Source organism: Phyllobates terribilis, unplaced genomic scaffold, assembly GCF_046119375.1.
Source record: "Phyllobates terribilis strain yellow unplaced genomic scaffold, ASM4611937v1 Scaffold_2__4_contigs__length_985480577, whole genome shotgun sequence".
In the NCBI taxonomy this organism is placed as follows: domain Eukaryota; kingdom Metazoa; phylum Chordata; class Amphibia; order Anura; family Dendrobatidae; genus Phyllobates; species Phyllobates terribilis.
In genome coordinates, this window is record NW_027362762.1 from 567,910,899 (window position 1) to 567,982,987 (window position 72,089).

The window sequence follows — 72,089 nt, forward strand, 5'->3', positions numbered from 1 at the left end:
TCCCACGGGGGTAAAATTGAAGAAAGTTGAAAAAAAAATTTTTTTGGACTTAGTCATTTTTCCGGCGTTTATCAGACTTTCAGATAGGGCGAATGTCAGTGAGTGTTCCGATTTCAGTTCCAGAGTGATTCACCCAATGAGTCCTTGTTATATAGTTGTTTTCAGCCAATTTTCTGGATTTTTGAAAATTTCACTTTTTTGTGAAAATATCCACTAAATGAGGGAATAATATGTGTGAGGGTACCCCAGGAGAGTTCCAAATGTGTGTGGGAAGAATATATATCCCACGGGGGTAAAATTGAAAAAAGTTGAAAAAAATTTTTTTTTGGACTTAGTCATTTTTCCGGCGTTTATCAGACTTTCAGATAGGGCGAATGTCAGTGAGCGTTCCGATTTCAGTTCCAGAGCGATTCGCCCAATAAGTCCTTGATATTTAGTCGTTTTCAGCCAATTTTCTGGATTTTTGAAAATTTCACTTTTTTGTGAAAATATTCACTAAATGAGGGAATAATATGTGTGAGGGTACCCCAGGAGAGTTCCAAATGTGTGTGGGTAGAATATATATCCCGCGGGGGTAAAATTGAAAAAAGTTGAAAAATTTTTTGGGGGGGATTTAGTCATTTTTCCGGTGTTTATCGGACTTTCAGATAGGGGAAATGTCAGTGAGCGTTCCGATTTCAGTTCCAGAGTGATTCACCCAATGAGTCCTTGTTATTTAGTTGTTTTCAGCCAATTTTCTGGATTTTTGAAAATTTCACTTTTTTGTGAAAATATTCACTAAATGAGGGAATAATATGTGTGAGGGTACCCCAGGAGAGTTCCAAATGTGTGTGGGTAGAATATATATCCCGCGGGGGTAAAATTGAAAAAAGTTGAAAAATTTTTTGGGGGGGATTTAGTCATTTTTCCGGTGTTTATCGGACTTTCAGATAGGGGAAATGTCAGTGAGCGTTCCGATTTCAGTTCCAGAGTGATTCACCCAATGAGTCCTTGTTATTTAGTTGTTTTCAGCCAATTTTCTGGATTTTTGAAAATTTCACTTTTTTGTGAAAATATCCACTAAATGAGGGAATAATATGTGTGAGGGTACCCCAGGAGAGTTCCAAATGTGTGTGGGTAGAATATATATCCCACGGGGGTAAAATTGAAAAAGGTTGAAAAAAATTTTTTTTTGGACTTAGTCATTTTTCCGGCGTTTATCAGACTTTCAGATAGGGGAAATGTCAGTGAGCGTTCCAATTTCAGTTCCAGAGTGATTCGCCCAATGAGTCCTTGATATTTAGTCGTTTTCAGCCAATTTTCTGGATTTTTGAAAATTTCACTTTTTTGTGAAAATATCCACTAAATGAGGGAATAATATGTGTGAGGGTACCCCAGGAGAGTTCCAAATGTGTGTGGGAATAATATATATCCCACGGGGGTAAAATTGAAAAAAGTTGAAAAAAATTATTTTTTGGACTTAGTCATTTTTCTGGCGTTTATCAGAATTTCAGATAGGGGAAATGTCAGTGAGCATTCCAATTTCAGTTCCAGAGTGATTCGCCCAATGAGTCCTTGATATTTAGTCGTTTTCAGCCAATTTTCTGGATTTTTGAAAATTTAACTTTTTTGTGAAAATATCCACTAAATGAGGGATTAATATGTGTGAGGGTACCCCAGGAGAGTTCCAAATGTGTGTGGGAAGAATATATATCCCACGGGGGTAAAATTGAAGAAAGTTGAAAAAAAAATTTTTTTGGACTTAGTCATTTTTCCGGCGTTTATCAGACTTTCAGATAGGGCGAATGTCAGTGAGTGTTCCGATTTCAGTTCCAGAGTGATTCACCCAATGAGTCCTTGTTATATAGTTGTTTTCAGCCAATTTTCTGGATTTTTGAAAATTTCACTTTTTTGTGAAAATATCCACTAAATGAGGGAATAATATGTGTGAGGGTACCCCAGGAGAGTTCCAAATGTGTGTGGGAAGAATATATATCCCACGGGGGTAAAATTGAAAAAAGTTGAAAAAATTTATTTTTTGGACTTAGTCATTTTTCTGGCGTTTATCAGACTTTCAGATAGGGGAAATGTCAGTGAGCGTTCCGATTTCAGTTCCAGAGCGATTCGCCCAATGAGTCCTTGATATTTAGTCGTTTTCAGCCAATTTTCTGGATTTTTGAAAATTTAACTTTTTTGTGAAAATATCCACTAAATGAGGGATTAATATGTGTGAGGGTAACCCAGGAGAGTTCCAAATGTGTGTGGGAAGAATATATATCCCACGGGGGGAAAATTGAAGAAAGTTGAAAAAAAAATTTTTTTGGACTTAGTCATTTTTCCGGCGTTTATCAGACTTTCAGATAGGGGAAATGTCAGTGAGTGTTCCGATTTCAGTTCCAGAGTGATTCACCCAATGAGTCCTTGTTATATAGTTGTTTTCAGCCAATTTTCTGGATTTTTGAAAATTTCACTTTTTTGTGAAAATATCCACTAAATGAGGGAATAATATGTGTGAGGGTACCCCAGGAGAGTTCCAAATGTGTGTGGGAAGAATATATATCCCACGGGGGTAAAATTGAAAAAAGTTGAAAAAAATTTTTTTTTGGACTTAGTCATTTTTCCGGCGTTTATCAGACTTTCAGATAGGGCGAATGTCAGTGAGCGTTCCGATTTCAGTTCCAGAGCGATTCGCCCAATAAGTCCTTGATATTTAGTCGTTTTCAGCCAATTTTCTGGATTTTTGAAAATTTCACTTTTTTGTGAAAATATTCACTAAATGAGGGAATAATATGTGTGAGGGTACCCCAGGAGAGTTCCAAATGTGTGTGGGTAGAATATATATCCCGCGGGGGTAAAATTGAAAAAAGTTGAAAAATTTTTTGGGGGGGATTTAGTCATTTTTCCGGTGTTTATCGGACTTTCAGATAGGGGAAATGTCAGTGAGCGTTCCGATTTCAGTTCCAGAGTGATTCACCCAATGAGTCCTTGTTATTTAGTTGTTTTCAGCCAATTTTCTGGATTTTTGAAAATTTCACTTTTTTGTGAAAATATCCACTAAATGAGGGAATAATATGTGTGAGGGTACCCCAGGAGAGTTCCAAATGTGTGTGGGTAGAATATATATCCCACGGGGGTAAAATTGAAAAAGGTTGAAAAAAATTTTTTTTTGGACTTAGTCATTTTTCCGGCGTTTATCAGACTTTCAGATAGGGGAAATGTCAGTGAGCGTTCCAATTTCAGTTCCAGAGTGATTCGCCCAATGAGTCCTTGATATTTAGTCGTTTTCAGCCAATTTTCTGGATTTTTGAAAATTTCACTTTTTTGTGAAAATATCCACTAAATGAGGGAATAATATGTGTGAGGGTACCCCAGGAGAGTTCCAAATGTGTGTGGGAATAATATATATCCCACGGGGGTAAAATTGAAAAAAGTTGAAAAAAATTATTTTTTGGACTTAGTCATTTTTCTGGCGTTTATCAGAATTTCAGATAGGGGAAATGTCAGTGAGCGTTCCGATTTCAGTTCCAGAGCGATTCGCCCAATGAGTCCTTGATATTTAGTCGTTTTCAGCCAATTTTCTGGATTTTTGAAAATTTCACTTGTTTGTGAAAATATCCACTAAATGAGGGAATAATATGTGTGAGGGTACCCCAGGAGAGTTCCAAATGTGTGTGGGAAGAATATATATCCCACGGGGGTAAAATTGAAAAAAGTTGAAAAAAATTATTTTTTGGACTTAGTCATTTTTCTGGCGTTTATCAGACTTTCAGATAGGGGAAATGTCAGTGAGCGTTCCGATTTCAGTTCCAGAGCGATTCGCCCAATGAGTCCTTGTTATTTAGTTGTTTTCAGCCAATTTTCTGGATTTTTGAAAATTTCACTTTTTTGTGAAAATATCCACTAAATGAGGGAATAATATGTGTGAGGGTACCCCAGGAGAGTTCCAAATGTGTGTGGGTAGAATATATATCCCACGGGGGTAAAATTGAAAAAAGTTGAAAAAAATTTTTTTTTGGACTTAGTCATTTTTCCGGCGTTTATCAGAGTTTCAGATAGGGGAAATGTCAGTGAGCATTCCAATTTCAGTTCCAGAGTGATTCGCCCAATGAGTCCTTGATATTTAGTCGTTTTCAGCCAATTTTCTGGATTTTTGAAAATTTCACTTTTTTGTGAAAATATCCACTAAATGAGGGAATAATATGTGTGAGGGTACCCCAGGAGAGTTCCAAATGTGTATGGGAAGAATATATATCCCACGGGGGTAAAATTGAAAAAAGTTGAAAAAATTTATTTTTTGGACTTAGTCATTTTTCTGGCGTTTATCAGACTTTCAGATAGGGGAAATGTCAGTGAGCGTTCCGATTTCAGTTCCAGAGCGATTCGCCCAATGAGTCCTTGATATTTAGTCGTTTTCAGCCAATTTTCTGGATTTTTGAAAATTTAACTTTTTTGTGAAAATATCCACTAAATGAGGGATTAATATGTGTGAGGGTACCCCAGGAGAGTTCCAAATGTGTGTGGGAAGAATATATATCCCACGGGGGGAAAATTGAAGAAAGTTGAAAAAAAAATTTTTTTGGACTTAGTCATTTTTCCGGCGTTTATCAGACTTTCAGATAGGGGAAATGTCAGTGAGCGTTCCGATTTCAGTTCCAGAGTGATTCACCCAATGAGTCCTTGTTATATAGTTGTTTTCAGCCAATTTTCTGGATTTTTGAAAATTTCACTTTTTTGTGAAAATATCCACTAAATGAGGGAATAATATGTGTGAGGGTACCCCAGGAGAGTTCCAAATGTGTGTGGGAAGAATATATATCCCACGGGGGTAAAATTGAAAAAAGTTGAAAAAAATTTTTTTTTGGACTTAGTCATTTTTCCGGCGTTTATCAGACTTTCAGATAGGGCGAATGTCAGTGAGCGTTCCGATTTCAGTTCCAGAGCGATTCGCCCAATAAGTCCTTGATATTTAGTCGTTTTCAGCCAATTTTCTGGATTTTTGAAAATTTCACTTTTTTGTGAAAATATTCACTAAATGAGGGAATAATATGTGTGAGGGTACCCCAGGAGAGTTCCAAATGTGTGTGGGTAGAATATATATCCCGCGGGGGTAAAATTGAAAAAAGTTGAAAAATTTTTTTGGGTGGATTTAGTCATTTTTCCGGTGTTTATCGGATTTTCAGATAGGGGAAATGTCAGTGAGCGTTCCGATTTCAGTTCCAGAGTGATTCACCCAATGAGTCCTTGTTATTTAGTTGTTTTCAGCCAATTTTCTGGATTTTTGAAAATTTCACTTTTTTGTGAAAATATCCACTAAATGAGGGAATAACATGTGTGAGGGTACCCCAGGAGAGTTCCAAATGTGTGTGGGAAGAATATATATCCCACGGGGGTAAAATTGAAAAAAGTTGAAAAAAATTTTTTTTTGGACTTAGTCATTTTTCTGGCGTTTATCAGACTTTCAGATAGGGGAAATGTCAGTGAGCGTTCCGATTTCAGTTCCAGAGTGATTCGCCCAAAGAGTCCTTGTTATTTAGTTTTCAGCCAATTTTCTGTATTTTTGAAAATTTCACTTTTTTGTGAAAATATCCACTAAATGAGGGAATAATATGTGTGAGGGTACCCCAGGAGAGTTCCAAATGTGTGTGGGTAGAATATATATCCCACGGTGGTAAAATTGAAAAAAGTTGAAAAAAATTATTTTTTGGACTTAGTCATTTTTCTGGCGTTTATCAGAATTTCAGATAGGGGAAATGTCAGTGAGCGTTCCGATTTCAGTTCCAGAGCGATTCGCCCAATGAGTCCTTGATATTTAGTCGTTTTCAGCCAATTTTCTGGATTTTTGAAAATTTCACTTTTTTGTGAAAATATCCACTAAATGAGGGAATAATATGTGTGAGGGTACCCCAGGAGAGTTCCAAATGTGTGTGGGTAGAATATATATCCCACGGGGGTAAAATTGAAAAAGGTTGAAAAAAATTTTTTTTTGGACTTAGTCATTTTTCCGGCGTTTATCAGACTTTCAGATAGGGGAAATGTCAGTGAGCGTTCCAATTTCAGTTCCAGAGTGATTCGCCCAATGAGTCCTTGATATTTAGTCGTTTTCAGCCAATTTTCTGGATTTTTGAAAATTTCACTTTTTTGTGAAAATATCCACTAAATGAGGGAATAATATGTGTGAGGGTACCCCAGGAGAGTTCCAAATGTGTGTGGGAAGAATATATATCCCACGGGGGTAAAATTGAAAAAAGTTGAAAAAAAATTTTTTTTGGACTTAGTCATTTTTCTGGCGTTTATCAGACTTTCAGATAGGGGAAATGTCAGTGAGCGTTCCGATTTCAGTTCCACAGTGATTCGCCCAATGAGTCCTTGTTATTTAGTTTTCAGCCAATTTTCTGGATTTTTGAAAATTTCACTTTTTTGTGAAAATATCCACTAAATGAGGGAATAATATGTGTGAGGGTACCCCAGGAGAGTTCCAAATGTGTGTGGGAAGAATATATATCCCACGGTGGTAAAATTGAAAAAAGTTGAAAAAAATTATTTTTTGGACTTAGTCATTTTTCTGGCGTTTATCAGAATTTCAGATAGGGGAAATGTCAGTGAGCGTTCCGATTTCAGTTCCAGAGCGATTCGCCCAATGAGTCCTTGATATTTAGTCGTTTTCAGCCAATTTTCTGGATTTTTGAAAATTTCACTTTTTTGTGAAAATATTCACTAAATGAGGGAATAATATGTGTGAGGGTACCCCAGGAGAGTTCCAAATGTGTGTGAGTAGAATATATATCCCGCGGGGGTAAAATTGAAAAAAGTTGAAACATTTTTTTGGGGGGATTTAGTCATTTTTCCGGCGTTTATCAGACTTTCAGATAGGGGAAATGTCAGTGAGTGTTCCGATTTCAGTTCCAGAGCGATTCGCCAAATGAGTCCTTGTTATTTAGTTGTTTTCAGCCAATTTTCTGGATTTTTGAAAATTTCACTTTTTTGTGAAAATATCCACTAAATGAGGGAATAATATGTGTGAGGGTACCCCAGGAGAGTTCCAAATGTGTGTGGGTAGAATATATATCCCACGGGGGTAAAATTGAAAAAGGTTGAAAAAAATTTTTTTTTGGACTTAGTCATTTTTCCGGCGTTTATCAGACTTTCAGATAGGAGAAATGTCAGTGAGCGTTCCGATTTCAGTTCCAGAGTGATTCGCCCAATGAGTCCTTGTTATTTAGTTTTCAGCCAATTTTCTGGATTTTTGAAAATTTCACTTTTTTGTGAAAATATCCACTAAATGAGGGAATAATATGTGTGAGGGTACCCCAGGAGAGTTCCAAATGTGTGTGGGTAGAATATATATCCCACGGGGGTAAAATTGAAAAAGGTTGAAAAAAATTTTTTTTTGGACTTAGTCATTTTTCCGGCGTTTATCAGACTTTCAGATAGGGGAAATGTCACTGAGCGTTCCGATTTCAGTTCCAAAGCGATTCGCCCAATGAGTCCTTGATATTTAGTAATTTGCAGCCTTTTTTCTGGATTTTTGAAAATTTCACTTTTTTGTGAAAATATCCACTAAATGAGGAAATAATATGTCTGAGGGTATCCCAGGAGAGTTCCAAATGTGTGTGGGTAGAATATATATCCCACAGGGTAAAATTGAAAAAAGTTGAAAACATTTTTTTTTGGACTTAGTCATTTTTCCGGCGTTTATCAGACTTTCAGATACGGCAAATGTCAGTGAGCGTTCCGATTTCATTTCCAGAGCGATTCGCCCAATGAGTCCTTGATATTTAGTCGTTTTCCGCCAATATTTTAGATTTTTGAAAATGTCACTTTTTTGTGAAATTATCCACTAAATGAGGGAATAATATGTGTGAGGGTACCCCATGAGAGTTCCAAATGTGTGTGGGTAGAATATATATCCCACGGGGTAAATTTGAAAAAATTTTAAAAATTTTTTTTTTGGACTTAGTCATTTTTCCGGCGTTTATCAGTCTTTCAAATAGGGGAAATGTCAGAGAGCATTCCGATTTCAGTTCCAAAACGATTCGCCCAATGAGTCCTTGATATTTAGCAATTTTTAGCCTTTTTTCTGGATTTTTGAAAATTTCACTTTTTTGTGAAAATATCCACTAAATGAGGAAATAATATGTCTGAGGGTACCCCAGGAGAGTTCCAAATGTGTGTGGGTAGAATATATATCCCACAGGGTAAAATTGAAAAAAGTTTAAAAATTTTTTTTTTTGGACTTAGTCATTTTTCCGGCGTTTATCAGACTTTCAGATAGGGCAAATGTCAGTGAGCGTTCCGATTTCAGTTCCAGAGCGATTCGCCCATTGAGTCCTTGATATTTTGTCATTTTCAGCCAATATTTTGGATTTTTGAAAATGTCACTTTTTTGTGAAAATATCCACTAAATGAGGGAATAATATGTGTGAGGGTACGCCTGGACAGTTCCAAATGTGTGTGGGTAGAATATATATCCCACGGGGGTAAAATTGAAAAAAGTTAAAAAAAATTTTTTTTTTGACTTCTTCATTTTTCCGGTGTTTATCAGACTTTCAGATAGGGGAAATGTCAGTGAGCATTCCGATTTCAGTTCCAGAGCGATTCGCCCAATGAGTCCTTGATATTTAGTAATTTTCAGCCTTTTTTCTGGATTTTAGAAAATTTCACTTTTTTGTGAAAATATCCACTAAATGAGGAAATAATATGTCTGAGGGTACCCCAGGAGAGTTCCAAATGTGTGTGGGTAGAATATATATCCCACAGGGTAAAATTGAAAAAAGTTTAAAACATTTTTTTTTTTGGACTTAGTCATTTTTCCGGCGTTTATCAGACTTTCAGATAGGGCAAATGTCAGTGAGCGTTCCGATTTCAGTTCCAGAGCGATTCGCCCATTGAGTCCTTGATATTTAGTCGTTTTCAGCCAATATTTTCGATTTTTGAAAATTTCACTTTTTTGTGAAAATATCCACTAAATGAGGGAATAATATGTGTGAGGGTACCCCAGGAGAGTTCCAAATGTGTGTGGGTAGAATATATATCCCACGGGGGTAAAATTGAAAAAAGTTGAAAAAATTTTTTTTTTGGACTTAGTCATTTTTCCGGCGTTTATCATACTTTCAGATAGGGCAAATGTCAGTGAGCGTTCCGATTTCAGTTCCAGAGTGATTCGCCCAATGAGTCATTGATATTTAGTCGTTTTCAGCCAATATTTTGGATTTTTGAAAATTTCTCTTTTTTGTGAAAATATCCACTAAATTAGGGAATAATATGTGTGAGGGTACCACAGTAGAGTTCCAAATGTGTGTGGGTAGAATATATAACCCACGGGGGTAAAATTGAAAAAAGTTAAAAAATTATTTTTTTTGACTTAGTCATTTTTCCGTCGTTTATCAGACTTTCAGATAAGGGAAATGTCAGTGAGCGTTCCGATTTCAGTTCCAGAGCGATTCGCCCAATGAGTCCTTGATATTTAGTCGTTTTCAGCCAATATTTTGGATTTTTGAAAATGTCACTTTTTTGTGAAAATATCCACTAAATGAGGGAATAATATGTGTGAGGGTACCCCAGGAGAGTTCCAAATGTGTGTGGGTAGAATATGTATCCCACGGGGGTAAAATTGAAAAAGTTAAAAAAAAAATTTTTTTTGACTTAGTCATTTTTCCGGCGTTTATCAGACTTTCAGATAGGGCAAATGTCAGTGAGCGTTCCGATTTCAGTTCCAGAGTGATTCGCCCAATGAGTCATTGATATTTAGTCGTTTTCAGCCAATATTTTGGATTTTTGAAAATTTCACTTTTTTGTGAAAATATCCACTAAATTAGGGAATAATATGTGTGAGGGTACCACAGGAGAGTTCCAAATGTGTGTGGGTAGAACATATAACAGACGGGGGTAAAATTGAAAAAAGTTGATAAAATTTTTTTTTTGGACTTAGTCATTTTTCCGGCGTTTATCAGACTTTCAGATAGGGGAAATGTCAGTGAGCGTTCCGATTTCAGTTCCAAAGCGATTCGCCCAATGAGTCCTTGATATTTAGTAATTTGCAGCCTTTTTTCTGGATTTTTGAAAATTTCACTTTTTTGTGAAAATATCCACTAAATGAGGAAATAATATGTCTGAGGGTATCCCAGGAGAGTTCCAAATGTGTGTGGGTAGAATATATATCCCACAGGGTAAAATTGAAAAAAGTTGAAAACATTTTTTTTTGGACTTAGTCATTTTTCCGGCGTTTATCAGACTTTCAGATAGGGCAAATGTCAGTGAGCGTTCCGATTTCATTTCCAGAGCGATTCGCCCAATGAGTCCTTGATATTTAGTCGTTTTCAGCCAATATTTTGGATTTTTGAAAATGTCACTTTTTTGTGAAAATATCCACTAAATGAGGGAATAATATGTGTGAGGGTACCCCATGAGAGTTCCAAATGTGTGTGGGTAGAATATATATCCCACGGGGTAAATTTGAAAAAAGTTTAAAAATTTTTTTTTTGGACTTAGTCATTTTTCCGGCGTTTATCAGTCTTTCAAATAGGGGAAATGTCAGAGAGCATTCCGATTTCAGTTCCAAAGCGATTCGCCCAATGAGTCCTTGATATTTAGTAATTTTCAGCCTTTTTTCTGGATTTTTGAAAATTTCACTTTTTTGTGAAGATATCCACTAAATGAGGAAATAATATGTCTGAGGGTACCCCAGGAGAGTTCCAAATGTGTGTGGGTAGAATATATATCCCACAGTGTAAAATTGAAAAAAGTTTAAAAAATTTTTTTTTTGGACTTAGTCATTTTTCCGGCGTTTATCAGACTTTCAGATAGGGCAAATGTCAGTGAGCGTTCCGATTTCAGTTCCAGAGCGATTCGCGCATTGAGTCCTTGATATTTTGTCATTTTCAGCCAATATTTTGGATTTTTGAAAATGTCACTTTTTTGTGAAAATATCCACTAAATGAGGGAATAATATGTTTGAGGGTACGCCTGGACAGTTCCAAATGTGTGTGGGTAGAATATATATCCCACGGGGGTAAAATTGAAAAAAGTTAAAAAAAATTTTTTTTTTTACTTCTTCATTTTTCCGGTGTTTATCAGACTTTCAGATAGGGGAAATGTCAGTGAGCATTCCGATTTCAGTTCCAGAGCGATTCGCCAAAAGAGTCCTTGATATTTCATCGTTTTAGCCAATTTTCTGGATTTTTGAAAATGTCACTTTTTTGTGAAAATATCCACAAAATGAGGGAATAATATGTGTGAGGGTACCCCAGGACAGTTCCAAATGTGTGTGGGTAGAATATATATCCCACGGGGGTAAAATTGAAAAAAGTTAAAAAAAATTTTTTTTTTCACTTAGTCATTTTTCCGGCGTTTATCAGACTTTCAGATAGGGGAAATGTCAGTGAGCATTCCGATTTCAGTTCCAAAGCGATTCGCCCAATGAGTCCTTGATATTTAGTAATTTTCAGCCTTTTTTCTGGATTTTAGAAAATTTCACTTTTTTGTGAAAATATCCACTAAATGAGGAAATAATATGTCTGAGGGTACCCCAGGAGAGTTCCAAATGTGTGTGGGTAGAATATATATCCCACAGGGTAAAATTTAAAAAAGTTTAAAACATTTTTTTTTTGGACTTAGTCATTTTTCCGGCGTTTATCAGACTTTCAGATAGGGCAAATGTCAGTGAGCGTTCCGATTTCAGTTCCAGAGCGATTCGCCCATTGAGTCCTTGATATTTAGTCGTTTTCAGCCAATATTTTCGATTTTTGAAAATTTCACTTTTTTGTGAAAATATCCACTAAATGAGGGAATAATATGTGTGAGGGTACCCCAGGAGAGTTCCAAATGTGTGTGGGTAGAATATATATCCCACGGGGGTAAAATTGAAAAAAGTTGAAAAAATTTTTTTTTTGGACTTAGTCATTTTTCCGGCGTTTATCATACTTTCAGATAGGGCAAATGTCAGTGAGCGTTCCGATTTCAGTTCCAGAGTGATTCGCCCAATGAGTCATTGATATTTAGTCGTTTTCAGCCAATATTTTGGATTTTTGAAAATTTCACTTTTTTGTGAAAATATCCACTAAATTAGGGAATAATATGTGTGAGGGTACCACAGTAGAGTTCCAAATGTGTGTGGGTAGAATATATAACCCACGGGGGTAAAATTGAAAAAAGTTAAAAAATTATTTTTTTTGACTTAGTCATTTTTCCGTCGTTTATCAGACTTTCAGATAAGGGAAATGTCAGTGAGCATTCCGATTTCAGTTCCAGAGTGATTCGCCGAAAGAGTCCTTGATATTTCGTCGTTTTCAGCCAATTTTCCGGATTTTTGAAAATTTCACTTTTTTGTGAAAGTATCCACTAAATGAGGAAATAATATGTCTGAGGGTACCCCAGGAGAGTTCCAAATGTGTGTGGGTAGAATATATATCCCACAGGGTAAAATTGAAAAAAGTTGATAAAATTTTTTTTTTGGACTTAGTCATTTTTCCGACGTTTATCAGACTTTCAGATAGGGGAAATGTCAGTGAGCGTTCCGATTTCAGTTCCAGAGTGATTCGCCCAATGAGTCATTGATATTTAGTCGTTTTCAGCCAATATTTTGGATTTTTGAAAATTTCACTTTTTTGTGAAAATATCCACTAAATTAGGGAATAATATGTGTGAGGGTACCACAGGAGAGTTCCAAATGTGTGTGGGTAGAACATATAACAGACGGGGGTAAAATTGAAAAAAGTTGATAAAATTTTTTTTTTGGACTTAGTCATTTTTCCGGCGTTTATCAGACTTTCAGATAGGGGAAATGTCAGTGAGCGTTCCGATTTCAGTTCCAAAGCGATTCGCCCAATGAGTCCTTGATATTTAGTAATTTGCAGCCTTTTTTCTGGATTTTTGAAAATTTCACTTTTTTGTGAAAATATCCACTAAATGAGGAAATAATATGTCTGAGGGTATCCCAGGAGAGTTCCAAATGTGTGTGGGTAGAATATATATCCCACAGGGTAAAATTGAAAAAAGTTGAAAACATTTTTTTTTGGACTTAGTCATTTTTCCGGCGTTTATCAGACTTTCAGATAGGGCAAATGTCAGTGAGCATTCCGATTTCATTTCCAGAGCGATTCGCCCAATGAGTCCTTGATATTTAGTCGTTTTCAGCCAATATTTTGGATTTTTGAAAATGTCACTTTTTTGTGAAAATATCCACTAAATGAGGGAATAATATGTGTGAGGGTACCCCATGAGAGTTCCAAATGTGTGTGGGTAGAATATATATCCCACGGGGTAAATTTGAAAAAAGTTTAAAAATTTTTTTTTTGGACTTAGTCATTTTTCCGGCGTTTATCAGTCTTTCAAATAGGGGAAATGTCAGAGAGCATTCCGATTTCAGTTCCAAAGCGATTCGCCCAATGAGTCCTTGATATTTAGTAATTTTCAGCCTTTTTTCTGGATTTTTGAAAATTTCACTTTTTTGTGAAAATATCCACTAAATGAGGAAATAATATGTCTGAGGGTACCCCAGGAGAGTTCCAAATGTGTGTGGGTAGAATATATATCCCACAGTGTAAAATTGAAAAAAGTTTAAAAAATTTTTTTTTTGGACTTAGTCATTTTTCCGGCGTTTATCAGACTTTCAGATAGGGCAAATGTCAGTGAGCGTTCCGATTTCAGTTCCAGAGCGATTCGCGCATTGAGTCCTTGATATTTTGTCATTTTCAGCCAATATTTTGGATTTTTGAAAATGTCACTTTTTTGTGAAAATATCCACTAAATGAGGGAATAATATGTTTGAGGGTACGCCTGGACAGTTCCAAATGTGTGTGGGTAGAATATATATCCCACGGGGGTAAAATTGAAAAAAGTTAAAAAAAATTTTTTTTTTTACTTCTTCATTTTTCCGGTGTTTATCAGACTTTCAGATAGGGGAAATGTCAGTGAGCATTCCGATTTCAGTTCCAGAGCGATTCGCCAAAAGAGTCCTTGATATTTCATCGTTTTAGCCAATTTTCTGGATTTTTGAAAATGTCACTTTTTTGTGAAAATATCCACAAAATGAGGGAATAATATGTGTGAGGGTACCCCAGGACAGTTCCAAATGTGTGTGGGTAGAATATATATCCCACGGGGGTAAAATTGAAAAAAGTTAAAAAAAATTTTTTTTTTCACTTAGTCATTTTTCCGGCGTTTATCAGACTTTCAGATAGGGGAAATGTCAGTGAGCATTCCGATTTCAGTTCCAAAGCGATTCGCCCAATGAGTCCTTGATATTTAGTAATTTTCAGCCTTTTTTCTGGATTTTAGAAAATTTCACTTTTTTGTGAAAATATCCACTAAATGAGGAAATAATATGTCTGAGGGTACCCCAGGAGAGTTCCAAATGTGTGTGGGTAGAATATATATCCCACAGGGTAAAATTTAAAAAAGTTTAAAACATTTTTTTTTTGGACTTAGTCATTTTTCCGGCGTTTATCAGACTTTCAGATAGGGCAAATGTCAGTGAGCGTTCCGATTTCAGTTCCAGAGCGATTCGCCCATTGAGTCCTTGATATTTAGTCGTTTTCAGCCAATATTTTCGATTTTTGAAAATTTCACTTTTTTGTGAAAATATCCACTAAATGAGGGAATAATATGTGTGAGGGTACCCCAGGAGAGTTCCAAATGTGTGTGGGTAGAATATATATCCCACGGGGGTAAAATTGAAAAAAGTTGAAAAAATTTTTTTTTTGGACTTAGTCATTTTTCCGGCGTTTATCATACTTTCAGATAGGGCAAATGTCAGTGAGCGTTCCGATTTCAGTTCCAGAGTGATTCGCCCAATGAGTCATTGATATTTAGTCGTTTTCAGCCAATATTTTGGATTTTTGAAAATTTCACTTTTTTGTGAAAATATCCACTAAATTAGGGAATAATATGTGTGAGGGTACCACAGTAGAGTTCCAAATGTGTGTGGGTAGAATATATAACCCACGGGGGTAAAATTGAAAAAAGTTAAAAAATTATTTTTTTTGACTTAGTCATTTTTCCGTCGTTTATCAGACTTTCAGATAAGGGAAATGTCAGTGAGCATTCCGATTTCAGTTCCAGAGTGATTCGCCGAAAGAGTCCTTGATATTTCGTCGTTTTCAGCCAATTTTCCGGATTTTTGAAAATTTCACTTTTTTGTGAAAGTATCCACTAAATGAGGAAATAATATGTCTGAGGGTACCCCAGGAGAGTTCCAAATGTGTGTGGGTAGAATATATATCCCACAGGGTAAAATTGAAAAAAGTTGATAAAATTTTTTTTTTGGACTTAGTCATTTTTCCGACGTTTATCAGACTTTCAGATAGGGGAAATGTCAGTGAGCGTTCCGATTTCAGTTCCAGAGCGATTCGCCCAATGAGTCCTTGATATTTAGTCGTTTTCAGCCAATATTTTGGATTTTTGAAAATGTCACTTTTTTGTGAAAATATCCACTAAATGAGGGAATAATATGTGTGAGGGTACCCCAGGAGAGTTCCAAATGTGTGTGGGTAGAATATGTATCCCACGGGGGTAAAATTGAAAAAGTTAAACAAAAAATTTTTTTTGACTTAGTCATTTTTCCGGCGTTTATCAGACTTTCAGATAGGGCAAATGTCAGTGAGCGTTCCGATTTCAGTTCCAGAGTGATTCGCCCAATGAGTCATTGATATTTAGTCGTTTTCAGCCAATATTTTGGATTTTTGAAAATTTCACTTTTTTGTGAAAATATCCACTAAATTAGGGAATAATATGTGTGAGGGTACCACAGGAGAGTTCCAAATGTGTGTGGGTAGAATATATAACCCACGGGGGTAAAATTGAAAAAAGTTGATAAAATTTTTTTTTTGGACTTAGTCATTTTTCCGGCGTTTATCAGACTTTCAGATAGGGGAAATGTCTGAGCGTTCCGATTTCAGTTCCAAAGCGATTCGCCCAATGAGTCCTTGATATTTAGTAATTTGCAGCCTTTTTTCTGGATTTTTGAAAATTTCACTTTTTTGTGAAAATATCCACTAAATGAGGAAATAATATGTCTGAGGGTATCCCAGGAGAGTTCCAAATGTGTGTGGGTAGAATATATATCCCACAGGGTAAAATTGAAAAAAGTTGAAAACATTTTTTTTTGGACTTAGTCATTTTTCCGGCGTTTATCAGACTTTCAGATAGGGCAAATGTCAGTGAGCGTTCCGATTTCATTTCCAGAGCGATTCGCCCAATGAGTCCTTGATATTTAGTCGTTTTCAGCCAATATTTTGGATTTTTGAAAATGTCACTTTTTTGTGAAAATATCCACTAAATGAGAGAATAATATGTGTGAGGGTACCCCATGAGAGTTCCAAATGTGTGTGGGTAGAATATATATCCCACGGGGTAAATTTGAAAAAAGTTTCAAAATTTTTTTTTTGGACTTAGTCATTTTTCCGGCGTTTATCAGTCTTTCAAATAGGGGAAATGTCAGAGAGCATTCCGATTTCAGTTCCAAAGCGATTCGCCCAATGAGTCCTTGATATTTAGTAATTTTCAGCCTTTTTTCTGGATTTTTGAAAATTTCACTTTTTTGTGAAAATATCCACTAAATGAGGAAATAATATGTCTGAGGGTACCCCAGGAGAGTTCCAAATGTGTGTGGGTAGAATATATATCCCACAGGGTAAAATTGAAAAAAGTTTAAAAAATTCTTTTTTTGGACTTAGTCATTTTTCCGGCGTTTATCAGACTTTCAGATAGGGCAAATGTCAGTGAGCGTTCCGATTTCAGTTCCAGAGCGATTCGCGCATTGAGTCCTTGATATTTTGTCATTTTCAGCCAATATTTTGGATTTTTGAAAATGTCACTTTTTTGTGAAAATATCCACTAAATGAGGGAATAATATGTGTGAGGGTACGCCTGGACAGTTCCAAATGTGTGTGGGTAGAATATATATCCCACGGGGGTAAAATTGAAAAAAGTTAAAAAAATTTTTTTTTTGGACTTAGTCATTTTTCCGGCGTTTATCAGACTTTCAGATAGGGGAAATGTCAGTGAGTGTTCCGATTTCAGTTCCAGAGCGATTCGCCCAATGAGTCCTTGATATTTAGTAGTTTTCAGCCAATATTTAGGATTTTTGAAAATTTCACTTTTTTTGTGAAAATATCCACTAAATGAGGAAATAATATGTCTGAGGGTACCCAAGGAGAGTTCCAAATGTGTGTGGGTAGAATATATATCCCACGGGGTAAAATTGAAAAAAGTTGAAAAATTTTTTTTTTTGGACTTAGTCATTTATCCTGTTTTTATCAGACTTTCAGATAGGGCAAATGTCAATGAGCGTTCCAATTTCAGTTGCAGAGCGATTCGGCCAATGATTCCTTGATATTTAGTCGTTTTCAGCCAATATTTTGGATTTTTGAAAATTTCACTTTTTTGTGAAAATATCCACTAAATGAGGGAATAATATGTGTCAGGGTACCCCAGGAGAGTTCCAAATGTGTGTGGGTAGAATATATATCCCACGGGGGTAAATTTGAAAAAAGTTGAAAAAATTTTTTTTTTGGACTTAGTCATTTTTTCGGCGTTTATCAGTCTTTCAGATAGGGGAAATGTCAGTGAGCATTCCGATTTCAGTTCCAAAGCGATTCGCCCAATGAGTCCTTGATATTTAGTAATTTGCAGCCTTTTTTCTGGATTTTTGAAAATTTCACTTTTTTGTGAAAATATCCACTAAATGAGGAAATAATATGTCTGAGGGTATCCCAGGAGAGTTCCAAATGTGTGTGGGTAGAATATATATCCCACAGGGTAAAATTGAAAAAAGTTGAAAATATTTTTTTTTGGACTTAGTCATTTTTCCGGCGTTTATCAGACTTTCAGATAGGGCAAATGTCAGTGAGCGTTCCGATTTCATTTCCAGAGCGATTCGCCCAATGAGTCCTTGATATTTAGTCGTTTTCAGCCAATATTTTGGATTTTTGAAAATGTCACTTTTTTGTGAAAATATCCACTAAATGAGGGAATAATATGTGTGAGGGTACCCCAGGAGAGTTCCAAATGTGTGTGGGTAGAATATATATCCCACGGGGTAAATTTGAAAAAAGTTTAAAAATTTTTTTTTTGGACTTAGTCATTTTTCCGGCGTTTATCAGTCTATCAAATAGGGGAAATGTCAGAGAGCATTCCGATTTCAGTTCCAAAGCGATTCGCCCAATGAGTCCTTGATATTTAGTAATTTTCAGCCTTTTTTCTGGATTTTTGAAAATTTCACTTTTTTGTGAAAATATCCACTAAATGAGGAAATAATATGTCTGAGGGTACCCCAGGAGAGTTCCAAATGTGTGTGGGTAGAATATATATCCCACAGGGTAAAATTGAAAAAAGTTTAAACAATTTTTTTTTGGACTTAGTCATTTTTCCGGCGTTTATCAGACTTTCAGATAGGGGAAATGTCAGTGAGCATTCCGATTTCAGTTCCAGAGCGATTCGCCGAAAGAGTCCTTGATATTTCATCGTTTTAGCCAATTTTCTGGATTTTTGAAAATGTCACTTTTTTGTGAAAATATCCACAAAATGAGGGAATAATATGTGTGAGGGTACCCCAGGACAGTTCTAAATGTGTGTGGGTAGAATATATATCCCACGGGGGTAAAATTGAAAAAAGTTAAAAAATTTTTTTTTTTTGACTTAGTCATTTTTCCGGCGTTTATCAGACTTTCAGATAGGGCAAATGTCAGTGAGCGTTCCGATTTCAGTTCCAGAGCGATTCGCCCATTGAGTCCTTGATATTTAGTCGTTTTCAGCCAATATTTTGGATTTTTGAAAATTTCACTTTTTTGTGAAAATATCCACTAAATGAGGGAATAATATGTGTGAGGGTACCCCAGGAGAGTTCCAAATGTGTGTGGGTAGAATATATATCCCACGCGGTAAATTTGAAAAAAGTTTAAAAAATTTTTTTTTGGACTTAGTCATTTTTCCGGCGTTTATCAGTCTTTCAGATTGGGGAAATGTCAGTGAGCATTCCGATTTCAGTTCCAAAGCGATTCGCCCAATGAGTCCTTGATATTTAGTAATTTTCAGCCTTTTTTCTGGATTTTTGAAAATTTCACTTTTTTGTGAAAATATCCACTAAATGAGGAAATAATATGTCTGAGGGTACCCCAGGAGAGTTCCAAATGTGTGTGGGTAGAATATATATCCCACAGGGTACAATTGAAAAAAGTTAAAAAAATTGTTTTTTTGGACTTAGTCATTTTTCCGGCGTTTATCAGACTTTCAGAGACGGCAAATGTCAGTGAGTGTTCCAATTCCAGTTCCAGAGCGATTCACTAAATGAGTCCTTGATATTTAGTCGTTTTCAGACAATTTTCTGGATTTTTGAAAATTTCACTTTTTTGTGAAAATATCCACTAAATGAGGGAATAATATGTGTGAGGGTACCCCAGGAGAGTTCCAAATGTGTGTGGGTAGAATATATATCCCACGGGGGTAAATTTGAAAAAAGTTGAAAAAATTTTTTTTTTGGACTTAGTCATTTTTTCGGCGTTTATCAGTCTTTCAGATAGGGGAAATGTCAGTGAGCATTCCGATTTCAGTTCCAAAGCGATTCGCCCAATGAGTCCTTGATATTTAGTAATTTGCAGCCTTTTTTCTGGATTTTTGAAAATTTCACTTTTTTGTGAAAATATCCACTAAATGAGGAAATAATATGTCTGAGGGTATCCCAGGAGAGTTCCAAATGTGTGTGGGTAGAATATATATCCCACAGGGTAAAATTGAAAAAAGTTGAAAATATTTTTTTTTGGACTTAGTCATTTTTCCGGCGTTTATCAGACTTTCAGATAGGGCAAATGTCAGTGAGCGTTCCGATTTCATTTCCAGAGCGATTCGCCCAATGAGTCCTTGATATTTAGTCGTTTTCAGCCAATATTTTGGATTTTTGAAAATGTCACTTTTTTGTGAAAATATCCACTAAATGAGGGAATAATATGTGTGAGGGTACCCCAGGAGAGTTCCAAATGTGTGTGGGTAGAATATATATCCCACGGGGTAAATTTGAAAAAAGTTTAAAAATTTTTTTTTTGGACTTAGTCATTTTTCCGGCGTTTATCAGTCTATCAAATAGGGGAAATGTCAGAGAGCATTCCGATTTCAGTTCCAAAGCGATTCGCCCAATGAGTCCTTGATATTTAGTAATTTTCAGCCTTTTTTCTGGATTTTTGAAAATTTCACTTTTTTGTGAAAATATCCACTAAATGAGGAAATAATATGTCTGAGGGTACCCCAGGAGAGTTCCAAATGTGTGTGGGTAGAATATATATCCCACAGGGTAAAATTGAAAAAAGTTTAAACAATTTTTTTTTGGACTTAGTCATTTTTCCGGCGTTTATCAGACTTTCAGATAGGGGAAATGTCAGTGAGCATTCCGATTTCAGTTCCAGAGCGATTCGCCGAAAGAGTCCTTGATATTTCATCGTTTTAGCCAATTTTCTGGATTTTTGAAAATGTCACTTTTTTGTGAAAATATCCACAGAATGAGGGAATAATATGTGTGAGGGTACCCCAGGACAGTTCTAAATGTGTGTGGGTAGAATATATATCCCACGGGGGTAAAATTGAAAAAAGTTAAAAAATTTTTTTTTTTTGACTTAGTCATTTTTCCGGCGTTTATCAGACTTTCAGATAGGGCAAATGTCAGTGAGCGTTCCGATTTCAGTTCCAGAGCGATTCGCCCATTGAGTCCTTGATATTTAGTCGTTTTCAGCCAATATTTTGGATTTTTGAAAATTTCACTTTTTTGTGAAAATATCCACTAAATGAGGGAATAATATGTGTGAGGGTACCCCAGGAGAGTTCCAAATGTGTGTGGGTAGAATATATATCCCACGCGGTAAATTTGAAAAAAGTTTAAAAAATTTTTTTTTGGACTTAGTCATTTTTCCGGCGTTTATCAGTCTTTCAGATTGGGGAAATGTCAGTGAGCATTCCGATTTCAGTTCCAAAGCGATTCGCCCAATGAGTCCTTGATATTTAGTAATTTTCAGCCTTTTTTCTGGATTTTTGAAAATTTCACTTTTTTGTGAAAATATCCACTAAATGAGGAAATAATATGTCTGAGGGTACCCCAGGAGAGTTCCAAATGTGTGTGGGTAGAATATATATCCCACAGGGTACAATTGAAAAAAGTTAAAAAAATTGTTTTTTTGGACTTAGTCATTTTTCCGGCGTTTATCAGACTTTCAGAGACGGCAAATGTCAGTGAGTGTTCCAATTCCAGTTCCAGAGCGATTCACTAAATGAGTCCTTGATATTTAGTCGTTTTCAGACAATTTTCTGGATTTTTGAAAATTTCACTTTTTTGTGAAAATATCCACTAAATGAGGGAATAATATGTGTGAGGGTACCCCAGGAGAGTTCCAAATGTGTGTGGGTAGAATATATATCCCACGGGGGTAAAATTGAAAAAAGTTGAAAAATTTTTTTTTTTGGACTTAGTCATTTTTCCGGCGTTTATCAGTCTTTCAGATAGGGGAAATGTCAGTGAGCATTCCGATTTCAGTTCCAAAGCGATTCGCCCAATGTGTCCTTGATATTTAGTAATTTTCAGCCTTTTTTCTGGATTTTTGAAAATTTCACTTTTTGTGAAAATATCCACTAAATGAGGAAATAATATGTCTGAGGGTACCCCAGGAGAGTTCCAAATGTGTGTGGGTAGAATATATATCCCACGGGGGTAAAATTGAAAAAAGTTAAAAAAAAATTTTTTTTTGACTTAGTCATTTTTCTGGCGTTTATCAGTCTTTCAAATAGGGGAAATGTCAGTGAGCATTCTGATTTCAGTTCCAGAGCGATTCGCCGAAAGAGTCCTTGATATTTCATCGTTTTAGCCAATTTTCTGGATTTTTGAAAATGTAACTATTTTGTGAAAATATCCACTAAATGAGTAAATAATATGTTTAAGGGTACCCCAGGAGAGTTCCAAATGTGTGTGGATAGAATATATATCCCACAGGGTAAAATTGAAAAAAGTTGAAAAAATTTTTTTTTTGGACTTAGTCATTTTTCCGGCGTTCATCAGACTTTCAGATAGGGCAAATGTCAGTGAGCGTTCCGATTTCAGTTCCAGAGCAATTCACCCAATGAGTCCTTGATATTTAGTCGTTTTCAGTCAATATTTTGGATTTTTGAAAATGTCACTTTTTTGTGAAAATATCCGCTAAATTAGGGAATAATGTGTGAGGGTTCCACAGGAGAGTTCCAAATGTGTGTGGGTAGAATATATATCCCATGAGGGTAAATTTGAAAACAATTGTTTAGGACATAGTCATTTTTCCGGCGTTTATCAGACTTTCAGATAGGGCAAATGTCAGTGAGCGTTCCGATTTCAGTTCCAGAGCGATTCGCCCAATGAGTCCTTGATATTTAGTCGTTTTCTGCCAATATTTTGGATTTTTGAAAATGTGACTTTTTTGTGAAAATATCCTCTAAATGAGGGAATAATATGTGTGAGGGTACCCCAGTAGAGTTCCAAATGTGTGTGGGTAGAATATATATCCCACGGGGGTAAATTTGAAAAAAGTTTAAAAAGTTTTTTTTTTTGGACTTAGTCATTTTTCCGGCGTTTATCAGACTTTCAGATAGGGCAAATGTCAGTGAGCGTTCTGATTTCAGTTCCATAGCGATTTGCCCAATGAGTCCTTGATATTTAGTCGTTTTCAGCCAATATTTTGGATTTTTGAAAATGTCACTTCTTTGTGAAAATATCCACTAAATGAGGGAATAATATGTGTGAGGGTACCCCAGGAGAATTCCAAATGTGTGTGGGTAAAATATATATCCCACGGGGGAAAATTGAAATAAGTTGAAAAAAAATTTCATTTGGACTTAGTCATTTTTCCGGCATTTATCAGACTTTCAGATAGGGGAAATGTCAGTGAGCTTTCCGATTTCAGTTCCAGAGCGATTCGCCCAATGAGTCCTTGATATTTAGTTGTTTTCAGCCAATTTTCTGGATTTTTCAAAATTTCACTTTTTTGTGAAAATATCCACTAAATGAGGGAATAATATGTGTGAGGGTACCCAAGGAGAGTTCCAAATGTGTGTGGGTAGAATATATATCCCACGGGGGTAAATTTGAAAAAAATTTTTTTTTGGACTTAGTCATTTTTCCGGCATTTATCAGAAATTCAGATAGGAGAAATGTCAGTGAGCTTTCCGATTTCAGTTCCAGAGCGATTCGCCCAATGAGTCCTTGATATTTAGTCGTTTTCAGCCAATTTTCTGGATTTTTGAAAATTTCACTTTTTTGTGAAAATATCCACTAAATGAGGGAATAATATGTGTGAGGGTACCCCAGGAGAGTTACAAATGTGTGTGGGTAGAATATATATCCCACGGGGTAAAATTGAAAAAAGTTGAAAAAATTTTTTTTTTGGACATAGTCATTTATCCTGCTTTTATCAGACTTTCAGATAGGGGAAATGTCAGTGAGCGTTCCGATTTCAGTTCCAGAGCGATTCGCCCAATGAGTCCTTGATATTTAGTTGTTTTCAGCCAATTTTCTGGATTTTTCAAAATTTCACTTTTTTGTGAAAATATCCACTAAATGAGGGAATAATATGTGTGAGGGTACCCAAGGAGAGTTCCAAATGTGTGTGGGTAGAATATATATCCCACGGGGGTAAATTTGAAAAAAAAATTTTTTTGGACTTAGTCATTTTTCTGGCATTTATCAGAAATTCAGATAGGGGAAATGTCAGTGAGCGTTCCGATTTCAGTTGCAGTGCGATTCGCCCAATGAGTCCTTGATATTTAGTCGTTTACAACCAATTTTCTGGATTTTTGAAAATTTCACTTTCTTGTGAAAATATCCACTAAATGAGGAAATAATATGTCTGAGGGTACCCCAGGAGAGTTCCAAATATGTGTGGGTAGAATATATATCCCACGGGGTAAAATTGAAAAAAGTTGAAAAAAATTTTTTTTTGGACTTAGTCATTTATCCTGTTTTTATCAGACTTTCAGATAGGGCAAATGTCAGTGAGCTTTTCGATTTCAGTTCCAGAGCGAATCGCCCAATGAGTCCTTAATATTTAGTGGTTTTCAGCTAATATTTTGGATTTTTGAAAATTTCACTTTTTTGTGAAAATATCCACTAAATGAGGGAATAATATGTGTGAGGGTACCCCAGGAGAGTTCCAAATGTGTGTGGGTAGAATATATATCCCACGGGGGTAAATTTGAAAAAAGTTTAAAAAAATTTTTTTTTGGACTTAATCACTTTTCTGGCGTTCATCAGACTTTAAGATAGGTCAATTGTGAGTGAGCGTTCCGATTTCATTTCCAGAGCGATTCGCCCCATGAGTCCTTGATATTTAGTCGTTTTCAGCCAATTTTCAGGATTTTTGAAAATTTCACTTTTTTGTGAAAATATCCACTAAATGAGGGAATAATATGTGTGAGGGTACCCCAGGAGAGTTACAAATGTGTGTGGGTAGAATATATATCCCACAGGGGTAAAATTGAAAAAAGTTGAAAAATATTTTTTTTGGACTTAGTCATTTTCCGGCATTTATCAGACTTTCAGATAGGGGAAATGTGAGTGAGCGTTCCGATTTCAGTTCCAGTGCGATTCGCCCAATGAGTCCTTGATATTTAGTCGTTTACAACCAATTTTCTGGATTTTTGAAAATTTCACTTTCTTGTGAAAATATCCACTAAATGAGGAAATAATATGTCTGAGGGTACCCCAGGAGAGTTCCAAATGTGTGTGGGTAGAATATATATCCCACGGGGTAAAATTGAAAAAAGTTTAAAAAATTTTTTTTTTGGACTTAGTCATTTATCCTGCTTTTATCAGACTTTCAGATAGGGCAAATGTCAGTGAGCATTCCGATATCAGTTCCAGAGCGATTCGCCCAATGATTCCTTGATATTTAGTCGTTTTCAGCCAATATTTAGGATTTTTGAAAATTTCACTTTTTTGTGAAAATATCCAATAAATGAGGGAATAATATGTGTGAGGGTACCCCAGGAGAGTTCCAAATGTGTGTGGGTAGAATATATATCCCACGGGGGTAAATTTGAAAAAAGTTGAAAAAAATTTTTTTTTGGACGTAATCACTTTTCTGGCGTTTATCAGACTTTAAGATAGGTCAAATGTGAGTGAGCGTTCCGATTTCATTTCCAGAGCGATTCGCCCAATGAGTCCTTGATATTTAGTCGTTTTCAGCCAATATTTTGGATTTTTGAAAATTTCACTTTTTTGTGAAAATATCCACTAAATGAGGGAATAATATGTGTGAGGGTACCCCAGGAGAGTTCCAAATGTGTGTGGGTAAAATATATATCCCACGGGGTAAAATTGAAAAAAGTTGAAAAATTTTTTTTTGTTGGACTTAGTCATTTATCCTGTTTTTATCAGACTTTCAGATAGGGCAAATGTCAGTGAGCGTTCCGATTTCAGTTCCATAGCGATTTGCCCAATGAGTCCTTGATATTTAGTCGTTTTCAGCCAATATTTGTGATTTTTGAAAATTTCACTTTTTTGTGAAAATATCCACTAAATGAGGGAATAATATGTGTGAGGGTACCTCAGGAGAGTTCCAAATGTGTGTGGGTAGAATATATATCCCACGGGGGTAAAATTCAAAAAAGTAAAAAAAAAATTTTTTTTGGACTTAGTGATTTTTCTGGCGTTTATCAGACTTTCAGATAGGGAAAATGTCAGTGAGCATTCCAATTTCAGTTCCAGAGCGCTTCGCCCAATGACTCCTTGTTATTTAGTCGTTTTCAGGCAATTTTCTGGATTTTTGAAAATTTCACTTTTTTGTGAAAATATCCACTAAATGAGGGAATAATATGTGTGAGGGTACCCCAGGAGAGTTCCAAATGTGTGTGGGTAGAATATATATCCCACGGGGATAAAATTGAAAAAAGTTTAAAAAAAAATTTTTTTGGACTTAGTCATTTTTCCGGCGTTTATCAGACTTTCAGATAGGGGAAATGTCAGTGAGCGTTCCGATTTCAGTTCCAGAGTGATTCTCCCAATGAGTCCTTGTTATTTAGTCGTTTTCAGCCAATTCTCTGGATTTTTGAAAATTTCACTTTTTTTGTGAAAATATCCACTAAATGAGGGAATAATATGTGTGAGGGTACCCCAGGAGAGTTCCAAATGTGTGTGGGTAGAATATATATCCCACGGGGGAAAAATTGAAAAAAGTTGAAAAAAATTTTTTTTGGACTTAGTCATTTTTCCAGCGTTTATCAGACTTTCAGTTAGGGGAAATGTCAGTGAGCGTTCCGATTTCAGTTCCAGAGCGATTCGCCCAATGAGTCCTTGTTATTTAGTAGTTTTCAGCCAATTTTCTGGATTTTTGAAAATTTCACTTTTTTTGTGAAAATATCCACTAAATGAGAGAATAATATGTGTGAGGGTACCCCAGGAGAGGTCCAAATGTGTGTGGGTAGAATATATATCCCACGGGGGTAAAATTGAAAAAAGTTGAAAAAAAAATTTTTTTGGACTTAGTCATTTTTCTGGCGTTTATCAGACTTTCTGATTGGGGAAATGTCAGTGAGCTTTCCGATTTCAGTACCAGAGTGATACACCCAATGAGTCCTTGATATTTAGTCGTTTTCAGCCAATTTTTTGGATTTTTGAAAATTTCACTTTTTTGTGAAAATATCCACTAAATGAGGGAATAATATGTGTGAGGGTACCCCAGGAGAGTTCCAAATGTGTGTGGGTAGAATATATATCCCACGGGGGTAAATTTGAAAAAAGTTGAAAAAAAATTTTTTTTGGACTTAATCACTTTTCTGGCGTTTATCAGACTTTAAGATAGGTCAAATGTGAGTGAGCGTTCCGATTTCATTTCCAGAGCGATTCGCCCAATGAGTCCTTGATATTTAGTCGTTTTCAGCCAATATTTTGGATTTTTGAAAATTTCACTTTTTTGTGAAAATATCCACTAAATGAGGGAATAATATGTGTGAGGGTACCCCAGGAGAGTTCCAAATGTGTGTGGGTAAAATATATATCCCACGGGGTAAAATTGAAAAAAGTTGAAAAATTTTTTTTTGTTGGACTTAGTCATTTATCCTGTTTTTATCAGACTTTCAGATAGGGCAAATGTCAATGAGCGTTCCGATTTCAGTTGCAGAGCGATTCGCCCAATGATTCCTTGATATTTAGTCGTTTTCAGCCAATATTTTGGATTTTTGAAAATTTCACTTTTTTGTGAAAATATCCACTAAATGAGGGAATAATATGTGTGAGGGTACCCCAGGAGAGTTCCAAATGTGTGTGGGTAGAATATATATCCCGCGGGGGTAAAATTGAAAAAAGTTTTAAAAAAATTTTTTTTGGACTTAGTAATTTTTCCGGCGTTTATTAGACTTTCAGATAGGGGAAATGTCAGTGAGCGTTCCGATTTCAGTTCCAGAGCGATTTTCCCAATGAGTCCTTGATATTTAGCCATTTTCAGCCAATTTTCAGGATTTTTGAAAATTTCACTTTTTTGTGAAAATATCCACTAAATGAGGGACTAAATATGTGTGAGGGTACCTCAGGAGAGTTCCAAATGTGTGTGGGTAGAATATATATCCCACGGGGGTAAAATTGAAAAAAGTTGAAAAAAAATTTTTTTTGGACTTAGTCATTTTTCCAGCGTTTATCAGACTTTCAGATAGGGGAAATGTCAGTGAGCATTCTGATTTCAGTTCCAGAGCGATTCGCCCAATGAGTCCTTGATATTTAGTCGTTTTCAGCCAATTTTCTGGATTTTTGAAAATTTCTCTTTTTTGTGAAAATATCCACTAAATGAGGAAATAATATGTCTGAGGGTACCCCAGGAGAGTTCCAAATGTGTGTGGGTAGAAAATATATCCTACGGGGTAAAATTTAAAAAAGTTGAAAAAAAATTTTTTTGGACTTAGTCATTTTTCTGGCGTTTATCAGACTTTCTGATAGGGGAAATGTCAGTGAGCTTTCCGATTTCAGTACCAGAGTGATTCACCCAATGAGTCCTTGATATTTAGTCATTTTCAGCCAATTTTTTGGATTTTTGAAAATTTCACTTTTTTGTGAAAATATCCACTAAGTGAGGGAATAATATGTGTGAGGGTACCCCAGGAGAGTTCCAAATGTGTGTGGGTAGAATATATATCCCACGGGGGAAAAATTGAAAAAAGTTGAAAACATTTTTTTTTTGGACTTAGTCATTTTTCCAGCGTTTATCAGACTTTCAGTTAGGGGAAATGTCAGTGAGCGTTCCGATTTCAGTTCCAGAGCGATTCGCCCAATGAGTCCTTGATATTTAGTAGTTTTCAGCCAATTTTCTGAATTTTTGAAAATTTCACTTTTTTTGTGAAAATATCCACTAAATGAGGGAATAATATGTGTGAGGGTACCCCAGGAGAGTTCCAAATGTGTGTGGGAAGAATATATATCCCACGGGGGTAAAATTGAAAAAAGTTGAAAAAATTTTTTTTTTGGACTTAGTCATTTTTCCAGCGTTTATCAGACTTTCAGATAGGGGAAATGTGAGTGAGTGTTCCGATTTCAGTTCCAGAGCGGTTCGCCCAATGAGTCATTGTTATTTAGTCGTTTTCAGCCAATTTTCTGGATTTTTGAAAATTTCACTTTTTTTTGAAAATATCCACTAAATGAGGGAATAATATGTGTGAGGGTACCCCAGGAGAGTTCCAAATGTGTGTGGGTAGAATATATATCCCTCGGGGGTAAAATTGAAAAAAGTTAAAAAAAAATTTTTTTTAGACTTAGTGATTTTTCCGATGTTTATCAGACTTTCAGATAGGGGAAATGTCAGTAAGCATTCCGATTTCAGTTCCAGAGTGATTCGCCTAATGAGTCCTTGTTATTTAGTCGTTTTCAGCCAATTTTCTGGATTTTTGAAAATTTCACTTTTTTGTGAAAATATCCACTAAATGAGGGAATAATACGTGTGAGGGTACCCCAGGAGAGTTCCAAATGTGTGTGGGTAGAATATATATCCCACGGGGGAAAAATTGAAAAAAGTTGAAAAAATTTTTTTTTGGACTTAGTCATTTTTCCAGCGTTTATCAGACTTTCAGTTAGGGGAAATGTCAGTGAGCGTTCCGATTTCAGTTCCAGAGCGATTCGCCCAATGAGTCCTTGATATTTAGTCGTTTTCAGCCAATTTTCTGAATTATTGAAAATTTCACTTTTTTTGTGAAAATATCCACTAAATGAGGGAATAATATGTGTGAGGGTACCCCAGGAGAGTTCCAAATGTGTGTGGGTAGAATATATATCCCACTGGGGTAAAATTGAAAAAAGTTGAAAAAAAAATTTTTTTGGACTTAGTCATTTTTCCAGCGTTTATCAGACTTTCAGTTAGGGGAAATGTCAGTGAGCGTTCCGATTTCAGTTCCAGAGCGATTCGCCCAATGAGTCCTTGATATTTAGTAGTTTTCAGCCAATTTTCTGAATTTTTGAAAATTTCACTTTTTTTGTGAAAATATCCACTAAATGAGGGAATAATATGTGTGAGGGTACCCCAGGAGAGTTCCAAATGTGTGTGGGAAGAATATATATCCCACGGGGGTAAAATTGAAAAAAGTTGAAAAAATTTTTTTTTTGGACTTAGTCATTTTTCCAGCGTTTATCCGACTTTCAGATAGGGGAAATGTGAGTGAGTGTTCCGATTTCAGTTCCAGAGCGGTTCGCCCAATGAGTCATTGTTATTTAGTCGTTTTCAGCCAATTTTCTGGATTTTTGAAAATTTCACTTTTTTTTGAAAATATCCACTAAATGAGGGAATAATATCTGTGAGGGTACCCCAGGAGAGTTCCAAATGTGTGTGGGTAGAATATATATCCCTCGTGGGTAAAATTGAAAAAAGTTAAAAAAAAATTTTTTTTAGACTTAGTGATTTTTCCGATGTTTATCAGACTTTCAGATAGGGGAAATGTCAGTAAGCATTGCGATTTCAGTTCCAGAGTGATTCGCCTAATGAGTCCTTGTTATTTAGTCGTTTTCAGCCAATTTTCTGGATTTTTTAAAATTTCACTTTTTTGTGAAAATAACCACTAAATGAGGGAATAATATTTGTGAGGGTACCCCAGGAGAGTTCCAAATGTGTGTGGGTAGAATATATATCCCACGGGGGTAAAATTGAAAAAAATTTTTTTTTGGACTTAGTCATTTTTCTGGCGTTTATCAGACTTTCTGATAGGGGAAATGTCAGTGAGCATTCCAATTTCAGTTCCAGAGCGATTCGCCTAATGAGTCCTTGTTATTTAGTCGTTTTCAGCCAATTTTCTGGATTTTTTAAAATTTCACTTTTTTGTGAAAATATCCACTAAATGAGGGAATAATATGTGTGAGGGTACCCCAGGAGAGTTCCAAATGTGTGTGGGTAGAATATATATCTCACGGGGGTAAAATTGAAAAAAGGGGAAAAAAATTTTTTTTGGACTTAGTCATTTTTCTGGCGTTTATCAGACTTTCAGATAGGGGAAATGTCAGTGAGCATTCCGATTTCAGTTCCAGACTGCTTCACCCAATGAGTCCTTGATATTTAGTCGTTTTCAGCCAATGTTTTGGATTTTTGAAAATTTCACTTTTTTGTGAAAATATCCACTAAATGAGGGAATAATATGTGTGAGGGTACCCCAGGAGAGTTCCAAATGTGTGTGGGTAGAATATATATCCCACAGGGATAAAATTGAAAAAAGTTTAAAAAAAATTTTTTTTGGACTTAGTCATTTTTCCGGCGTTTATCAGACTTTCAGATAGGGGAAATGTCAGTGAGCGTTCCGATTTCAGTTCCAGAGCGATTCGCCCAATGAGTCCTTGATATTTAGTAGTTTTCAGCCAATTTTCTGGATTTTTGAAAATTTCAATTTTTTTTGTGAAAATATCCACTAAATGAGGGAATAATATGTGTGAGGGTACCCCAGGAGAGTTCCAAATGTGTGTGGGTAGAATATATATCCCATTGGGGTAAAATTGAAAAAAGTTGAAAAAAATTCTTTTTTGGACTTAGTCATTTTTCTGGTGTTTATCAGACTTTCAGATACGGGAAATGTCAGTGAGCATTCCGATTTCAGTTCCAGAGCGATTCGCCCAATGAGTCCTTGATATTTAGTCGTTTTCAGCCAATTTTCTGGATTTTTTAAAATTTCACTTTTTTATGAAAATATCCACTAAATGAGGGAATAATATGTCTGAGGGTACCCCAGGAGAGTTCCAAATGTGTGTGGGTAGAATATATATCCCACGGGGATAAAATTGAAAAAAGTTTAAAAAAAAATTTTTTTGGACTTAGTCATTTTTCCGGCGTTTATCAGACTTTCAGATAGGGGAAATGTCAGTGAGCGTTCCGATTTCAGTTCCAGAGTGATTCTCCCAATGAGTCCTTGTTATTTAGTCGTTTTCAGCCAATTCTCTGGATTTTTGAAAATTTCACTTTTTTTGCGAAAATATCCACTAAATGAGGGAATAATATGTGTGAGGGTACCCCAGGAGAGTTCCAAATGTGTGTGGGTAGAATATATATCCCACGGGGGAAAAATTGAAAAAAGTTGAAAAAAATTTTTTTTGGACTTAGTCATTTTTCCAGCGTTTATCAGACTTTCAGTTAGGGGAAATGTCAGTGAGCGTTCCGATTTCAGTTCCAGAGCGATTCGCCCAATGAGTCCTTGTTATTTAGTAGTTTTCAGCCAATTTTCTGGATTTTTGAAAATTTCACTTTTTTTGTGAAAATATCCACTAAATGAGAGAATAATATGTGTGAGGGTACCCCAGGAGAGGTCCAAATGTGTGTGGGTAGAATATATATCCCACGGGGGTAAAATTGAAAAAAGTTGAAAAAAAAATTTTTTTGGACTTAGTCATTTTTCTGGCGTTTATCAGACTTTCTGATTGGGGAAATGTCAGTGAGCTTTCCGATTTCAGTACCAGAGTGATACACCCAATGAGTCCTTGATATTTAGTCGTTTTCAGCCAATTTTTTGGATTTTTGAAAATTTCACTTTTTTGTGAAAATATCCACTAAATGAGGGAATAATATGTGTGAGGGTACCCCAGGAGAGTTCCAAATGTGTGTGGGTAGAATATATATCCCACGGGGGTAAATTTGAAAAAAGTTGAAAAAAAATTTTTTTTGGACTTAATCACTTTTCTGGCGTTTATCAGACTTTAAGATAGGTCAAATGTGAGTGAGCGTTCCGATTTCATTTCCAGAGCGATTCGCCCAATGAGTCCTTGATATTTAGTCGTTTTCAGCCAATATTTTGGATTTTTGAAAATTTCACTTTTTTGTGAAAATATCCACTAAATGAGGGAATAATATGTGTGAGGGTACCCCAGGAGAGTTCCAAATGTGTGTGGGTAAAATATATATCCCACGGGGTAAAATTGAAAAAAGTTGAAAAATTTTTTTTTGTTGGACTTAGTCATTTATCCTGTTTTTATCAGACTTTCAGATAGGGCAAATGTCAATGAGCGTTCCGATTTCAGTTGCAGAGCGATTCGCCCAATGATTCCTTGATATTTAGTCGTTTTCAGCCAATATTTTGGATTTTTGAAAATTTCACTTTTTTGTGAAAATATCCACTAAATGAGGGAATAATATGTGTGAGGGTACCCCAGGAGAGTTCCAAATGTGTGTGGGTAGAATATATATCCCGCGGGGGTAAAATTGAAAAAAGTTTTAAAAAAATTTTTTTTGGACTTAGTAATTTTTCCGGCGTTTATTAGACTTTCAGATAGGGGAAATGTCAGTGAGCGTTCCGATTTCAGTTCCAGAGCGATTTTCCCAATGAGTCCTTGATATTTAGCCATTTTCAGCCAATTTTCAGGATTTTTGAAAATTTCACTTTTTTGTGAAAATATCCACTAAATGAGGGACTAAATATGTGTGAGGGTACCTCAGGAGAGTTCCGAATGTGTGTGGGTAGAATATATATCCCACGGGGGAAAATTGAAAAAAGTTGAAAAAATTTTTTTTTGGACTTAGTCATTTTTCCAGCGTTTATCAGACTTTCAGTTAGGGGAAATGTCAGTGAGCGTTCCGATTTCAGTTCCAGAGCGATTCGCCCAATGAGTCCTTGATATTTAGTCGTTTTCAGCCAATTTTCTGAATTATTGAAAATTTCACTTTTTTTGTGAAAATATCCACTAAATGAGGGAATAATATGTGTGAGGGTACCCCAGGAGAGTTCCAAATGTGTGTGGGTAGAATATATATCCCACTGGGGTAAAATTGAAAAAAGTTGAAAAAAAAATTTTTTTGGACTTAGTCATTTTTCCAGCGTTTATCAGACTTTCAGTTAGGGGAAATGTCAGTGAGCGTTCCGATTTCAGTTCCAGAGCGATTCGCCCAATGAGTCCTTGATATTTAGTAGTTTTCAGCCAATTTTCTGAATTTTTGAAAATTTCACTTTTTTTGTGAAAATATCCACTAAATGAGGGAATAATATGTGTGAGGGTACCCCAGGAGAGTTCCAAATGTGTGTGGGAAGAATATATATCCCACGGGGGTAAAATTGAAAAAAGTTGAAAAAATTTTTTTTTTGGACTTAGTCATTTTTCCAGCGTTTATCCGACTTTCAGATAGGGGAAATGTGAGTGAGTGTTCCGATTTCAGTTCCAGAGCGGTTCGCCCAATGAGTCATTGTTATTTAGTCGTTTTCAGCCAATTTTCTGGATTTTTGAAAATTTCACTTTTTTTTGAAAATATCCACTAAATGAGGGAATAATATCTGTGAGGGTACCCCAGGAGAGTTCCAAATGTGTGTGGGTAGAATATATATCCCTCGTGGGTAAAATTGAAAAAAGTTAAAAAAAAATTTTTTTTAGACTTAGTGATTTTTCCGATGTTTATCAGACTTTCAGATAGGGGAAATGTCAGTAAGCATTGCGATTTCAGTTCCAGAGTGATTCGCCTAATGAGTCCTTGTTATTTAGTCGTTTTCAGCCAATTTTCTGGATTTTTTAAAATTTCACTTTTTTGTGAAAATAACCACTAAATGAGGGAATAATATTTGTGAGGGTACCCCAGGAGAGTTCCAAATGTGTGTGGGTAGAATATATATCCGACGGGGGTAAAATTGAAAAAAGTTGAATAAAATTTTTTTTGGACTTAGTCATTTTTCCGACGTTTATCAGACTTTCAGATAGGGGAAATGTCAGTGAGCATTCCGATTTCAGTTCCAGAGCGATTCGCCCAATGAGACCTTGTTATTTACTCGTTTTCAGCCAATTTTCTGGATTTTTGAAAATTTCACTTTTTTGTGAAAATATCCACTAAATGAGGGAATAATATGTGTGAGGGTACCCCAGGAGAGTTCCAAATGTGTGTGGGTAGAATATATATCCCACGGGGGTAAAATTGAAAAAAATTTTTTTTTGGACTTAGTCATTTTTCTGGCGTTTATCAGACTTTCTGATAGGGGAAATGTCAGTGAGCATTCCAATTTCAGTTCCAGAGCGATTCGCCTAATGAGTCCTTGTTATTTAGTCGTTTTCAGCCAATTTTCTGGATTTTTTAAAATTTCACTTTTTTATGAAAATATCCACTAAATGAGGGAATAATATGTCTGAGGGTACCCCAGGAGAGTTCCAAATGTGTGTGGGTAGAATATATATCCCACGGGGATAAAATTGAAAAAAGTTTAAAAAAAAATTTTTTTGGACTTAGTCATTTTTCCGGCGTTTATCAGACTTTCAGATAGGGGAAATGTCAGTGAGCGTTCCGATTTCAGTTCCAGAGTGATTCTCCCAATGAGTCCTTGTTATTTAGTCGTTTTCAGCCAATTCTCTGGATTTTTGAAAATTTCACTTTTTTTGCGAAAATATCCACTAAATGAGGGAATAATATGTGTGAGGGTACCCCAGGAGAGTTCCAAATGTGTGTGGGTAGAATATATATCCCACGGGGGAAAAATTGAAAAAAGTTGAAAAAAATTTTTTTTGGACTTAGTCATTTTTCCAGCGTTTATCAGACTTTCAGTTAGGGGAAATGTCAGTGAGCGTTCCGATTTCAGTTCCAGAGCGATTCGCCCAATGAGTCCTTGTTATTTAGTAGTTTTCAGCCAATTTTCTGGATTTTTGAAAATTTCACTTTTTTTGTGAAAATATCCACTAAATGAGAGAATAATATGTGTGAGGGTACCCCAGGAGAGGTCCAAATGTGTGTGGGTAGAATATATATCCCACGGGGGTAAAATTGAAAAAAGTTGAAAAAAAAATTTTTTTGGACTTAGTCATTTTTCTGGCGTTTATCAGACTTTCTGATTGGGGAAATGTCAGTGAGCTTTCCGATTTCAGTACCAGAGTGATACACCCAATGAGTCCTTGATATTTAGTCGTTTTCAGCCAATTTTTTGGATTTTTGAAAATTTCACTTTTTTGTGAAAATATCCACTAAATGAGGGAATAATATGTGTGAGGGTACCCCAGGAGAGTTCCAAATGTGTGTGGGTAGAATATATATCCCACGGGGGTAAATTTGAAAAAAGTTGAAAAAAAATTTTTTTTGGACTTAATCACTTTTCTGGCGTTTATCAGACTTTAAGATAGGTCAAATGTGAGTGAGCGTTCCGATTTCATTTCCAGAGCGATTCGCCCAATGAGTCCTTGATATTTAGTCGTTTTCAGCCAATATTTTGGATTTTTGAAAATTTCACTTTTTTGTGAAAATATCCACTAAATGAGGGAATAATATGTGTGAGGGTACCCCAGGAGAGTTCCAAATGTGTGTGGGTAAAATATATATCCCACGGGGTAAAATTGAAAAAAGTTGAAAAATTTTTTTTTGTTGGACTTAGTCATTTATCCTGTTTTTATCAGACTTTCAGATAGGGCAAATGTCAATGAGCGTTCCGATTTCAGTTGCAGAGCGATTCGCCCAATGATTCCTTGATATTTAGTCGTTTTCAGCCAATATTTTGGATTTTTGAAAATTTCACTTTTTTGTGAAAATATCCACTAAATGAGGGAATAATATGTGTGAGGGTACCCCAGGAGAGTTCCAAATGTGTGTGGGTAGAATATATATCCCGCGGGGGTAAAATTGAAAAAAGTTTTAAAAAAATTTTTTTTGGACTTAGTAATTTTTCCGGCGTTTATTAGACTTTCAGATAGGGGAAATGTCAGTGAGCGTTCCGATTTCAGTTCCAGAGCGATTTTCCCAATGAGTCCTTGATATTTAGCCATTTTCAGCCAATTTTCAGGATTTTTGAAAATTTCACTTTTTTGTGAAAATATCCACTAAATGAGGGACTAAATATGTGTGAGGGTACCTCAGGAGAGTTCCGAATGTGTGTGGGTAGAATATATATCCCACGGGGGAAAAATTGAAAAAAGTTGAAAAAATTTTTTTTTGGACTTAGTCATTTTTCCAGCGTTTATCAGACTTTCAGTTAGGGGAAATGTCAGTGAGCGTTCCGATTTCAGTTCCAGAGCGATTCGCCCAATGAGTCCTTGATATTTAGTCGTTTTCAGCCAATTTTCTGAATTATTGAAAATTTCACTTTTTTTGTGAAAATATCCACTAAATGAGGGAATAATATGTGTGAGGGTACCCCAGGAGAGTTCCAAATGTGTGTGGGTAGAATATATATCCCACTGGGGTAAAATTGAAAAAAGTTGAAAAAAAAATTTTTTTGGACTTAGTCATTTTTCCAGCGTTTATCAGACTTTCAGTTAGGGGAAATGTCAGTGAGCGTTCCGATTTCAGTTCCAGAGCGATTCGCCCAATGAGTCCTTGATATTTAGTAGTTTTCAGCCAATTTTCTGAATTTTTGAAAATTTCACTTTTTTTGTGAAAATATCCACTAAATGAGGGAATAATATGTGTGAGGGTACCCCAGGAGAGTTCCAAATGTGTGTGGGAAGAATATATATCCCACGGGGGTAAAATTGAAAAAAGTTGAAAAAATTTTTTTTTTGGACTTAGTCATTTTTCCAGCGTTTATCCGACTTTCAGATAGGGGAAATGTGAGTGAGTGTTCCGATTTCAGTTCCAGAGCGGTTCGCCCAATGAGTCATTGTTATTTAGTCGTTTTCAGCCAATTTTCTGGATTTTTGAAAATTTCACTTTTTTTTGAAAATATCCACTAAATGAGGGAATAATATCTGTGAGGGTACCCCAGGAGAGTTCCAAATGTGTGTGGGTAGAATATATATCCCTCGTGGGTAAAATTGAAAAAAGTTAAAAAAAAATTTTTTTTAGACTTAGTGATTTTTCCGATGTTTATCAGACTTTCAGATAGGGGAAATGTCAGTAAGCATTGCGATTTCAGTTCCAGAGTGATTCGCCTAATGAGTCCTTGTTATTTAGTCGTTTTCAGCCAATTTTCTGGATTTTTTAAAATTTCACTTTTTTGTGAAAATAACCACTAAATGAGGGAATAATATTTGTGAGGGTACCCCAGGAGAGTTCCAAATGTGTGTGGGTAGAATATATATCCGACGGGGGTAAAATTGAAAAAAGTTGAATAAAATTTTTTTTGGACTTAGTCATTTTTCCGACGTTTATCAGACTTTCAGATAGGGGAAATGTCAGTGAGCATTCCGATTTCAGTTCCAGAGCGATTCGCCCAATGAGACCTTGTTATTTACTCGTTTTCAGCCAATTTTCTGGATTTTTGAAAATTTCACTTTTTTGTGAAAATATCCACTAAATGAGGGAATAATATGTGTGAGGGTACCCCAGGAGAGTTCCAAATGTGTGTGGGTAGAATATATATCCCACGGGGGTAAAATTGAAAAAAATTTTTTTTTGGACTTAGTCATTTTTCTGGCGTTTATCAGACTTTCTGATAGGGGAAATGTCAGTGAGCATTCCAATTTCAGTTCCAGAGCGATTCGCCTAATGAGTCCTTGTTATTTAGTCGTTTTCAGCCAATTTTCTGGATTTTTTAAAATTTCACTTTTTTGTGAAAATATCCACTAAATGAGGGAATAATATGTGTGAGGGTACCCCAGGAGAGTTCCAAATGTGTGTGGGTAGAATATATATCTCACGGGGGTAAAATTGAAAAAAGGGGAAAAAATTTTTTTTTGGACTTAGTCATTTTTCTGGCGTTTATCAGACTTTCAGATAGGGGAAATGTCAGTGAGCATTCCGATTTCAGTTCCAGACTGCTTCACCCAATGAGTCCTTGATATTTAGTCGTTTTCAGCCAATGTTTTGGATTTTTGAAAATTTCACTTTTTTGTGAAAATATCCACTAAATGAGGGAATAATATGTGTGAGGGTACCCCAGGAGAGTTCCAAATGTGTGTGGGTAGAATATATATCCCACAGGGATAAAATTGAAAAAAGTTTAAAAAAAATTTTTTTTGGACTTAGTCATTTTTCCGGCGTTTATCAGACTTTCAGATAGGGGAAATGTCAGTGAGCGTTCCGATTTCAGTTCCAGAGCGATTCGCCCAATGAGTCCTTGATATTTAGTAGTTTTCAGCCAATTTTCTGGATTTTTGAAAATTTCAATTTTTTTTGTGAAAATATCCACTAAATGAGGGAATAATATGTGTGAGGGTACCCCAGGAGAGTTCCAAATGTGTGTGGGTAGAATATATATCCCACGGGGGTAAAATTGAAAAAAGTTTAAAAACATTTTTTTTTGGACTTAGTCATTTTTCTGGCGTTTATCAGACTTTCAGATAGGGCAAATGTCAGTGAGCGTTCCGATTTCAGTTCCAGAGCGATTCGCCCAATGAGTCCTTGATATTTAGTCGTTTTCAGCCAATTTTTTGGATTTTTGAAAATTTCACTTTTTTGGCAAAATATCCACTAAATGAGGGAATAATATGTGTGAGGGTACCCCAGGAGAGTTCCAAATGTGTGTGGGTAGAATATATATCCCATTGGGGTAAAATTGAAAAAAGTTGAAAAAAATTCTTTTTTGGACTTAGTCATTTTTCTGGTGTTTATCAGACTTTCAGATACGGGAAATGTCAGTGAGCATTCCGATTTCAGTTCCAGAGCGATTCGCCCAATGAGTCCTTGATATTTAGTCGTTTTCAGCCAATTTTCTGGATTTTTTAAAATTTCACTTTTTTATGAAAATATCCACTAAATGAGGGAATAATATGTCTGAGGGTACCCCAGGAGAGTTCCAAATGTGTGTGGGTAGAATATATATCCCACGGGGATAAAATTGAAAAAAGTTTAAAAAAAAATTTTTTTGGACTTAGTCATTTTTCCGGCGTTTATCAGACTTTCAGATAGGGGAAATGTCAGTGAGCGTTCCGATTTCAGTTCCAGAGTGATTCTCCCAATGAGTCCTTGTTATTTAGTCGTTTTCAGCCAATTCTCTGGATTTTTGAAAATTTCACTTTTTTTGCGAAAATATCCACTAAATGAGGGAATAATATGTGTGAGGGTACCCCAGGAGAGTTCCAAATGTGTGTGGGTAGAATATATATCCCACGGGGGAAAAATTGAAAAAAGTTGAAAAAAATTTTTTTTGGACTTAGTCATTTTTCCAGCGTTTATCAGACTTTCAGTTAGGGGAAATGTCAGTGAGCGTTCCGATTTCAGTTCCAGAGCGATTCGCCCAATGAGTCCTTGTTATTTAGTAGTTTTCAGCCAATTTTTTGGATTTTTGAAAATTTCACTTTTTTGTGAAAATATCCACTAAATGAGGGAATAATATGTGTGAGGGTACCCCAGGAGAGTTCCAAATGTGTGTGGGTAGAATATATATCCCACGGGGGTAAATTTGAAAAAAGTTGAAAAAAAATTTTTTTTGGACTTAATCACTTTTCTGGCGTTTATCAGACTTTAAGATAGGTCAAATGTGAGTGAGCGTTCCGATTTCATTTCCAGAGCGATTCGCCCAATGAGTCCTTGATATTTAGTCGTTTTCAGCCAATATTTTGGATTTTTGAAAATTTCACTTTTTTGTGAAAATATCCACTAAATGAGGGAATAATATGTGTGAGGGTACCCCAGGAGAGTTCCAAATGTGTGTGGGTAAAATATATATCCCACGGGGTAAAATTGAAAAAAGTTGAAAAATTTTTTTTTGTTGGACTTAGTCATTTATCCTGTTTTTATCAGACTTTCAGATAGGGCAAATGTCAATGAGCGTTCCGATTTCAGTTGCAGAGCGATTCGCCCAATGATTCCTTGATATTTAGTCGTTTTCAGCCAATATTTTGGATTTTTGAAAATTTCACTTTTTTGTGAAAATATCCACTAAATGAGGGAATAATATGTGTGAGGGTACCCCAGGAGAGTTCCAAATGTGTGTGGGTAGAATATATATCCCGCGGGGGTAAAATTGAAAAAAGTTTTAAAAAAATTTTTTTTGGACTTAGTAATTTTTCCGGCGTTTATTAGACTTTCAGATAGGGGAAATGTCAGTGAGCGTTCCGATTTCAGTTCCAGAGCGATTTTCCCAATGAGTCCTTGATATTTAGCCATTTTCAGCCAATTTTCAGGATTTTTGAAAATTTCACTTTTTTGTGAAAATATCCACTAAATGAGGGACTAAATATGTGTGAGGGTACCTCAGGAGAGTTCCGAATGTGTGTGGGTAGAATATATATCCCACGGGGGTAAAATTGAAAAAAGTTGAAAAAAAATTTTTTTTGGACTTAGTCATTTTTCCAGCGTTTATCAGACTTTCAGATAGGGGAAATGTCAGTGAGCATTCTGATTTCAGTTCCAGAGCGATTCGCCCAATGAGTCCTTGATATTTAGTCGTTTTCAGCCAATTTTCTGGATTTTTGAAAATTTCTCTTTTTTGTGAAAATATCCACTAAATGAGGAAATAATATGTCTGAGGGTACCCCAGGAGAGTTCCAAATGTGTGTGGGTAGAAAATATATCCTACGGGGTAAAATTTAAAAAAGTTGAAAAAAAATTTTTTTGGACTTAGTCATTTTTCTGGCGTTTATCAGACTTTCTGATAGGGGAAATGTCAGTGAGCTTTCCGATTTCAGTACCAGAGTGATTCACCCAATGAGTCCTTGATATTTAGTCATTTTCAGCCAATTTTTTGGATTTTTGAAAATTTCACTTTTTTGTGAAAATATCCACTAAGTGAGGGAATAATATGTGTGAGGGTACCCCAGGAGAGTTCCAAATGTGTGTGGGTAGAATATATATCCCTCGGGGGTAAAATTGAAAAAAGTTGAAAAAATTTTTTTTAGACTTAGTGATTTTTCCGATGTTTATCAGACTTTCAGATAGGGGAAATGTCAGTAAGCATTCCGATTTCAGTTCCAGAGTGATTCGCCTAATGAGTCCTTGTTATTTAGTCGTTTTCAGCCAATTTTCTGGATTTTTGAAAATTTCACTTTTTTGTGAAAATATCCACTAAATGAGGGAATAATACGTGTGAGGGTACCCCAGGAGAGTTCCAAATGTGTGTGGGTAGAATATATATCCCACGGGGGAAAAATTGAAAAAAGTTGAAAAAATTTTTTTTTGGACTTAGTCATTTTTCCAGCGTTTATCAGACTTTCAGTTAGGGGAAATGTCAGTGAGCGTTCCGATTTCAGTTCCAGAGCGATTCGCCCAATGAGTCCTTGATATTTAGTAGTTTTCAGCCAATTTTCTGAATTTTTGAAAATTTCACTTTTTTTGTGAAAATATCCACTAAATGAGGGAATAATATGTGTGAGGGTACCCCAGGAGAGTTCCAAATGTGTGTGGGTAGAATATATATCCCACTGGGGTAAAATTGAAAAAAGTTGAAAAAAAAATTTTTTTGGACTTAGTCATTTTTCCAGCGTTTATCAGACTTTCAGTTAGGGGAAATGTCAGTGAGCGTTCCGATTTCAGTTCCAGAGCGATTCGCCCAATGAGTCCTTGATATTTAGTAGTTTTCAGCCAATTTTCTGAATTTTTGAAAATTTCACTTTTTTTGTGAAAATATCCACTAAATGAGGGAATAATATGTGTGAGGGTACCCCAGGAGAGTTCCAAATGTGTGTGGGAAGAATATATATCCCACGGGGGTAAAATTGAAAAAAGTTGAAAAAATTTTTTTTTTGGACTTAGTCATTTTTCCAGCGTTTATCCGACTTTCAGATAGGGGAAATGTGAGTGAGTGTTCCGATTTCAGTTCCAGAGCGGTTCGCCCAATGAGTCATTGTTATTTAGTCGTTTTCAGCCAATTTTCTGGATTTTTGAAAATTTCACTTTTTTTTGAAAATATCCACTAAATGAGGGAATAATATGTGTGAGGGTACCCCAGGAGAGTTCCAAATGTGTGTGGGTAGAATATATATCCCTCGTGGGTAAAATTGAAAAAAGTTAAAAAAAAATTTTTTTTAGACTTAGTGATTTTTCCGATGTTTATCAGACTTTCAGATAGGGCAAATGTCAGTAAGCATTCCGATTTCAGTTCCAGAGTGATTCGCCTAATGAGTCCTTGTTATTTAGTCGTTTTCAGCCAATTTTCTGGATTTTTTAAAATTTCACTTTTTTGTGAAAATAACCACTAAATGAGGGAATAATATTTGTGAGGGTACCCCAGGAGAGTTCCAAATGTGTGTGGGTAGAATATATATCCGACGGGGGTAAAATTGAAAAAAGTTGAATAAAATTTTTTTTGGACTTAGTCATTTTTCCGACGTTTATCAGACTTTCAGATAGGGGAAATGTCAGTGAGCATTCCGATTTCAGTTCCAGAGCGATTCGCCCAATGAGACCTTGTTATTTACTCGTTTTCAGCCAATTTTCTGGATTTTTGAAAATTTCACTTTTTTGTGAAAATATCCACTAAATGAGGGAATAATATGTGTGAGGGTACCCCAGGAGAGTTCCAAATGTGTGTGGGTAGAATATATATCCCACGGGGGTAAAATTGAAAAAAATTTTTTTTTGGACTTAGTCATTTTTCTGGCGTTTATCAGACTTTCTGATAGGGGAAATGTCAGTGAGCATTCCAATTTCAGTTCCAGAGCGATTCGCCTAATGAGTCCTTGTTATTTAGTCGTTTTCAGCCAATTTTCTGGATTTTTTAAAATTTCACTTTTTTGTGAAAATATCCACTAAATGAGGGAATAATATGTGTGAGGGTACCCCAGGAGAGTTCCAAATGTGTGTGGGTAGAATATATATCTCACGGGGGTAAAATTGAAAAAAGTTGAAAAAAATTTTTTTTTGGACTTAGTCATTTTTCTGGCGTTTATCAGACTTTCTGATAGGTGAAATGTCAGTGAGCTTTCCGATTTCAGTACCAGAGTGATTCACCCAATGAGTCCTTGATATTTAGTCGTTTTCAGCCAATTTTTTGGATTTTTGAAAATTTCACTTTTTTGTGAAAATATCCACTAAATGAGGGAATAATATGTGTGAGGGTACCCCAGGAGAGTTCCAAATGTGTGTGGGTAGAATATATATCCCACGGGGGTAAAATTGAAAAAAGTTGAAAAAAATTTTTTTTGGACTTAGTCATTTTTCTGGCGTTTATCAGACTTTCAGATAGGGGAAATGTCAGTGAGCGTTCCGATTTCAGTTCCAGAGCGATTCGCCCAATGAGTTCTTGATATTTAGTAGTTTTCAGCCAATTTTCTGGATTTTTGAAAATTTCAATTTTTTTTGTGAAAATATCCACTAAATGAGGGTATAATATGTGTGAGGGTACCCCAGGAGAGTTCCAAATGTGTGTGGGTAGAATATATATCCCACGGGGGTAAAATTGAAAAAAGTTTAAAAACATTTTTTTTTGGACTTAGTCATTTTTCTGGCGTTTATCAGACTTTCAGATAGGGCAAATGTCAGTGAGCGTTCCGATTTCAGTTCCAGAGCGATTCGCCCAATGAGTCCTTGATATTTAGTCGTTTTCAGCCAATTTTTTGGATTTTTGAAAATTTCACTTTTTTGGCAAAATATCCACTAAATGAGGGAATAATATGTGTGAGGGTACCCCAGGAGAGTTCCAAATGTGTGTGGGTAGAATATATATCCCATTGGGGTAAAATTGAAAAAAGTTGAAAAAAATTCTTTTTTGGACTTAGTCATTTTTCTGGTGTTTATAAGACTTTCAGATACGGGAAATGTCAGTGAGCATTCCGATTTCAGTTCCAGAGCGATTCGCCCAATGAGTCCTTGATATCTAGTAGTTTTCAGCCAATTATCTGGATTTTTGAAAATTTCACTTTTTTATGAAAATATCCACTAAATGAGGGAATAATATGTGTGAGGGTACCCCAGGAGAGTTCCAAATGTGTATGGGTAGAATATATATCCCATTGGGGTAAAATTGAAAAAAGTTGAAAAGAATTTTTTTTTGGACTTAGTCATTTTTCTGGCGTTTATCAGACTTTCAGATAGGGCAAATGTCAGTGAGAGTTCCGATTTCAGTTCCAGAGCGATTCGCCCAATGAGTCCTTGATATTTAGTTGTTTTCAGCCAATTTTTAGGATTTTTGAAAATGTCACTTTTTTGTGAAAATATCCACTAAATGAGGGAATAATATGTGTGAGGGTACCCCAGGAGAGTTCCAAATGTGTGTGGGTAGAATATATATCCCACGGGGGTAAAATTGAAATAAGTAAAAAAAAAAATTTTTTTTGGACTTAGTGATTTTTCTGGCGTTTATCAGACTTTCAGATAGGGGAAATGTCAGTGAGCATTCCGATTTCAGTTCCAGAGCGATTCGCCCAATGACTCCTTGTTATTTAGACGTTTTCAGCCAATTTTCTGGATTTTTGAAAATTTCACTTTTTTGTGAAAATATCCACTAAATGAGGGAATAATATATGTGAGGGTACCCCAGGAAAGTTCCAAATGTGTTTGGGTAGAATATATATCCGACGGGGGTAAAATTGAAAAAAGTTGAATAAAATTTTTTTTGGACTTAGTCATTTTTCCGACGTTTATCAGACTTTCAGATAGGGGAAATGTAAGTGAGCATTCCGATTTCAGTTCCAGAGCGATTCGCCCAATGAGACCTTGTTATTTAGTCGTTTTCAGCCAATTTTCTGGATTTTTGAAAATTTCACTTTTTTGTGAAAATATCCACTAAATGAGGGAATAATATGTGTGAGGGTACCCCAGGAGAGTTCCAAATGTGTGTGGGTAGAATATATATCCCACGAGGATAAAATTGAAAAAAGTTTAAAAAAAATTTTTTTTGGACTTAGTCATTTTTCCGGCGTTTATCAGACTTTCAGATAGGGGAAATGTCAGTGAGCGTTCCGATTTCAGTTCCAGAGCGATTCGCCCAATGAGTCCTTGATATTTAGTAGTTTTCAGCCAATTTTCTGGATTTTTGAAAATTTCAATTTTTTTTGTGAAAATATCCACTAAATGAGGGTATAATACGTGTGAGGGTACCCCAGGAGAGTTCCAAATGTGTGTGGGTAGAATATATATCCCACGGGGGTAAAATTGAAAAAAGTTTAAAAACATTTTTTTTTGGACTTAGTCATTTTTCTGGCGTTTATCAGACTTTCAGATAGGGCAAATGTCAGTGAGCGTTCCGATTTCAGTTCCAGAGCGATTCGCCCAATGAGTCCTTGATATTTAGTCGTTTTCAGCCAATTTTTTGGATTTTTGAAAATTTCACTTTTTTGGCAAAATATCCACTAAATGAGGGAATAATATGTGTGAGGGTACCCCAGGAGAGTTCCAAATGTGTGTGGGTAGAATATATATCGCATTGGGGTAAAATTGAAAAAAGTTGAAAAAAATATTTTTTGGAACTTAGTCATTTTTCTGGTGTTTATCAGACTTTCAGATAGGGCAAATGTCAGTGAGAGTTCCGATTTCAGTTCCAGAGTGATTCTCCCAATGAGTCCTTGTTATTTAGTCGTTTTCAGCCACTTTTCTGGATTTTTGAAAATGTCACTTTTTTTGTGAAAATATCCACTAAATGAGGGAATAATATGTGTGAGGGTACCCCAGGAGAGTTCCAAATGTGTGTGGGTAGAATATATATCCCATTGGGGTAAAATTGAAAAAAGTTGAAAACATTTTTTTTTGGACTTAGTCATTTTTCTGGCGTTTATCAGACTTTCAGATAGGGCAAATGTCAGTGAGCGTTCCGATTTCAGTTCCAGAGTGATTCTCCCAATGAGTCCTTGTTATTTAGTCGTTTTCAGCCAATTTTCTGGATTTTTGAAAATGTCACTTTTTTGTGAAAATATCCACTAAATGAGGGAATAATATGTGTGAGGGTACCCCAGGAGAGTTCCAAATGTGTGTGGGTAGAATATATATCCCATGGGGGAAAAATTGAAAAAAGTTGAAAAAAAGTTTTTTTGGACTTAGTCATTTTTCTGGCGTTTATCAGACTTTCAGATAGGGGAAATGTCAGTGAGCGTTCCGATTTCAGTTCCAGACTGCTTCACCCAATGAGTCCTTGATATTTAGTCGTTTTCAGCCAATTTTTTGGATTTTTGAAAATTTCACTTTTTTGTGAAAATATCCACTAAATGAGGGAATAATATGTGTGAGGGTACCCCAGGAGAGCTCCAAATGTGTGTGGGTAGAATATATATCCCACAGGGATAAAATTGAAAAAAGTTTAAAAAAAATTTTTTTTGGACTTAGTCATTTTTCCGGCGTTTATCAGACTTTCAGATAGGGGAAATGTCAGTGAGCGTTCCGATTTCAGTTCCAGAGCGATTCGCCCAATGAGTCCTTGATATTTAGTAGTTTTCAGCCAATTTTCTGGATTTTTGAAAATTTCAATTTTTTTTGTGAAAATATCCACTAAATGAGGGTATAATATGTGTGAGGGTACCCCAGGAGAGTTCCAAATGTGTGTGGGTAGAATATATATCCCATTGGGGTAAAATTGAAAAAAGTTGAAAACATTTTTTTTTGGACTTAGTCATTTTTCCGACGTTTATCAGACTTTCAGATAGGGGAAATGTAAGTGAGCATTCCGATTTCAGTTCCAGAGCGATTCGCCCAATGAGACCTTGTTATTTAGTCGTTTTCAGCCAATTTTCTGGATTTTTGAAAATTTCACTTTTTTGTGAAAATATCCACTAAATGAGGGAATAATATGTGTGAGGGTACCCCAGGAGAGTTCCAAATGTGTGTGGGTAGAATATATATCCCACGGGGATAAAATTGAAAAAAGTTTAAAAAAAATTTTTTTTGGACTTAGTCATTTTTCCGGCGTTTATCAGACTTTCAGATAGGGGAAATGTCAGTGAGCGTTCCGATTTCAGTTCCAGAGCGATTCGCCCAATGAGTCCTTGATATTTAGTAGTTTTCAGCCAATTTTCTGGATTTTTGAAAATTTCAATTTTTTTTGTGAAAATATCCACTAAATGAGGGTATAATACGTGTGAGGGTACCCCAGGAGAGTTCCAAATGTGTGTGGGTAGAATATATATCCCACGGGGGTAAAATTGAAAAAAGTTTAAAAACATTTTTTTTTGGACTTAGTCATTTTTCTGGCGTTTATCAGACTTTCAGATAGGGCAAATGTCAGTGAGCGTTCCGATTTCAGTTCCAGAGCGATTCGCCCAATGAGTCCTTGATATTTAGTCGTTTTCAGCCAATTTTTTGGATTTTTGAAAATTTCACTTTTTTGGCAAAATATCCACTAAATGAGGGAATAATATGTGTGAGGGTACCCCAGGAGAGTTCCAAATGTGTGTGGGTAGAATATATATCCCATTGGGGTAAAATTGAAAAAAGTTGAAAAAAATATTTTTTGGAACTTAGTCATTTTTCTGGTGTTTATCAGACTTTCAGATAGGGCAAATGTCAGTGAGAGTTCCGATTTCAGTTCCAGAGTGATTCTCCCAATGAGTCCTTGTTATTTAGTCGTTTTCAGCCACTTTTCTGGATTTTTGAAAATGTCACTTTTTTTGTGAAAATATCCACTAAATGAGGGAATAATATGTGTGAGGGTACCCCAGGAGAGTTCCAAATGTGTGTGGGTAGAATATATATCCCATTGGGGTAAAATTGAAAAAAGTTGAAAACATTTTTTTTTGGACTTAGTCATTTTTCTGGCGTTTATCAGACTTTCAGATAGGGCAAATGTCAGTGAGCGTTCCGATTTCAGTTCCAGAGTGATTCTCCCAATGAGTCCTTGTTATTTAGTCGTTTTCAGCCAATTTTCTGGATTTTTGAAAATGTCACTTTTTTGTGAAAATATCCACTAAATGAGGGAATAATATGTGTGAGGGTACCCCAGGAGAGTTCCAAATGTGTGTGGGTAGAATATATATCCCATGGGGGAAAAATTGAAAAAAGTTGAAAAAAAGTTTTTTTGGACTTAGTCATTTTTCTGGCGTTTATCAGACTTTCAGATAGGGGAAATGTCAGTGAGCGTTCCGATTTCAGTTCCAGACTGCTTCACCCAATGAGTCCTTGATATTTAGTCGTTTTCAGCCAATTTTTTGGATTTTTGAAAATTTCACTTTTTTGTGAAAATATCCACTAAATGAGGGAATAATACGTGTGAGGGTACCCCAGGAGAGCTCCAAATGTGTGTGGGTAGAATATATATCCCACAGGGATAAAATTGAAAAAAGTTTAAAAAAAATTTTTTTTGGACTTAGTCATTTTTCCGGCGTTTATCAGACTTTCAGATAGGGGAAATGTCAGTGAGCGTTCCGATTTCAGTTCCAGAGCGATTCGCCCAATGAGTCCTTGATATTTAGTAGTTTTCAGCCAATTTTCTGGATTTTTGAAAATTTCAATTTTTTTTGTGAAAATATCCACTAAATGAGGGTATAATATGTGTGAGGGTACCCCAGGAGAGTTCCAAATGTGTGTGGGTAGAATATATATCCCATTGGGGTAAAATTGAAAAAAGTTGAAAACATTTTTTTTTGGACTTAGTCATTTTTCCGACGTTTATCAGACTTTCAGATAGGGGAAATGTGAGGGAGCATTCCGATTTCAGTTCCAGAGCGATTCGCCCAATGAGACCTTGTTATTTAGTCGTTTTCAGCCAATTTTCTGGATTTTTGAAAATTTCACTTTTTTGTGAAAATATCCACTAAATGAGGGAATAATATGTGTGAGGGTACCCCAGGAGAGTTCCAAATGTGTGTGGGTAGAATATATATCCCACGGGGATAAAATTGAAAAAAGTTTAAAAAAAATTTTTTTTGGACTTAGTCATTTTTCCGGCGTTTATCAGACTTTCAGATAGGGGAAATGTCAGTGAGCGTTCCGATTTCAGTTCCAGAGCGATTCGCCCAATGAGTCCTTGATATTTAGTAGTTTTCAGCCAATTTTCTGGATTTTTGAAAATTTCAATTTTTTTTGTGAAAATATCCACTAAATGAGGGTATAATACGTGTGAGGGTACCCCAGGAGAGTTCCAAATGTGTGTGGGTAGAATATATATCCCACGGGGGTAAAATTGAAAAAAGTTTAAAAACATTTTTTTTTGGACTTAGTCATTTTTCTGGCGTTTATCAGACTTTCAGATAGGGCAAATGTCAGTGAGCGTTCCGATTTCAGTTCCAGAGCGATTCGCCCAATGAGTCCTTGATATTTAGTCGTTTTCAGCCAATTTTTTGGATTTTTGAAAATTTCACTTTTTTGGCAAAATATCCACTAAATGAGGGAATAATATGTGTGAGGGTACCCCAGGAGAGTTCCAAATGTGTGTGGGTAGAATATATATCCCATTGGGGTAAAATTGAAAAAAGTTGAAAAAAATATTTTTTGGAACTTAGTCATTTTTCTGGTGTTTATCAGACTTTCAGATAGGGCAAATGTCAGTGAGAGTTCCGATTTCAGTTCCAGAGTGATTCTCCCAATGAGTCCTTGTTATTTAGTCGTTTTCAGCCACTTTTCTGGATTTTTGAAAATGTCACTTTTTTTGTGAAAATATCCACTAAATGAGGGAATAATATGTGTGAGGGTACCCCAGGAGAGTTCCAAATGTGTGTGGGTAGAATATATATCCCATTGGGGTAAAATTGAAAAAAGTTGAAAACATTTTTTTTTGGACTTAGTCATTTTTCTGGCGTTTATCAGACTTTCAGATAGGGCAAATGTCAGTGAGCGTTCCGATTTCAGTTCCAGAGTGATTCTCCCAATGAGTCCTTGTTATTTAGTCGTTTTCAGCCAATTTTCTGGATTTTTGAAAATGTCACTTTTTTGTGAAAATATCCACTAAATGAGGGAATAATATGTGTGAGGGTACCCCAGGAGAGTTCCAAATGTGTGTGGGTAGAATATATATCCCATGGGGGAAAAATTGAAAAAAGTTGAAAAAAAGTTTTTTTGGACTTAGTCATTTTTCTGGTGTTTATCAGACTTTCAGATAGGGGAAATGTCAGTGAGCGTTCCGATTTCAGTTCCAGACTGCTTCACCCAATGAGTCCTTGATATTTAGTCGTTTTCAGCCAATTTTTTGGATTTTTGAAAATTTCACTTTTTTGTGAAAATATCCACTAAATGAGGGAATAATATGTGTGAGGGTACCCCAGGAGAGCTCCAAATGTGTGTGGGTAGAATATATATCCCACAGGGATAAAATTGAAAAAAGTTTAAAAAAAATTTTTTTTGGACTTAGTCATTTTTCCGGCGTTTATCAGACTTTCAGATAGGGGAAATGTCAGTGAGCGTTCCGATTTCAGTTCCAGAGCGATTCGCCCAATGAGTCCTTGATATTTAGTAGTTTTCAGCCAATTTTCTGGATTTTTGAAAATTTCAATTTTTTTTGTGAAAATATCCACTAAATGAGGGTATAATATGTGTGAGGGTACCCCAGGAGAGTTCCAAATGTGTGTGGGTAGAATATATATCCCATTGGGGTAAAATTGAAAAAAGTTGAAAACATTTTTTTTTGGACTTAGTCATTTTTCCGACGTTTATCAGACTTTCAGATAGGGGAAATGTGAGGGAGCATTCCGATTTCAGTTCCAGAGCGATTCGCCCAATGAGACCTTGTTATTTAGTCGTTTTCAGCCAATTTTCTGGATTTTTGAAAATTTCACTTTTTTGTGAAAATATCCACTAAATGAGGGAATAATATGTGTGAGGGTACCCCAGGAGAGTTCCAAATGTGTGTGGGTAGAATATATATCCCACGGGGATAAAATTGAAAAAAGTTTAAAAAAAATTTTTTTTGGACTTAGTCATTTTTCCGGCGTTTATCAGACTTTCAGATAGGGGAAATGTCAGTGAGCGTTCCGATTTCAGTTCCAGAGCGATTCGCCCAATGAGTCCTTGATATTTAGTAGTTTTCAGCCAATTTTCTGGATTTTTGAAAATTTCAATTTTTTTTGTGAAAATATCCACTAAATGAGGGTATAATACGTGTGAGGGTACCCCAGGAGAGTTCCAAATGTGTGTGGGTAGAATATATATCCCACGGGGGTAAAATTGAAAAAAGTTTAAAAACATTTTTTTTTGGACTTAGTCATTTTTCTGGCGTTTATCAGACTTTCAGATAGGGCAAATGTCAGTGAGCGTTCCGATTTCAGTTCCAGAGCGATTCGCCCAATGAGTCCTTGATATTTAGTCGTTTTCAGCCAATTTTTTGGATTTTTGAAAATTTCACTTTTTTGGCAAAATATCCACTAAATGAGGGAATAATATGTGTGAGGGTACCCCAGGAGAGTTCCAAATGTGTGTGGGTAGAATATATATCCCATTGGGGTAAAATTGAAAAAAGTTGAAAAAAATATTTTTTGGAACTTAGTCATTTTTCTGGTGTTTATCAGACTTTCAGATAGGGCAAATGTCAGTGAGAGTTCCGATTTCAGTTCCAGAGTGATTCTCCCAATGAGTCCTTGTTATTTAGTCGTTTTCAGCCACTTTTCTGGATTTTTGAAAATGTCACTTTTTTTGTGAAAATATCCACTAAATGAGGGAATAATATGTGTGAGGGTACCCCAGGAGAGTTCCAAATGTGTGTGGGTAGAATATATATCCCATTGGGGTAAAATTGAAAAAAGTTGAAAACATTTTTTTTTGGACTTAGTCATTTTTCTGGCGTTTATCAGACTTTCAGATAGGGCAAATGTCAGTGAGCGTTCCGATTTCAGTTCCAGAGTGATTCTCCCAATGAGTCCTTGTTATTTAGTCGTTTTCAGCCAATTTTCTGGATTTTTGAAAATGTCACTTTTTTGTGAAAATATCCACTAAATGAGGGAATAATATGTGTGAGGGTACCCCAGGAGAGTTCCAAATGTGTGTGGGTAGAATATATATCCCATGGGGGAAAAATTGAAAAAAGTTGAAAAAAAGTTTTTTTGGACTTAGTCATTTTTCTGGTGTTTATCAGACTTTCAGATAGGGGAAATGTCAGTGAGCGTTCCGATTTCAGTTCCAGACTGCTTCACCCAATGAGTCCTTGATATTTAGTCGTTTTCAGCCAATTTTTTGGATTTTTGAAAATTTCACTTTTTTGTGAAAATATCCACTAAATGAGGGAATAATATGTGTGAGGGTACCCCAGGAGAGCTCCAAATGTGTGTGGGTAGAATATATATCCCACAGGGATAAAATTGAAAAAAGTTTAAAAAAAATTTTTTTTGGACTTAGTCATTTTTCCGGCGTTTATCAGACTTTCAGATAGGGGAAATGTCAGTGAGCGTTCCGATTTCAGTTCCAGAGCGATTCGCCCAATGAGTCCTTGATATTTAGTAGTTTTCAGCCAATTTTCTGGATTTTTGAAAATTTCAATTTTTTTTGTGAAAATATCCACTAAATGAGGGTATAATATGTGTGAGGGTACCCCAGGAGAGTTCCAAATGTGTGTGGGTAGAATATATATCCCACGGGGGTAAAATTGAAAAAAGTTTAAAAACATTTTTTTTTGGACTTAGTCATTTTTCTGGCGTTTATCAGACTTTCAGATAGGGCAAATGTCAGTGAGCGTTCCGATTTCAGTTCCAGAGCGATTCGCCCAATGAGTCCTTGATATTTAGTCGTTTTCAGCCAATTTTTTGGATTTTTGAAAATTTCACTTTTTTGGCAAAATATCCACTAAATGAGGGAATAATATGTGTGAGGGTACCCCAGGAGAGTTCCAAATGTGTGTGGGTAGAATATATATCCCATTGGGGTAAAATTGAAAAAAGTTGAAAAAAATATTTTTTGGAACTTAGTCATTTTTCTGGTGTTTATCAGACTTTCAGATAGGGCAAATGTCAGTGAGAGTTCCGATTTCAGTTCCAGAGTGATTCTCCCAATGAGTCCTTGTTATTTAGTCGTTTTCAGCCACTTTTCTGGATTTTTGAAAATGTCACTTTTTTTGTGAAAATATCCACTAAATGAGGGAATAATATGTGTGAGGGTACCCCAGGAGAGTTCCAAATGTGTGTGGGTAGAATATATATCCCATTGGGGTAAAATTGAAAAAAGTTGAAAACATTTTTTTTTGGACTTAGTCATTTTTCTGGCGTTTATCAGACTTTCAGATAGGGCAAATGTCAGTGAGCGTTCCGATTTCAGTTCCAGAGTGATTCTCCCAATGAGTCCTTGTTATTTAGTCGTTTTCAGCCAATTTTCTGGATTTTTGAAAATGTCACTTTTTTGTGAAAATATCCACTAAATGAGGGAATAATATGTGTGAGGGTACCCCAGGAGAGTTCCAAATGTGTGTGGGTAGAATATATATCCCATGGGGGAAAAATTGAAAAAAGTTGAAAAAAAGTTTTTTTGGACTTAGTCATTTTTCTGGCGTTTATCAGACTTTCAGATAGGGGAAATGTCAGTGAGCGTTCCGATTTCAGTTCCAGACTGCTTCACCCAATGAGTCCTTGATATTTAGTCGTTTTCAGCCAATTTTTTGGATTTTTGAAAATTTCACTTTTTTGTGAAAATATCCACTAAATGAGGGAATAATATGTGTGAGGGTACCCCAGGAGAGCTCCAAATGTGTGTGGGTAGAATATATATCCCACAGGGATAAAATTGAAAAAAGTTTAAAAAAAATTTTTTTTGGACTTAGTCATTTTTCCGGCGTTTATCAGACTTTCAGATAGGGGAAATGTCAGTGAGCGTTCCGATTTCAGTTCCAGAGCGATTCGCCCAATGAGTCCTTGATATTTAGTAGTTTTCAGCCAATTTTCTGGATTTTTGAAAATTTCAATTTTTTTTGTGAAAATATCCACTAAATGAGGGTATAATATGTGTGAGGGTACCCCAGGAGAGTTCCAAATGTGTGTGGGTAGAATATATATCCCACGGGGGTAAAATTGAAAAAAGTTTAAAAACATTTTTTTTTGGACTTAGTCATTTTTCTGGCGTTTATCAGACTTTCAGATAGGGCAAATGTCAGTGAGCGTTCCGATTTCAGTTCCAGAGCGATTCGCCCAATGAGTCCTTGATATTTAGTCGTTTTCAGCCAATTTTTTGGATTTTTGAAAATTTCACTTTTTTGGCAAAATATCCACTAAATGAGGGAATAATATGTGTGAGGGTACCCCAGGAGAGTTCCAAATGTGTGTGGGTAGAATATATATCCCATTGGGGTAAAATTGAAAAAAGTTGAAAAAAATTCTTTTTTGGACTTAGTCATTTTTCTGGCGTTTATCAGACTTTCAGATAGGGCAAATGTCAGTGAGAGTTCCGATTTCAGTTCCAGAGCGATTCGCCCAATGAGTCCTTGATATTTAGTTGTTTTCAGCCAATTTTTAGGATTTTTGAAAATGTCACTTTTTTGTGAAAATATCCACTAAATGAGGGAATAATATGTGTGAGGGTACCCCAGGAGAGTTCCCAATGTGTGTGGGTAGAATATATATCCCACGGGGGTAAAATTGAAATAAGTAAAAAAAAAAATTTTTTTTGGACTTAGTGATTTTTCTCGCGTTTATCAGACTTTCAGATAGGGCAAATGTCAGTGAGCGTTCCGATTTCAGTTCCAGAGCGATTCGCCCAATGAGTCCTTGATATTTAGTCGTTTTCAGCCAATTTTTTGGATTTTTGAAAATTTCACTTTTTTGGCAAAATATCCACTAAATGAGGGAATAATATGTGTGAGGGTACCCCAGGAGAGTTCCAAATGTGTGTGGGTAGAATATATATCCCATTGGGGTAAAATTGAAAAAAGTTGAAAAAAATTCTTTTTTGGACTTAGTCATTTTTCTGGCGTTTATCAGACTTTCAGATAGGGCAAATGTCAGTGAGAGTTCCGATTTCAGTTCCAGAGCGATTCGCCCAATGAGTCCTTGATATTTAGTTGTTTTCAGCCAATTTTTAGGATTTTTGAAAATGTCACTTTTTTGTGAAAATATCCACTAAATGAGGGAATAATATGTGTGAGGGTACCCCAGGAGAGTTCCCAATGTGTGTGGGTAGAATATATATCCCACGGGGGTAAAATTGAAATAAGTAAAAAAAAAAATTTTTTTTGGACTTAGTGATTTTTCTCGCGTTTATCAGACTTTCAGATAGGGGAAATGTCAGTGAGCGTTCCGATTTCAGTTCCAGAGCGATTCGCCCAATGACTCCTTGTTATTTAGACGTTTTCAGCCAATTTTCTGGATTTTTGAAAATTTCACTTTTTTGTGAAAATATCCACTAAATGAGGGAATAATATATGTTAGGGTACCCCAGGAAAGTTCCAAATGTGTGTGGGTAGAATATATATCCGACGGGGGTAAAATTGAAAAAAGTTGAATAAAATTTTTTTTGGACTTAGTCATTTTTCCGACGTTTATCAGACTTTCAGATAGGGGAAATGTAAGTGAGCATTCCGATTTCAGTTCCAGAGCGATTCGCCCAATGAGACCTTGTTATTTAGTCGTTTTCAGCCAATTTTCTGGATTTTTGAAAATTTCACTTTTTTGTGAAAATATCCACTAAATGAGGGAATAATATGTGTGAGGGTACCCCAGGAGAGTTCCAAATGTGTGTGGGTAGAATATATATCCCACGGGGATAAAATTGAAAAAAGTTTAAAAAAATTTTTTTTTGGACTTAGTCATTTTTCCGGCGTTTATCAGACTTTCAGATAGGGGAAATGTCAGTGAGCGTTCCGATTTCAGTTCCAGAGTGATTCTCCCAATGAGTCCTTGTTATTTAGTCGTTTTCAGCCACTTTTCTGGATTTTTGAAAATGTCACTTTTTTTGTGAAAATATCCACTAAATGAGGGAATAATATGTGTGAGGGTACCCCAGGAGAGTTCCAAATGTGTGTGGGTAGAATATATATCCCATTGGGGTAAAATTGAAAAAAGTTGAAAACATTTTTTTTTGGACTTAGTCATTTTTCTGGCGTTTATCAGACTTTCAGATAGGGCAAATGTCAGTGAGCGTTCCGATTTCAGTTCCAGAGTGATTCTCCCAATGAGTCCTTGTTATTTGGTCGTTTTCAGCCAATTTTCTGGATTTTTGAAAATGTCACTTTTTTGTGAAAATATCCACTAAATGAGGGAATAATATGTGTGAGGGTACCCCAGGAGAGTTCCAAATGTGTGTGGGTAGAATATATATCCCATGGGGGAAAAATTGAAAAAAGTTGAAAAAAAGTTTTTTTGTACTTAGTCATTTTTCTGGCGTTTATCAGACTTTCAGATAGGGGAAATGTCAGTGAGCTTTCCGATTTCAGTTCCAGAGCGATTCACCCAATGAGTCCTTGATATTTAGTCGTTTTCAGCCAATTTTTTGGATTTTTGAAAATGTCACTTTTTTGTGAAAATATCCACTAAATGAGGGAATAATATGTGTGAGGGTACCCCAGGAGAGTTCCAAATGTGTGTGGGTAGAATATATATCCCACGGGGGAAAAATTGAAAAAAGTTGAAAAAAAGTTTTTTTGGACTTAGTCATTTTTCTGGCGTTTATCAGACTTTCAGATAGGGCAAATGTCAGTGAGCGTTGCGATTTCAGTTCCAGAGTGATTCTCCCAATGAATCCTTGTTATTTAGTCGTTTTCAGCCAATTTTCTGGATTTTTGAAAATTTCACTTTTTTGTGAAAATATCCACTAAATGAGGGAATAATATGTGTGAGGGTACCCCAGGAGAGTTCCAAATGTGTGTGGGTAGAATATATATCCCACGGGGGAAAAATTGAAAAAAGTTGAAAAAAAGTTTTTTTGGACTTAGTCATTATTCTGGCGTTTATCAGACTTTCAGATAGGGGAAATGTCAGTGAGCATTCTGATTTCAGTTCCAGACTGATTCACCCAATGAGTCCTTGATATTTAGTCGTTTTCAGCCAATTTTTTGGATTTTTGAAAATTTCACTTTTTTGTCAAAATATCCACTAAATGAGGGAATAATATGTGTGAGGGTACCCCAGTAGAGTTCCAAATGTGTGTGGGTAAAATATATATCCCACGGGGGTAAAATTGAAAAAAGTTGAAAAAAATTTTTTTTTGGACTTAGTCCTTTTTCTGGCGTTCATCAGACTTTCAGATAGGGGAAATGTCAGTGAGCATTCCGATTTCAGTTCCAGACTGATTCACCCAATGAGTCCTTGTTATTTAGTCGTTTTCAGCCAATTTTCTGGATTTTTGAAAATTTCACTTCTTTGTGAAAATATCCACTAAATGAGGGAATAATATGTGTGAGGGTACCCCAGGAGAGTTCCAAATGTGTGTGGGAAGAATATATATCCCATTGGGGTAAAATTGAAAAAAGTTGAAAAAAATTTTTTTTTGAACTTAGTCATTTTTCTGGTGTTTATCAGACTTTCAGATAGGGCAAATGTCAGTGAGCATTCCTATTTCAGTTCCAGACTGATTCACCCAATGAGTCCTTGATATTTAGTCGTTTTCAGCCAATTTTTTGGATTTTTGAAAATGTCACTTTTTTGTGAAAATATCCACTAAATGAGGGAATAATATGTGTGAGGGTACCCCAGGAGAGTTCCAAATGTTTGTGGGTAGAATATATATCCCACGGGGGTAAAATTGAAAAAAGTTGAAAAAAATTTTTTTTTGGACTTAGTCATTTTTCTGGCGTTTATCAGACTTTCAGATAGTGGAAATGTCAGTAAGCATTCCGATTTCAGTTCCAGAGCGATTCGCCCAATGAGTCCTTGATATTTAGTCTTTTTCAGCCAATTTTCTGGATTTTTTAAAATTTCACTTTTTTGTGAAAATATCCACTAAATGAGGGAATAATATGTGTGAGGGTACCCCAGGAGAGTTCCAAATGTGTGTGGGTAGAATATATATCCCACGGGGGAAAAATTTAAAAAAGTTGAAAAAAGTTTTTTTGGACTTAGTCCTTTTTCTGGCGTTTATCAGACTTTCAGATAGGGGAAAAGTCAGTGAGCATTCCGATTTCAGTTCCAGACTGATTCACCCTTGATTCAGTCCTTGATATTTAGTCGTTTTCAGCCAATTTTTTGGATTTTTGAAAATTTTACTTTTTTGTGAAAATATCCACTATATGAGGGAATAATATGTGTGAGGGTACCCCCAGGAGAAAGTTCCAAATGTGTGTGGGTAGAATATATATCCCATTGGGGTAAAATTGAAAAAAGTTGAAAAAAATTCTTTTTTGGACTTAGTCATTTTTCCGGCATTTATCAGACTTTCAGATAGGGGAAATGTCAGTGAGTGTTCCGATTTCAGTTCCAGAGCGATTCGCCCAATGAGACATTGTTATTTAGTCGTTTTCAGCCAATTTTCTGGATTTTTGAAAATGTCACTTTTTTGTGAAAATATCCACTAAATGAGGGAATAATATGTGTGAGGGTACCCCAGGAGAGTTCCAAATGTGTGTGGGTAGAATATATATCCCATTGGGGTAAAATTGAAAAAAGTTGAAAAAAATATTTTTTTGAACTTAGTCATTTTTCTTTTGTTTATCAGACTTTCAGATAGGGCAAATGTCAGTGAGAGTTCCGATTTCAGTTCCAGAGTGATTCTCCCAATGAGTCCTTGTTATTTAGTCGTGTTCAGCCAATTTTCTGGATTTTTGAAAATTTCACTTTTTTGTGAAAATATCCACTAAATGAGGGAATAATATGTGTGAGGGTACCCCAGGAGAGTTCCAAATGTGTGTGGGTAGAATATATATCCCATTGGGGTAAAATTGAAAAAAGTTGAAAAAAATATTTTTTGGAACTTAGTCATTTTTCTGGTGTTTATCAGACTTTCAGATAGGGCAAATGTCAGTGAGAGTTCCGATTTCAGTTCCAGAGTGATTCTCCCAATGAGTCCTTGTTATTTAGTCGTTTTCAGCCACTTTTCTGGATTTTTGAAAATGTCACTTTTTTTTGTGAAAATATCCACTAAATGAGGGAATAATATGTGTGAGGGTACCCCAGGAGAGTTCCAAATGTGTGTGGGTAGAATATATATCCCATTGGGGTAAAATTGAAAAAAGTTGAAAACATTTTTTTTTGGACTTAGTCATTTTTCTGGCGTTTATCAGACTTTCAGATAGGGCAAATGTCAGTGAGCGTTCCGATTTCAGTTCCAGAGTGATTCTCCCAATGAGTCCTTGTTATTTAGTCGTTTTCAGCCAATTTTCTGGATTTTTGAAAATGTCACTTTTTTGTGAAAATATCCACTAAATGAGGGAATAATATGTGTGAGGGTACCCCAGGAGAGTTCCAAATGTGTGTGGGTAGAATATATATCCCATGGGGGAAAAATTGAAAAAAGTTGAAAAAAAGTTTTTTTGGACTTAGTCATTTTTCTGGCGTTTATCAGACTTTCAGATAGGGGAAATGTCAGTGAGCGTTCCGATTTCAGTTCCAGACTGCTTCACCCAATGAGTCCTTGATATTTAGTCGTTTTCAGCCAATTTTTTGGATTTTTGAAAATTTCACTTTTTTGTGAAAATATCCACTAAATGAGGGAATAATATGTGTGAGGGTACCCCAGGAGAGCTCCAAATGTGTGTGGGTAGAATATATATCCCACAGGGATAAAATTGAAAAAAGTTTTAAAAAAATTTTTTTTGGACTTAGTCATTTTTCCGGCGTTTATCAGACTTTCAGATAGGGGAAATGTCAGTGAGCGTTCCGATTTCAGTTCCAGAGCGATTCGCCCAATGAGTCCTTGATATTTAGTAGTTTTCAGCCAATTTTCTGGATTTTTGAAAATTTCAATTTTTTTTGTGAAAATATCCACTAAATGAGGGTATAATATGTGTGAGGGTACCCCAGGAGAGCTCCAAATGTGTGTGGGTAGAATATATATCCCACAGGGATAAAATTGAAAAAAGTTTAAAAACATTTTTTTTTGGACTTAGTCATTTTTCTGGTGTTTATCAGACTTTCAGATAGGGCAAATGTCAGTGAGCGTTCCGATTTCAGTTCCAGAGCGATTCGCCCAATGAGTCCTTGATATTTAGTCGTTTTCAGCCAATTTTTTGGATTTTTGAAAATTTCACTTTTTTGGCAAAATATCCACTAAATGAGGGAATAATATGTGTGAGGGTACCCCAGGAGAGTTCCAAATGTGTGTGGGTAGAATATATATCCCATTGGGGTAAAATTGAAAAAAGTTGAAAAAAATATTTTTTGGAACTTAGTCATTTTTCTGGTGTTTATCAGACTTTCAGATAGGGCAAATGTCAGTGAGAGTTCCGATTTCAGTTCCAGAGTGATTCTCCCAATGAGTCCTTGTTATTTAGTCGTTTTCAGCCACTTTTCTGGATTTTTGAAAATGTCACTTTTTTTGTGAAAATATCCACTAAATGAGGGAATAATATGTGTGAGGGTACCCCAGGAGAGTTCCAAATGTGTGTGGGTAGAATATATATCCCATTGGGGTAAAATTGAAAAAAGTTGAAAACATTTTTTTTTGGACTTAGTCATTTTTCTGGCGTTTATCAGACTTTCAGATAGGGCAAATGTCAGTGAGCGTTCCGATTTCAGTTCCAGAGTGATTCTCCCAATGAGTCCTTGTTATTTAGTCGTTTTCAGCCAATTTTCTGGATTTTTGAAAATGTCACTTTTTTGTGAAAATATCCACTAAATGAGGGAATAATATGTGTGAGGGTACCCTAGGAGAGTTCCAAATGTGTGTGGGTAGAATATATATCCCATGGGGGAAAAATTGAAAAAAGTTGAAAAAAAGTTTTTTTGGACTTAGTCATTTTTCTGGCGTTTATCAGACTTTCAGATAGGGGAAATGTCAGTGAGCGTTCCGATTTCAGTTCCAGACTGCTTCACCCAATGAGTCCTTGATATTTAGTCGTTTTCAGCCAATTTTTTGGATTTTTTAAAATTTCACTTTTTTGGCAAAATATCCACTAAATGAGGGAATAATATGTGTGAGGGTACCCCAGGAGAGTTCCAAATGTGTGTGGGTAGAATATATATCCCATTGGGGTAAAATTGAAAAAATTTGAAAAAAATTCTTTTTTGGACTTAGTCATTTTTCTGGTGTTTATCAGACTTTCAGATACGGGAAATGTCAGTGAGCATTCCGATTTCAGTTGCAGAGCGATTCGCCCAATGAGTCCTTGATATCTAGTAGTTTTCAGCCAATTATCTGGATTTTTGAAAATTTCACTTTTTTATGAAAATATCCACTAAATGAGGGAATATGTGTGAGGGTACCCCAGGAGAGTTCCAAATGTGTATGGGTAGAATATATATCCCATTGGGGTAAAATTGAAAAAAGTTGAAAAGAATTTTTTTTTGGACTTAGTCATTTTTCTGGCGTTTATCAGACTTTCAGATAGGGCAAATGTCAGTGAGAGTTCCGATTTCAGTTCCAGAGCGATTCGCCCAATGAGTCCTTGATATTTAGTTGTTTTCAGCCAATTTTTAGGATTTTTGAAAATGTCACTTTTTTGTGAAAATATCCACTAAATGAGGGAATAATATGTGTGAGGGTACCCCAGGAGAGTTCCAAATGTGTGTGGGTAGAATATATATCCCACGGGGGTAAAATTGAAATAAGTAAAAAAAAAAATTTTTTTTGGACTTAGTGATTTTTCTGGCGTTTATCAGACTTTCAGATAGGGGAAATGTCAGTGAGCGTTCCGATTTCAGTTCCAGAGCGATTCGCCCAATGACTCCTTGTTATTTAGTCGTTTTCAGCCAATTTTCTGGATTTTTGAAAATTTCACTTTTTTGTGAAAATATCCACTAAATGAGGGAATAATATGTGTGAGGGTAAATGTGTGTGGGTAGAATATATATCCCACGGGGGTAAAATTGAAAAAAGTTGAATAAAATTTTTTTTGGACTTAGTCATTTTTCCGACGTTTATCAGACTTTCAGATAGGGGAAATGTAAGTGAGCATTCCGATTTCAGTTCCAGAGCGATTCGCCCAATGAGACCTTGTTATTTAGTCGTTTTCAGCCAATTTTCTGGATTTTTGAAAATTTCACTTTTTTGTGAAAATATCCACTAAATGAGGGAATAATATGTGTGAGGGTACCCCAGGAGAGTTCCAAATGTGTGTGGGTAGAATATATATCCCACGGGGATAAAATTGAAAAAAGTTTAAAAAAATTTTTTTTTGGACTTAGTCATTTTTCCGGCGTTTATCAGACTTTCAGATAGGGGAAATGTCAGTGAGCGTTCCGATTTCAGTTCCAGAGTGATTCTCCCAATGAGTCCTTGTTATTTAGTCGTTTTCAGCCAATTTTCTGGATTTTTGAAAATTTCACTTTTTTTGTGAAAATATCCACTAAATGAGGGAATAATATGTGTGAGGGTACCCCAGGAGAGTTCCAAATGTGTGTGGGTAGAATATATATCCCATTGGGGTAAAATTGAAAAAAGTTGAAAAAAATATTTTTTGGAACTTAGTCATTTTTCTGGTGTTTATCAGACTTTCAGATAGGGCAAATGTCAGTGAGAGTTCCGATTTCAGTTCCAGAGTGATTCTCCCAATGAGTCCTTGTTATTTAGTCGTTTTCAGCCACTTTTCTGGATTTTTGAAAATGTCACTTTTTTTGTGAAAATATCCACTAAATGAGGGAATAATATGTGTGAGGGTACCCCAGGAGAGTTCCAAATGTGTGTGGGTAGAATATATATCCCATTGGGGTAAAATTGAAAAAAGTTGAAAACATTTTTTTTTGAACTTAGTCATTTTTCTGGCGTTTATCAGACTTTCAGATAGGGCAAATGTCAGTGAGCGTTCCGATTTCAGTTCCAGAGTGATTCTCCCAATGAGTCCTTGTTATTTAGTCGTTTTCAGCCAATTTTCTGGATTTTTGAAAATGTCACTTTTTTGTGAAAATATCCACTAAATGAGGGAATAATATGTGTGAGGGTACCCCAGGAGAGTTCCAAATGTGTGTGGGTAGAATATATATCCCATGGGGGAAAAATTGAAAAAAGTTGAAAAAAAGTTTTTTTGGACTTAGTCATTATTCTGGCGTTTATCAGACTTTCAGATAGGGGAAATGTCAGTGAGCATTCTGATTTCAGTTCCAGACTGATTCACCCAATGAGTCCTTGATATTTAGTCGTTTTCAGCCAATTTTTTGGATTTTTGAAAATTTCACTTTTTTGTCAAAATATCCACTAAATGAGGGAATAATATGTGTGAGGGTACCCCAGTAGAGTTCCAAATGTGTGTGGGTAAAATATATATCCCACGGGGGTAAAATTGAAAAAAGTTGAAAAAAATTTTTTTTTGGACTTAGTCCTTTTTCTGGCGTTCATCAGACTTTCAGATAGGGGAAATGTCAGTGAGCATTCCGATTTCAGTTCCAGACTGATTCACCCAATGAGTCCTTGTTATTTAGTCGTTTTCAGCCAATTTTCTGGATTTTTGAAAATTTCACTTCTTTGTGAAAATATCCACTAAATGAGGGAATAATATGTGTGAGGGTACCCCAGGAGAGTTCCAAATGTGTGTGGGAAGAATATATATCCCATTGGGGTAAAATTGAAAAAAGTTGAAAAAAATTTTTTTTTGAACTTAGTCATTTTTCTGGTGTTTATCAGACTTTCAGATAGGGCAAATGTCAGTGAGCATTCCTATTTCAGTTCCAGACTGATTCACCCAATGAGTCCTTGATATTTAGTCGTTTTCAGCCAATTTTTTGGATTTTTGAAAATGTCACTTTTTTGTGAAAATATCCACTAAATGAGGGAATAATATGTGTGAGGGTACCCCAGGAGAGTTCCAAATGTTTGTGGGTAGAATATATATCCCACGGGGGTAAAATTGAAAAAAGTTGAAAAAAATTTTTTTTTGGACTTAGTCATTTTTCTGGCGTTTATCAGACTTTCAGATAGTGGAAATGTCAGTAAGCATTCCGATTTCAGTTCCAGAGCGATTCGCCCAATGAGTCCTTGATATTTAGTCTTTTTCAGCCAATTTTCTGGATTTTTTAAAATTTCACTTTTTTGTGAAAATATCCACTAAATGAGGGAATAATATGTGTGAGGGTACCCCAGGAGAGTTCCAAATGTGTGTGGGTAGAATATATATCCCATTGGGGTAAAATTGAAAAAAGTTGAAAAAAATATTTTTTTGAACTTAGTCATTTTTCTTTTGTTTATCAGACTTTCAGATAGGGCAAATGTCAGTGAGAGTTCCGATTTCAGTTCCAGAGTGATTCTCCCAATGAGTCCTTGTTATTTAGTCGTTTTCAGCCAATTTTCTGGATTTTTGAAAATTTCACTTTTTTGTGAAAATATCCACTAAATGAGGGAATAATATGTGTGAGGGTACCCCAGGAGAGTTCCAAATGTGTGTGGGAAGAATATATATCCCATTGGGGTAAAATTGAAAAAAGTTGAAAAAAATTTTTTTTTGAACTTAGTCATTTTTCTTTTGTTTATCAGACTTTCAGATAGGGCAAATGTCAGTGAGAGTTCCGATTTCAGTTCCAGAGTGATTCTCCCAATGAGTCCTTGTTATTTAGTCGTTTTCAGCCAATTTTCTGGATTTTTGAAAATTTCACTTTTTTGTGAAAATATCCACTAAATGAGGGAATAATATGTGTGAGGGTACCCCAGGAGAGTTCCAAATGTGTGTGGGAAGAATATATATCCCATTGGGGTAAAATTGAAAAAAGTTGAAAAAAATTTTTTTTTGAACTTAGTCATTTTTCTGGTGTTTATCAGACTTTCAGATAGGGCAAATGTCAGTGAGCATTCCTATTTCAGTTCCAGAGTGATTCTCCCAATGAGTCCTTGATATTTAGTCGTTTTCAGCCAATTTTTTGGATTTTTTAAAATTTCACTTTTTTGGCAAAATATCCACTAAATGAGGGAATAATATGTGTGAGGGTACCCCAGGAGAGTTCCAAATGTGTGTGGGTAGAATATATATCCCATTGGGGTAAAATTGAAAAAATTTGAAAAAAATTCTTTTTTGGACTTAGTCATTTTTCTGGTGTTTATCAGACTTTCAGATACGGGAAATGTCAGTGAGCATTCCGATTTCAGTTGCAGAGCGATTCGCCCAATGAGTCCTTGATATCTAGTAGTTTTCAGCCAATTATCTGGATTTTTGAAAATTTCACTTTTTTATGAAAATATCCACTAAATGAGGGAATATGTGTGAGGGTACCCCAGGAGAGTTCCAAATGTGTATGGGTAGAATATATATCCCATTGGGGTAAAATTGAAAAAAGTTGAAAAGAATTTTTTTTTGGACTTAGTCATTTTTCTGGCGTTTATCAGACTTTCAGATAGGGCAAATGTCAGTGAGAGTTCCGATTTCAGTTCCAGAGCGATTCGCCCAATGAGTCCTTGATATTTAGTTGTTTTCAGCCAATTTTTAGGATTTTTGAAAATGTCACTTTTTTGTGAAAATATCCACTAAATGAGGGAATAATATGTGTGAGGGTACCCCAGGAGAGTTCCAAATGTGTGTGGGTAGAATATATATCCCATTGGGGTAAAATTGAAAAAAGTTGAAAAAAATATTTTTTTGAACTTAGTCATTTTTCTTTTGTTTATCAGACTTTCAGATAGGGCAAATGTCAGTGAGAGTTCCGATTTCAGTTCCAGAGTGATTCTCCCAATGAGTCCTTGTTATTTAGTCGTTTTCAGCCAATTTTCTGGATTTTTGAAAATTTCACTTTTTTGTGAAAATATCCACTAAATGAGGGAATAATATGTGTGAGGGTACCCCAGGAGAGTTCCAAATGTGTGTGGGAAGAATATATATCCCATTGGGGTAAAATTGAAAAAAGTTGAAAAAAATTTTTTTTTGAACTTAGTCATTTTTCTTTTGTTTATCAGACTTTCAGATAGGGCAAATGTCAGTGAGAGTTCCGATTTCAGTTCCAGAGTGATTCTCCCAATGAGTCCTTGTTATTTAGTCGTTTTCAGCCAATTTTCTGGATTTTTGAAAATTTCACTTTTTTGTGAAAATATCCACTAAATGAGGGAATAATATGTGTGAGGGTACCCCAGGAGAGTTCCAAATGTGTGTGGGAAGAATATATATCCCATTGGGGTAAAATTGAAAAAAGTTGAAAAAAATTTTTTTTTGAACTTAGTCATTTTTCTGGTGTTTATCAGACTTTCAGATAGGGCAAATGTCAGTGAGCATTCCTATTTCAGTTCCAGAGTGATTCTCCCAATGAGTCCTTGATATTTAGTCGTTTTCAGCCAATTTTTTGGATTTTTTAAAATTTCACTTTTTTGGCAAAATATCCACTAAATGAGGGAATAATATGTGTGAGGGTACCCCAGGAGAGTTCCAAATGTGTGTGGGTAGAATATATATCCCATTGGGGTAAAATTGAAAAAATTTGAAAAAAATTCTTTTTTGGACTTAGTCATTTTTCTGGTGTTTATCAGACTTTCAGATACGGGAAATGTCAGTGAGCATTCCGATTTCAGTTGCAGAGCGATTCGCCCAATGAGTCCTTGATATCTAGTAGTTTTCAGCCAATTATCTGGATTTTTGAAAATTTCACTTTTTTATGAAAATATCCACTAAATGAGGGAATATGTGTGAGGGTACCCCAGGAGAGTTCCAAATGTGTATGGGTAGAATATATATCCCATTGGGGTAAAATTGAAAAAAGTTGAAAAGAATTTTTTTTTGGACTTAGTCATTTTTCTGGCGTTTATCAGACTTTCAGATAGGGCAAATGTCAGTGAGAGTTCCGATTTCAGTTCCAGAGCGATTCGCCCAATGAGTCCTTGATATTTAGTTGTTTTCAGCCAATTTTTAGGATTTTTGAAAATGTCACTTTTTTGTGAAAATATCCACTAAATGAGGGAATAATATGTGTGAGGGTACCCCAGGAGAGTTCCAAATGTGTGTGGGTAGAATATATATCCCACGGGGGTAAAATTGAAATAAGTAAAAAAAAAAATTTTTTTTGGACTTAGTGATTTTTCTGGCGTTTATCAGACTTTCAGATAGGGGAAATGTCAGTGAGCGTTCCGATTTCAGTTCCAGAGCGATTCGCCCAATGACTCCTTGTTATTTAGTCATTTTCAGCCAATTTTCTGGATTTTTGAAAATTTCACTTTTTTGTGAAAATATCCACTAAATGAGGGAATAATATGTGTGAGGGTAAATGTGTGTGGGTAGAATATATATCCCACGGGGGTAAAATTGAAAAAAGTTGAATAAAATTTTTTTTGGACTTAGTCATTTTTCCGACGTTTATCAGACTTTCAGATAGGGGAAATGTAAGTGAGCATTCCGATTTCAGTTCCAGAGCGATTCGCCCAATGAGACCTTGTTATTTAGTCGTTTTCAGCCAATTTTCTGGATTTTTGAAAATTTCACTTTTTTGTGAAAATATCCACTAAATGAGGGAATAATATGTGTGAGGGTACCCCAGGAGAGTTCCAAATGTGTGTGGGTAGAATATATATCCCACGGGGATAAAATTGAAAAAAGTTTAAAAAAATTTTTTTTTGGACTTAGTCATTTTTCCGGCGTTTATCAGACTTTCAGATAGGGGAAATGTCAGTGAGCGTTCCGATTTCAGTTCCAGAGTGATTCTCCCAATGAGTCCTTGTTATTTAGTCGTTTTCAGCCAATTTTCTGGATTTTTGAAAATTTCACTTTTTTTGTGAAAATATCCACTAAATGAGGGAATAATATGTGTGAGGGTACCCCAGGAGAGTTCCAAATGTGTGTGGGTAGAATATATATCCCATTGGGGTAAAATTGAAAAAAGTTGAAAAAAATATTTTTTGGAACTTAGTCATTTTTCTGGTGTTTATCAGACTTTCAGATAGGGCAAATGTCAGTGAGAGTTCCGATTTCAGTTCCAGAGTGATTCTCCCAATGAGTCCTTGTTATTTAGTCGTTTTCAGCCACTTTTCTGGATTTTTGAAAATGTCACTTTTTTTGTGAAAATATCCACTAAATGAGGGAATAATATGTGTGAGGGTACCCCAGGAGAGTTCCAAATGTGTGTGGGTAGAATATATATCCCATTGGGGTAAAATTGAAAAAAGTTGAAAACATTTTTTTTTGAACTTAGTCATTTTTCTGGCGTTTATCAGACTTTCAGATAGGGCAAATGTCAGTGAGCGTTCCGATTTCAGTTCCAGAGTGATTCTCCCAATGAGTCCTTGTTATTTAGTCGTTTTCAGCCAATTTTCTGGATTTTTGAAAATGTCACTTTTTTGTGAAAATATCCACTAAATGAGGGAATAATATGTGTGAGGGTACCCCAGTAGAGTTCCAAATGTGTGTGGGTAAAATATATATCCCACGGGGGTAAAATTGAAAAAAGTTGAAAAAAATTTTTTTTTGGACTTAGTCCTTTTTCTGGCGTTCATCAGACTTTCAGATAGGGGAAATGTCAGTGAGCATTCCGATTTCAGTTCCAGACTGATTCACCCAATGAGTCCTTGTTATTTAGTCGTTTTCAGCCAATTTTCTGGATTTTTGAAAATTTCACTTCTTTGTGAAAATATCCACTAAATGAGGGAATAATATGTGTGAGGGTACCCCAGGAGAGTTCCAAATGTGTGTGGGAAGAATATATATCCCATTGGGGTAAAATTGAAAAAAGTTGAAAAAAATTTTTTTTTGAACTTAGTCATTTTTCTGGTGTTTATCAGACTTTCAGATAGGGCAAATGTCAGTGAGCATTCCTATTTCAGTTCCAGACTGATTCACCCAATGAGTCCTTGATATTTAGTCGTTTTCAGCCAATTTTTTGGATTTTTGAAAATGTCACTTTTTTGTGAAAATATCCACTAAATGAGGGAATAATATGTGTGAGGGTACCCCAGGAGAGTTCCAAATGTTTGTGGGTAGAATATATATCCCACGGGGGTAAAATTGAAAAAAGTTGAAAAAAATTTTTTTTTGGACTTAGTCATTTTTCTGGCGTTTATCAGACTTTCAGATAGTGGAAATGTCAGTAAGCATTCCGATTTCAGTTCCAGAGCGATTCGCCCAATGAGTCCTTGATATTTAGTCTTTTTCAGCCAATTTTCTGGATTTTTTAAAATTTCACTTTTTTGTGAAAATATCCACTAAATGAGGGAATAATATGTGTGAGGGTACCCCAGGAGAGTTCCAAATGTGTGTGGGTAGAATATATATCCCATTGGGGTAAAATTGAAAAAAGTTGAAAAAAATATTTTTTTGAACTTAGTCATTTTTCTTTTGTTTATCAGACTTTCAGATAGGGCAAATGTCAGTGAGAGTTCCGATTTCAGTTCCAGAGTGATTCTCCCAATGAGTCCTTGTTATTTAGTCGTTTTCAGCCAATTTTCTGGATTTTTGAAAATTTCACTTTTTTGTGAAAATATCCACTAAATGAGGGAATAATATGTGTGAGGGTACCCCAGGAGAGTTCCAAATGTGTGTGGGAAGAATATATATCCCATTGGGGTAAAATTGAAAAAAGTTGAAAAAAATTTTTTTTTGAACTTAGTCATTTTTCTTTTGTTTATCAGACTTTCAGATAGGGCAAATGTCAGTGAGAGTTCCGATTTCAGTTCCAGAGTGATTCTCCCAATGAGTCCTTGTTATTTAGTCGTTTTCAGCCAATTTTCTGGATTTTTGAAAATTTCACTTTTTTGTGAAAATATCCACTAAATGAGGGAATAATATGTGTGAGGGTACCCCAGGAGAGTTCCAAATGTGTGTGGGAAGAATATATATCCCATTGGGGTAAAATTGAAAAAAGTTGAAAAAAATTTTTTTTTGAACTTAGTCATTTTTCTCGTGTTTATCAGACTTTCAGATAGGGCAAATGTCAGTGAGCATTCCTATTTCAGTTCCAGAGTGATTCTCCCAATGAGTCCTTGATATTTAGTCGTTTTCAGCCAATTTTTTGGATTTTTTAAAATTTCACTTTTTTGGCAAAATATCCACTAAATGAGGGAATAATATGTGTGAGGGTACCCCAGGAGAGTTCCAAATGTGTGTGGGTAGAATATATATCCCATTGGGGTAAAATTGAAAAAATTTGAAAAAAATTCTTTTTTGGACTTAGTCATTTTTCTGGTGTTTATCAGACTTTCAGATACGGGAAATGTCAGTGAGCATTCCGATTTCAGTTGCAGAGCGATTCGCCCAATGAGTCCTTGATATCTAGTAGTTTTCAGCCAATTATCTGGATTTTTGAAAATTTCACTTTTTTATGAAAATATCCACTAAATGAGGGAATATGTGTGAGGGTACCCCAGGAGAGTTCCAAATGTGTATGGGTAGAATATATATCCCATTGGGGTAAAATTGAAAAAAGTTGAAAAGAATTTTTTTTTGGACTTAGTCATTTTTCTGGCGTTTATCAGACTTTCAGATAGGGCAAATGTCAGTGAGAGTTCCGATTTCAGTTCCAGAGCGATTCGCCCAATGAGTCCTTGATATTTAGTTGTTTTCAGCCAATTTTTAGGATTTTTGAAAATGTCACTTTTTTGTGAAAATATCCACTAAATGAGGGAATAATATGTGTGAGGGTACCCCAGGAGAGTTCCAAATGTGTGTGGGTAGAATATATATCCCACGGGGGTAAAATTGAAATAAGTAAAAAAAAAAATTTTTTTTGGACTTAGTGATTTTTCTGGCGTTTATCAGACTTTCAGATAGGGGAAATGTCAGTGAGCGTTCCGATTTCAGTTCCAGAGCGATTCGCCCAATGACTCCTTGTTATTTAGTCGTTTTCAGCCAATTTTCTGGATTTTTGAAAATTTCACTTTTTTGTGAAAATATCCACTAAATGAGGGAATAATATGTGTGAGGGTAAATGTGTGTGGGTAGAATATATATCCCACGGGGGTAAAATTGAAAAAAGTTGAATAAAATTTTTTTTGGACTTAGTCATTTTTCCGACGTTTATCAGACTTTCAGATAGGGGAAATGTAAGTGAGCATTCCGATTTCAGTTCCAGAGCGATTCGCCCAATGAGACCTTGTTATTTAGTCGTTTTCAGCCAATTTTCTGGATTTTTGAAAATTTCACTTTTTTGTGAAAATATCCACTAAATGAGGGAATAATATGTGTGAGGGTACCCCAGGAGAGTTCCAAATGTGTGTGGGTAGAATATATATCCCACGGGGATAAAATTGAAAAAAGTTTAAAAAAATTTTTTTTTGGACTTAGTCATTTTTCCGGCGTTTATCAGACTTTCAGATAGGGGAAATGTCAGTGAGCGTTCCGATTTCAGTTCCAGAGTGATTCTCCCAATGAGTCCTTGTTATTTAGTCGTTTTCAGCCAATTTTCTGGATTTTTGAAAATTTCACTTTTTTTGTGAAAATATCCACTAAATGAGGGAATAATATGTGTGAGGGTACCCCAGGAGAGTTCCAAATGTGTGTGGGTAGAATATATATCCCATTGGGGTAAAATTGAAAAAAGTTGAAAAAAATATTTTTTGGAACTTAGTCATTTTTCTGGTGTTTATCAGACTTTCAGATAGGGCAAATGTCAGTGAGAGTTCCGATTTCAGTTCCAGAGTGATTCTCCCAATGAGTCCTTGTTATTTAGTCGTTTTCAGCCACTTTTCTGGATTTTTGAAAATGTCACTTTTTTTGTGAAAATATCCACTAAATGAGGGAATAATATGTGTGAGGGTACCCCAGGAGAGTTCCAAATGTGTGTGGGTAGAATATATATCCCATTGGGGTAAAATTGAAAAAAGTTGAAAACATTTTTTTTTGAACTTAGTCATTTTTCTGGCGTTTATCAGACTTTCAGATAGGGCAAATGTCAGTGAGCGTTCCGATTTCAGTTCCAGAGTGATTCTCCCAATGAGTCCTTGTTATTTAGTCGTTTTCAGCCAATTTTCTGGATTTTTGAAAATGTCACTTTTTTGTGAAAATATCCACTAAATGAGGGAATAATATGTGTGAGGGTACCCCAGGAGAGTTCCAAATGTGTGTGGGTAGAATATATATCCCATGGGGGAAAAATTGAAAAAAGTTGAAAAAAAGTTTTTTTGGACTTAGTCATTATTCTGGCGTTTATCAGACTTTCA